Here is a 72089-nt window from a genome sequence, read left to right on the forward strand (position 1 = left end):
ATCAAATTAAATTTAATTAATTGATTTAATATAATGTTAACCTTTGACTAGGCTTAAAATGCCAAAAGTAAAAACTAAATTATCTAGAAAAACTCAAGATGCGAGGGAAAAAAGAATTAAATAGACTCAATGAGAACAAAGAGGAACATGATGCTTGTGTGAATCAAATAAGCTTAGCAAGATCTTTGAGGTATGCTCGAAAGAGCATTGAAGAGAGAAAATATGCGTTTGATGAAGCAGAAAAATGGAAAACGATTTTAAAAAGAAAACGAAAAAACGACATTACAGAGATCTTGTTTTAGTTAATTAAATTTTCGCACAACAATCAGTAGAGATCAGGAAACGCAAGAGAAACAGTAGGTATACTAGGCCGGTTCTAACCCGGGGGAATGAGGGGGGGTGAGGGGGGCGGGGGGGAATCGGGGGCAAGGGGGGTAACGTCACGCGGGGGAGGGGGTCTTATCAGTAGATAAGCTTATCTTTTGTTTATAAACATATCAGATTACCTGATAAGGGGATCATATTACCTGATAAGGGGATCATGTTACCTGATATGTTATAAACAAGATAAGATAAGGGGATCATGTTACCTGATATGTTTATAAACAAGATAAGATAAGATAAGCGGCGTCTTTGAGCGGTATCTAAGTTTTCATAAACAAGATAAGATAAGCGGCGTCTTTGAGCGATATCTAAGTTTTCATAAACAAGATAAGATAAGATAAAAATTCTACGAATGGCTGCCGCCGTTTCTTAATCCAGGCTGAGCGCCGACAATTGGATATCTAAGTTTTCTCTGAAAATCCAAGATAAGATATCTATTACAGCGATATCTAAATTTTCTCCGAAAATCCAAGATAAGATAAGATAATTCTGCGAATTATTAAGAACAAAAGGTTTGCCGACAATCAAGCGGGTTGATACATGATCCATACAGGTTGCGACATGTTTGCGCAGGATCTGACGTGTCAATCCGATCCGACGGGGTGAAATTTACACCAGGAAGGTAACGGGCGGCCTTATCTATGTATTTCTAAGAATTATCAGCGGGTAGATATCGCACAAATATTTCTCGCAAATTAACAATTGCATCATCATCCCACGAACAAAGGGATGATCGGGATATATAATGAGGACCGATGCAGCTGCCGGGCCATAGTACCACTGGCAAACGCACGCTTCATTCGAGGTGCAAGAAAAAAAAGTTTAGTGTGCAAAGAAGTTTTTTTTGTAATAAGTGTGAAAAAGTGAATTTTTAAAAATAATAATGTACAAAGAAAAAATAATAATGTACAAAGAAAAAAATAATGTACAAAGAAAAAAATAATAATGTACAAAGAAAAAAAATATTGAATAAAATATACATTTTATTAAAATAAAAAAATGTTTTTCCTCCTCTCGCCACAGCATCCCTCTCCCGCAAAATCCAGACTTGGGTCTCTCTCTCGACGCGAGCTACCGACTCTCTCGCCACAGCATCGCTCTCGCCACAAAATCCAGGCTTGGATCTCGCTCTCGCCGCGAGCCGCGCGTTGCCTCTCTCTCGCTCCGACGGGAGAGCGCGTATACCGCCGCGCGCTACCTCTCTCTCTCGCTCCGACGGGAGAGCGCGTATACCGCCGCTGCGGCCCGTCTTCTCTCTCGAAATGCGTGCGTCTCTCTTACTCTTAATGTCGTGTGCGCCTCGTAAGATAAAATTATCGATTCTGCCGCAGCATGGATGTCTTATCTCGTAAGATAATAATATCGATTTTTTCTCGCTGAATGCAATGTCCTTGACAAGATAATTATCTCTCGCAAAGTATGTAATGGGTGGCGCGCAAATAAAGTACACCATGATATATACATATAAGTATTTATTTGTCTTATATTTAATACATAATTATATATAAAGTTTTATTACATATTAAAAACTAAAGCCACCAGCTCGCAATCGACAAGTTGGTGCATGTCGAAGGCGTTGCTAGCGCGTATCGCATTCGGCAATTCTCTCGCATTCGTTACAGTGGATGCAATATTGGAGAATTGCGTATGTTTGATATCGACCGTTGCGATGAGCCTCGTCAATCGATCGAACATTATTTCGATGCATGAATCAAGCTCGAACATACGACGTAACGTCGATTCGACCATCATGCGCACGTCCGCTGATTCGAGACTTATGAGCTTGGTGTCGTTTATCTTGTGAAATCGCACTGTTAGCGGCCCGACACTTATGCAATTATACACATCGTTGTTGGAGGAGGAGTCATTGTTCAGGTAATTGTGAATAGCGTGGCGTTGCTCGTAGAGTCCTTTCCACGTTTCAAGAGATAGTAATAGGTGTTTTCCCCGATGATCTCCTATGGCGATCTCCACGTAACTCGGCGGATCCACTCTGATGCCGATTTCGAGGAATTTGAATTCCGTTGCCGTCAATGCGTATCGTCTTCCAAGTATGCGAACCGCACGAGGCTCCAGCGAAACGCTGTAAAAATTAGATAAAAAAGATAAAATAAAATTAAAAAATATAAAATATATAAAAGATACAAAAAAGTTATACTTACTCGTCGCATTTCTTCTCGCACGTTTCTTCATGTCTCGGCATGTAGTAATTCATGCTGCTGCTGCTTCTTTGAACCGAGGGTATTAAAAAGTGAACCGTCAGTTAGAACGGTCGACGAAAGACTGATTGTATAATAAGGTACTAATAATCGAGTAACGGTCATTTTTAAAATATTAGGAGAGGGGGATTCTTAGAAATATATCTGGAGGGAAAGACAAATTATTAAAAGTAGTGGGGGTAAAAGAAATTCTTAGAAATACGATTGCGTGAGAAATTTTTAAAAGTAGTGGGGGTAAAAGGAATTCTTAGAAATATCTGGTTAGGAAAAATAACAAAGAGAATAGTATGTAAATAATATGTTTATTCAAAAAACGGATGATCGTCGCGATTAGCCGACCACCAATTGAATAATTTAAATACATTTTGTAACGCGCAATTTTTTACATGTTTATTACATCGTAGAGTATATGTGGGATCTAATTTATTTAATGCAGGCACATCTTCATATATGGCATCCAAGGTCTCAATCATGAAACCGCTGCACACATCGTCCACTATTTCGGCAAGCCACTCTCGCTTTTCGAGTCCTTTTACATACACGAGAGAGGACTCTTCTTCTTCTTCCTCCTCGTCTTGTTCATTTATGCCATTGATAGCTGCCGTGATCAAGCGCTGAGCCATGCAGTATGGAACATTTCCATCCTCCCAATGCAAGCTGTGATGATGCTGAGTTATCCATGAGGCCTGGCGCCTTTCCGACTTTATAAGCACGCTCCACGGCACAGGGCATGCGAAGAAATAGTGCGACATGATATATCCTCTTCTCAGGATTCCCGCTTCCTTCACGATAAATCGCTTGTTTAGGATAAATCCTTGCAGGTCGACAAACGTTGGTGCGGACATGATCTCTTCGATGTGAGTCAGTCGAGAGGTATTACTTCACTAACATCAGACATCTCGCATCATCATGATTATGTATCCTTTTCTCCCTCCCTCACACGCGTAGTTGTGTAAACATTTTTAGGTGATTTTGCGCACAACGTTGGTCAACGGGTTGTACTGGATCACGCGATCGTGCATGATGAGGCAGTACGCAGTGGTATTATTAGGTATATTCTCCTTACACTCAAATTCCAATCTCACATCCACCGTTGCGCTCTTGACCGATTCGTTTTGTCGAGAACAATCGATAATCACAAACGGACCGTTTTGTAAAAACCGTGTAATGGTGAGGCTCGGCTCGAGATACTCGTATCCGTAATAATTTTTGCAGAAACGCGCATACGTGTCATACAGAATCGACCATCTGTTTCTATCGAAATCCAGATTCATGTCGTCGTACGGATAACATTCCGAGTTCAAATAGAGTTTCACATTGATTAATTTACAGTTGTCGAATCGACTCGTATCCTCGGACATGACATTTTTACGCCATGTCTGCAGAGCAAAAATTACATATCGCGGCTTCTCCAGTTGAGTCGCGGTCTTAATGGCCCACGAATGCTTGGTCGTACGCTGCAATAGCGGAAATTCGTATAAATCCCACGAGCGGAAACCCATGCTGAGGTAACGTCCGCTTTCCAGAGCGCGCAGCATCGACAGCTTCTTAATCTCGCTCAACAACACGTGTGGCATTCGCCATTGTATCTTGAATATGTTGATCACAGGCTCCAGTGCAGAATCTCCATACAGACAATTATTGTCGTTGCGCGCTCGTATTAGGATCAACTTATGACGCGCATTAATAACAACGCGTTTGTAATCCTTGCAAAATCCCAGCAACATGTGCAGCGGCACACAAAAATTAAAGTATCCATTCACAGTAGTCGGGCTATCCCAGCCTGCATTTCGCATAATCACGCTTCTATCGGATGACATTGTTACATAGTTTTTCAGCAGACTTGTTATTCCCACATTCCTGTTGCGATCAATCTCCACACCATCGAGTTCATAGCAAATTTCGTCAAACATGAATGCGACGCAATTATTTCCCAGCATCACATTGGATCCCTCAACTGGATGAGTTATCCGCAGTTCACCCTCGATGTAGAGGAAACTCTCATACGGCAACGTATATAAATCCTGTTGTTGTATGGGTATTCTTATCTCGTCGCTGTATACAAATGTTGTGTTGGCAAACGGGTTGTATGTGTGAGTCTCAATCTTGACGATGCGATCGTCAAAGACTAGCTCTTCCTCGATGTTGAGAATCTCAGTCATTGTTCAGATGGCGCGCACCGCAAATCCCAAAGATTGTAAAAACGCAACGTTTGACGAGGTGAGTCTCTTCTTCGTAGTTGATTTGATATTAGCGAATGATGTTGCTGCTGGTCTGATTGTGTTTTTCGTGTCTTTATTCAACACGAGCATCCCGTCGCACGAGGGTGGCCCGCCGTCGTACGTGCAATCTAATTGTTATCTCTTCACCTCGAAAATCGAGCAATCGTCCCTCCTGGTCAGTAACGCGTAACACTAAATCAGTAATGCTCCGTACGAAGACCGGCAGGTAAATGATCTGCGCCGGCGTTTCCGATATCTTATATCCTGGTGGTACCCTCGGTGAAAATTCGTGTATTGTGTGAACGAGTTTATCGTTGCTGTATGCACCCGCGGTCACGTTACACTCTATGCGGATAATGTTCACGTTGATAATATTAATCGCCATGTTCGATTTGTGCCATTTTCGCGGTTGCAGTATACGATTCGAGAATCCCAGCAGCGATCCAATGTTGTTGGGCATGCTAAAGTTTATTCTGTAGGCACACTTGATCTCGCTTCTCATCGTATTGTAATTAGCGCGGAGCACGATTGGGTAATCTTCATCGTCGACACCTTTATCGCTAACAGCATTATGTTTTCGGGAAAGTGCGCGTTTCAAAAATTCATGTATCGCTTGCAGCTCGTACGATCCCTCGGGAATCGTAATTTCCGCGTCGTCTGTGCCGTAGTAAAATTTATTATTCGAGGAATTCGCATTCGATATAGTGTGATAAGTTTCAAAATTCGTCAGACCGAGCTCGTAGTCCGCGTCGCTCAAATCTATGGGCGGAAAGTAGGTCGCCGCGAGGACGCTACTCTTCCCAGTCAATGTTAGTGTTAGCGACATGTTGACAAAACTGAGTTAAATAATGCAATGTCAGTCTTTAAATTTGCGGCGAGAAATCTCGAAGAAACGGCAAGCACAATTGTCCACAGATACTCTGATCATACGTTTGATAAGAGGTGTAATTGTATTCCAATTTCGGCACATTTAAATATCGCACCAATTCCTCGGGTGGTCGAAGATTGCCAAAACTGTCGAAATTAATTGCGCGATTTCCCCTTTTTGCATACGCCACCCAATGAGTGCCAGGCCCGTCTGTGCTGTCCAGATTGACGATACCGCTCTCATTTTCTCGCGCGTCATTTATCGGTAAATTATTGCGCATAAATACACCTTTAAAATATGGAATGTGCATACGTTTTGCAAGTTGTAGCAATTGCACATTTGTAGTTACACCTTGCGGCATTTTTAACGTTTTTTTGACGTTTGTTTTTTCCTCGCTCCTCGTCCATATTTGTAAGGGGCGAGATACAGTCCGCGGCCTTCCATGGCGCGATTGTGGCGTAGTATCTGACATTGCGCGGCTTTATTGTCGTTCACCGCTTTTGCTACGCCAGCCGCTCCGCCGACCAGGGATCCGAGCGCGCCCAGCATTGGTAAAATCGGTAAAAATCCGCCTCGTTTTGCTGCCGAAAGTATCCTCCTCTTCGTCTTCCTCTTTTTCGTTTTCAAGCCCATGCCGAGCTTCGTCTTGGCTTTCATCGCTGCCCAGACAACTGCGGCCGCGGCTCTCTCACCGAGACTCGAATTTTCGCGACGATGCGAGTTTTCGCTTTCTCGGCGAGTACCTCATCCGCCGCGTGTCTCTCGGTGAGTTCGCTGCTCTGAGAGTACGCTATATCGTGTTCACGGCACGCCGCGTCCAATGGGTTGATCACCTCTAGCCAATCGCTTTTCCAAACGAGTTCCCGGGCCGCAAAATTGATAGCCGGGAATATGAAGCTCGACCGGAAGTGCGTTTATCGCACGATTTAATAGACCTGTGCCTATTTTCGTTGACATCCGCTGCAATCTCTAGACGATACTGAGCAAAGCGCGAGTCCGCGCAGCTATAAATAGGCGGACGTTGGAGGTCAAATCGGGAGTGAGAAAATGAAATTCGTGCGACAACCTCTGACGATACGAGTGATGAATTACGACGACAGAGTACGCTGCAGCGTGAACGAAGGTGTGCGCAAACACGGTACGATGCTACCGACAACTATACGCGCGATCGCGCAAGATTCGCCGTGTAGCGCAACCTAAGGCGGATACCGATACCGTCAACAAATTGTACCTGGAGGAGTGCTTTAAAACATTGATGGTCCAACAGAAAGAGTTAGATGAGAAGCTGGCTGCGTTAGAGAAGGATGTACGAGCGTTGGAGACTGCGATAAAAGAACTTTTGCGTGCGCCAAACACTATCTCAGACATCTAATGAGCGGTTGGCTCGGAAACGTCTATCAAACAAACGTCTAGAAGAAGTGGTTGCAAACAAACAGCTACGATCAGCGTGCTACCGAACAACAATGAGTGGCAACAATGAACGACTCGGAAGCAGCAGCTGTGAACGACCCGGAAGCAGCAGTGAACGACCTGGAAACGGTGGTGAACGCGACCGCTACGATCGAGGTTACGATCATGTCAAACAGGGTTGCGAACGAGGCTACGAACAAGTCCTTAAAGGTTACATACAAGGCTATCACCAACTCAGTAAGGGTTGCGAACAGGTCAGGGACGGTTACGATCGATTCAAAAGCGGCTGCAAACGGATCAGAAACGACTGTGAGAAAGGCTGCAAACGAGTCAAAGACGATTTTCGAATGGGTCAAGGACGGGAGTGAACAACGCTATAACGACTACCTAACCCGAAAGAACCCCGAAACAACGTGGTACGAACGTGAAAGAACCCCAAAACAACGTGGCATGAACCCCGAAAGAACCCCGAAACAACGTGGTACGAACGTGAAAGAACCCCGAAACAACGTGGTACGAACGCGAAAGAACCCCGAAACAACGTGGCACGAACCCCGAACGAACCCCGAAACAATGTGAACGAACCCCGAAACAACGTGAACGAACCCCGAAACAACGTGAAAGAACCCCGAAACAACGTGAAAGAACCCCGAAACAACGTGAAAGAACACCGAAACAACGTGAACGAACCCCGAAACAACGTGAACGAACCCCGAAACAACGTGAAAAAACCCCGAAACAACGTGGCACGAACCCGAAAGAACCCCGAAACAACGTGGCACGAACGTGAAAGAACCTCGAAAGAACCCCGAAACAACGTGAACGAACCCCGAAACATTGTAAACAAACCCCGAAACAACGTGAACGAACCCCGAAACAACGTGAAAGAACCCCGAAACAACGTGAAAGAACCCCGAAACAACGTGGTACGAACGTGAAAGAACACCGAAACAACGTGGTACGAACGTGAAAGAACACCGAAACAACGTGGTACGAACGTGAAAGAACTTCGAAACAACGTGGTACGAACGTGAAAGAACACCGAAACAACGTGGTACGAACGTGAAAGAACACCAAAACAACGTGGTACGAACGTGAAAGAACGAGAATGAATAGTGAAAATAACAACGAGCAACATAGTTTGGAGAAAGGCAGTTGGTAAACGAGTTGCACGCGTCAGCGAGAAAAAATTTCCCTCGAAGGCATGTCATAGTGCGAGGATACGATGATCTGTGGCAAGCCGACATTGTCGAGATGCGTCCGTACTCCCGTTTCAACAGAGGTTACCACTACATACTCACCGTCATCGATGTGTTGAGCAAGTATGCGTGGGCTGTACCACTCAAGAGTAAAGGAGGAAGCGAGACAGCTGACGCAATCGCTGAGATAATTCGAGACAGCAAGAGATGTCCGAAAAACATGCAAACCGATAACGGGAAGGAATTTTACAACGCCGATGTGCAACGACTTATGCGAAAACATGACATTAATCACTATTCGACATATTCGGTATTGAAGGCGTCGGTCGTCGAGCGATTCAATCGCACGCTAAAGAACGACATGTGGAAGATGTTTACGCTGAATGGCACTTACAAGTGGTTCGACATACTGCCACGCCTCGTATCAGATTACAACGGACGCAAGCATCGAACGATTGGTATGCGACCCGCCGACGTTACCTCCGCGATCGCCGAAAGACTCTTGGCTACCGTGTATAATCGTGTAAAAATCGCGGGCCCGGCAAAGTTCAAAGTATAATTTTTTACTAGTTAAATTTTGATATTCCGAATGTAAAATTTTTAGTTTTTCTTTATCCAAAAATGACGCTAATTTGTCGAGACTAGCGCTGAGAAACTTGTACGAATCGATAAACCGTAATTTGATATAATTTTTCGGATTATTATCTTGTGTCAATCTAACAGTCTTCGAGAATGAAATGTATTTTTCCTTTGTTATCGGCAGTAATTCGATTTCCCTTTCGAACGCTGTGGCTATGTCCTCGATAATAAAATGTGCGTCGTAGCCGGACAGATTGTGAAAGACTATAGGGATACAAAATGATTCTTTGTAATTTAAGTTACAATTTGAATGCGCAGGACCCCTGTACCGCCGGTGAGGTGGCAATGATCGCGGACGCGTGTATCGTCTTCGTCAAACGGTTTTTCACAAATGTGACAATGCGTCGCGGTGCGAAATTTTAACCACTCGTCAGGCGTTAAATTTACCATGGGGACATTGGTCGTTAAAATATTTTTTACGCGGATTGCTAAATTTTTAAGCTGTTCGGCGAACCATGCGACGCAATCGACACTACGACGGGAATTGTACGCGGACAACGAACTGTCGTACGAACACTGTACATAGTACGCGATGCTGAACACTTGATGGTGTTGATAATTTTTGGCATCTTCGGTCTTTGCCAAAACACACTCGAGGTCGGCGTACACTACAAACGGCAGCCGCTCCTTCCTCGTGTAGTTGTCGAAGCTGAGCCACTTGTCATTCTCGCTCGGCAACCGAATAGCGCAGTCGTTCAATTTCCCGCAATCTTCCGTATGCGCTTGCAATTTATCCACCGCTCCAAAATAATGTAGGCATCTGTAAAAAATAAAAAATTTAATGAAAATTTAATTAAAATATAATTTAAGTTTAATAAATATATATATATACTTACCGATCGCATATAAATTTTTGACCATGTTTTTTGCTCAGTTGTGAGCTGACGAGGCGAGACAGATTTTTTATGCATGCGAAATGCCCCACTCCGTGTTCGTCCTCCACGTACAGCAGATTGACGTGCCTGTCCTTCTTTTTTTCCGAAAGACGCAACGGGACGATGTTCTCGTTCTCGATGATGTACACGTTTACGGAGATGTCGTTTGCAAGTTCGAATTTTTTAATTTGATTCACAGTCACTGGAAACTCAATGTTTTGGAGGTTCAGCACTGTGGTGTAATGCGGATAGGAGGATTCTCGTTCCACATGTCTTTCAGCGGGGTACAGAGCGGCCACCACCGACCATGTGAAACACGCATTGTCCGCTGATCGCACATTAACAACCGCTCTCTTTGCCATAATTTTTTGCAGGTAATTTGACATGACATCCCGCGCGCATTGGATTGTACTTATTTACATTCACAGTCAAATCTATTATCCGCGACAATGCCCAGCCGCTATCGCGTTCCTGGAACTCTTCTAGCGATGCTAGCGTGGGCTCGATTACGCGGCGCTCGTACCACTCGCGTACATCGGACGTGCGAAAGAGTTCAAAGTTTCTCGTGTTGATACTTTTATTGGCGCGCTTGTCACCGGACACAAATTCACCGTTGAAAACGGTGTTCACTTTTACACTGATGTGTCTCTGCAGCACATTCTCCACGTTCTCGACTACAATGTCTGCGGCATTTTCCAAAAACTGACGCGGTTCGATGTGGTCTGCGTTAATTATCGCACCGGTCAGTATACGGCTATCGAACGCCGTATCGATTTCGCGCCAAACGAGTCTTTACGCGTTATTGCCGCCGCCACTGAATCCGCCGCCACTAGGCATGGATTCACCGACATACCGTCTCTGCAAGCGCACCTTTGCACCCTCGAGTCGCGCTATTCTCGCCACCAGAGATTGTCTATGTCCAATCGAGAGACGCGGACGCTTGGCACGGCTGCGTTCTTCAAGCTCTTCGATAAATTCTTCGCACTCTTGCAGCTATCCGAAATATTCGCCCAAGTTAGCAACTTGGCGAGAACGCTCCAACAGGTCGCGCTCAACGTTCTCCATTTTTGTAAAAAAAATTCACTTTTTCACACTTATTACAAAAAAAACTTCTTTGCACACTAAACTTTTTTCTTGCACCTCGAATGAAGCGTGCGCTCGCCAGTGGTACTATGGCCCGGCAGCTGCATCGGTCCTCATTATATATCCCGATCATCCCTTTGTTCGTGGGATGATGATGCAATTGTTAATTCGCGAGAAATATTTGTGCGATATCTTATCTTGGATTTTCAGAGAAAATTTAGATATCGCTGATAATTCTTAGAAATACATAGATAAGGCCGCCCGTTACCTTTCATTTTACCCCGTCGGATCGACACGACGCGCAAACATGTCGCAACCTGTACGGATCATGTATCAACCCGCTTGATTGTCGGCAAACCTTTTGTTCTTAATAATTCACAGAATTATCTTATCTTATCTTGGATTTTCAGAGAAAATTTAGATATCTGAATGTCGGCGCTCGATCCATGCGGCAGCCATTCGCAGAATTTATCTTATCTTGGGGTAATACATATCTATTTGTCAGCGCTTGATCCAAGATGAAACGGCGGCAGCCCTTCGTAGAATTTATCTTATCTGCAAACTTAGATACCTTACAAAGACGCCGCTTATCTTGTTTATGAAAACTTAGATACCGCTCAAGCTTATCTTATCTTGTTTATGAAAACTTAGATACCGCTCAAGCTTATCTTATCTTGTTTATGAAAACTTAGATACCGCTCAAGCTTATCTTATCTTGTTTATGAAAACTTAGATACCGCTCAAGCTTATCTTATCTTGTTTATGAAAACTTAGATACCTTACAAAGACGCCGCTTATCTCATCTTATCTTGTTTATGAACATATCAGGTAACATGATCCCCTTATCTTATCTTGTTTATAAACATATCAGGTAACATGATCCCCTTATCAGGTAATATGATCCCCTTATCAGGTAATCTGATATGTTTATAAACAAAAGATAAGCTTATCTACTGATAAGACCCCCTCCCCCGCGTGGCGTCACCCCCCTCGCCCCCGATTCCCCCCCGCCCCTCACTTCCCCTCATTGCCCCTGGGTTAGAACTCCCCTAGTATACCTACTGTTAAGTATACCCGCACTCGGCAGTTAGATTACAGGTGATAGTTTGTATTCTGCAATTTGTCTTCGACTCGTAGTTAGGTTCTAATTAGCGACTTGACTTTTCGGATTTTTGTTAGCGACTGACTTCATCGCCTTGCTCTTCGTTCGCGGTGGTCTCCTGCTCTTTTCTACATCTTTTAAGGGATGATGTAGAAAAGCTCTTTCATTGGCTAATTTTTATTCACACGCTTTTATCTAGGTGCAAACGAAGCAGGTTGATTCTTCGCTTGCGATCCGCGGTTTTTGGTGTAACGCTTATATTTCATTGCGTTTGCGTCTTTTCGCGATAAGCGCTTCGCGAGAGCGTGAGAACGTTTCTTAAATGATTGCATAATAGCCGACTTACTAATTTATTATTGCAACTATATTTAATATAATATAGTTATAGTCATTCGGACTATAACACTGTTAAAATCACTATTATTGTTTACGCCATTAACGATTACGACGTACCTCTAAATGAATCAATACCTATCTCTGGACCTAGCTGTTTTAAAGATCTAGACAGACCCCCCAATGCGCACTCTGACAAAGATGTCAGTAACATAATAGAAGAAGACAAGCCTTTTAGTAACGATGACGATGACAACAATGACGAAAACCGACGAACAATTATAGACTTATACGAAGGAGATCACGTATACGAAGAAGTACTCGAATGCATAGAACCCCGAGAAACAGATTTATTTATAGTCACCATATGTCGCGATAACCTGATAAAACAAAATAATACGTAATTTTTATTAAAATAGACGGAACTCCTTATGATAACGGCGCTCAAGAATATCAAAAGGCTAATTTATTACCGGAATATGAAAATCTTATGTTTGAAAGAGTAAATATTCAAACCGTCAAATTTAAAACTTTAATATCAATTCCTATTAGATTAAATAATCATTCGCGTTTAGAACCTCAAACTCTAAAAAATTGTATACGATCACTCTTACATGCCGTAACTGAATTACGACTAGCTTCTTTTAGTATCAATAAAACAGAACGCTTTGACGATATACCATGGCGCTACGTAATTAGCAAGATTCAAGAATTTTTAAAAGAATTGCCCATTCATATCACTGTCTGCGAAAATTTAGTTCAAACCCCTTCCGTCGAAGAACGTGAAGCTCTTATAATTGAAAGTCACTTCTCTGCCCACGGCGGTCACAAAGAAGTTACTAAAACCTATAACAAAATAAGACCTCATTACTATTAGAATAACATAAAAAGAATACACAAGGATTTATCCAAAAATGTCGTCAATGTCAATTGAAAAAGTTAACGCGGATAAAAACGAAACAACCTATGGTAATAACTGACACTCCCGAAGCTGCATTCGATAAAATAGTTCTCGATATTGTAGGTCCTCTCCCTATTACAAACACTGGAAATCAATATTTATTAACTATGCAAGATTTACTGACTAAATATTCCGTAGCCGTTCCTCTATAGGAAGCAACTTCCCTAACTATTGCTGACGCATTTACTAAAAATTTTATCTACATATACGGTACTCTTAAAGTCATTCTTACGGATCAAGGAACAAACTTTCTTTCCATTTTAATGCGTAATCTAGCCAAAATGTTCAACATACAACAATTCAAAACTACTGCCTACCCTCAATCAAATAGTTCTCTTGGAAGATCACACCACGTATTAATCGAGTATCTTAAAACACAAGTTTAAAAGGAAAAGAATTGGGATAATCATATTAACATGGCAATGTTTTCATACAATACTAGTGTCCATAAAAGTATCGATTATCCACCCTTTCAATTGATTTTCGGTCGAATAGCTCGTCTACCTTCCGCTCACCCTTCTTTAGAAGGAAATTTAGAAATCACTTCCCGAGATTACTTAACCGATTTATTTAATAGAATCCAGGATATTCAAAAAAACGAACGAAAAAATCTCATAAAAGCTAAGGAACGAAGTAAAAGATACTACGATCGAAGAATTAATGACAGGAATTTCAAGTAGGATCTCAGTATTTTTATAAAAGAAACTTGTTAAAGGAAAATTTGCTGACCAATATACTGACCCCCACGAAATAATAGAAATTTTACCACAAAATAATGTCAAGATTCTAATAAAAAATAAACCCCGAATCGTACATATTAATAAATTGAAAATCTCTCACATAGAGCCAGGATGAAAACTAATATATTATCTCTGGTTACAAAAGTTGGCATCGCCAACAGGGCATCACACTGGACCCTAAAGCAGTTATCTTCTTTAACAGCATTTCACCTCCTGTATCCAGCAGCTGCTCTAAGGGCCGAACCCATTTGAAGGTGGACAACAGACTTCTTTTTTTATCAACAGCCTTCTTTTATACCAGCGCCTAAAAGCTGTTGCCTACCTGATATTTTCTCTCTCTCTCTCTCTCTCTCTGTCTCTCTCTCTCTCTCTCTCTCTCTCTATATATATATATATATATATATATACAGGGTTTGTCCGGAAAGTAATGCGTCGCATTTTTTTGTGACGCGACTATACATCGCAGAGCGATGGGACCGGTTGGGGAGGAAGGGGGGTACCCTTAGCTTTCCAACGGTAGGTCGCTCAATTGTTTCCATGCGCTTGGAGGGTTAGGACGGCTTATTCTGTGAACCTCTGCTTAGTGGTCGCGTCGAACTTGTGATGGAGAGAACGATAGAGCAACGCTATGCGATAAAGTTTTGCGTGAAGCTGGACAAGACGCCGCTGGAAACTTTTGAAATGCTCAAGAAAGTTTTCGGGGACGATTGCCTTTCCAAATCGCAGTCAAACAGATGGCACAAGATGTTTAGAGAAGGTCGGAAGGAGGTCGCCGACGAGGCCCGCGCAGGACGCCCGTCAACATCGCGAACGGACGACAATGTGACTCGTGTGCGCCAATTATTGAATTCAGACCGTCGAATGAATGTTCGCTTAATGTCGGAATTATTGAACTTGCCGAAAACGATTGTTCACGAGATTGTATCGGAAGACTTGGCCATGCGGAAGATTTGCGCAAAACTTGTGCCCAGAGTGTTGACCGATGCGCAAAAGCAACACCGAGTGGAAGTTTGTGAAGAACTCAAGCAACTCTGTGCAGATAATCCCAATTTCCTGAACAACGTTATCACTGGGGATGAGTCATGGGTCTTTCAGTACGATCCGGAGTCAAAGAGGCAGAGTGCGGAATGGCACACGACGTCGTCGCCGCGCCAGAAGAAGGCTCGCATGAGCAAGTCCCGGGTGAAGTCAATGCTCATTGTTTTTTTTTATGCAAAGGGGATAGTGCACCATGAATTCGTACCCCCCGGCCAGACTGTCAACGCTCAATTTTACAAGGAAGTGCTTCAGAGACTGAATCACAGGATCGCCCGCGTCCGAAAGGAGATCCGCGCTTCATGGAAACTCCATCACGACAACGCGCCGGCTCACACCGCCTTTGTTATTACGGCCTACCTGACCCGGATCGGTGTGGCAACGGTGCCGCAGCCGCCCTACAGTCCCGACTTGGCCCCGGCGGACTTTTTTTTATTTCCTCGGCTGAAAAGGGAGCTCAAAGGACAACAGCTCGAGTCGGTTGACAACGTACAAGCTACTTCGACGGCCTCCCTGAACAGCATCCCAGTCAAAGAGTTCCAGAAATCTTATGACGCATGGAAATCGCGTTGGCAAAAATGTATTGACGCAGAAGGGTCATACTTCGAACAATTTTAAGTTGTTTTACCTATGCGATCAATAAATTCTTTTTTAAAAAAATGCGACGCATTACTTTCCGGACAAACCCTGTATATATATATATATATATTTATATATATATTGGTTTCTATTTTTTTTTATTTTTTATTATCACAAACCTTTTTATTAGCATAAATAATTTCATATTATTGTCCTATTCTATTTCTAGTTTCAAAACTCTTGCTTAAGATAGTAGATAATTCTTACATACGCGTTACTAAGTTACCTCTAACCATATAATGTGTTTAATGAAAAAATTTAAGTATAAACCTCACCTTTTGTTAAGAACTTTTCTTGATTTATATCGAGTAAAATGCATACGCATTGTAGGATATCAAGTCGGAAAAAGAGGTGACAAAATTTGCATTGAATGTTACGATCGCATAAAACCTGAAAGTTATACATCGGTAGATGGTCACGGGATCGTATACGGACAATTGTTTCCCGTTAATTGTCAAACTTGTAATCGAGAAATAGCTATGGACATACGTTCAATTTTACTATGCGATAGATATTTTACGGGTTACGTACACTTTATGAATATTTTTAAAAGACATTGCAGTCACAATATTGCTACTCTAGTTTTGGACGCTTATACTTTTGACGTTCTTTGTCTTTATATATACGATAAGGTAACTGGAATAAAAATCGAGATAGAAGGTTTTTAATGTGTGTTACGCGATTTATTTTCCCCCCACGCTTAATATGAATTATCTAGTCACAGTAAGAATACAAGTGCCTAATATAAGATATATATATTGTTGTGTGCCTCGGGTAAGACACAAGGAGTCGCGCCAAATTAGGATGAGAATCCGGGGCGTCGAGACTTATTTCGGGTTGATGAAATAAATGAACTTCACTTTTTATTATTAAAACTTTTATTCAAGTAAACCGCTTGACTTTTATTTATTTTACCACTGTTACACTTGTGAGTATATCGGTTTAACGGCACTGTTTAACTATAACTTCGCGTTTCGTTCGCGATTGCGAAGAGATGTTATATATCGCACGCGGCTAGCGAGGTCGTTTAACTAACGACGCGAGAGTGACTTTACGACTGAGCGGCGCGTCTCCTGCTTCGTTTTTGTAGTATCACTTTTTGGGATTTCCTCGATCGAAAGGGGTGCCTGGCAACAGGCCTCCTCGGTCAAGGACCTAGGTGCAAGCGAAGCAGATTCAAAGTCCTTCTTTGCTTGCGCGTTGAGCATTTTCGGTTCCGCGTATATCTCGCATCGTATGCGTTTTTACGCGGTCAGTGTCCGTCGTCAAGCGGATGTAATACCAGTAATTATTTCTTAATAGTTATATCTCTTAGGGATATAACATCCCTCCCCCGTTAAAGAAGAAAAACCGAAGGTACGTAGTTTTTCGCTTAAATCTAAAGTTTATAACTGTTTTATGCCCGTTTACAATATAATTACAATCGTTTCTTATTTCCTAAAAACGTGTGCTATTACTCCTTTTCAGTATGGATCTAGGTACACTCCAGTCATCGTCAAGTATCGTTACTCTCGGTCTTCCTTTTGTGTCTTTTTTATTTTTTATTTTCCAAATTACAACGACAATAACAAATATTATGATTATGGTTATTATTAAACCGCTCGAGGTCATGGGGTAAATAAATTGTCCCTTTGTATAAAATTTTTGTTCGTTATCTCGTAAATCATTGTCTATGTCGATTATCTTTGTTCGTAACTCTATTAGTTCCACGTTGTGTTGTGTCAGGTTATCCAATGTGTCGAGTACTCTCATGTCCTCGTCTTGTGATGGTGCAATGTTAAAATTTGGTAAGTATGTGTCTATGTTTGTTACGTGGATCGTCTCTTTTGTCTCTAATGTCATGTCCTTTGTTTTAATTTGGCAGTTTCCCTGTAAGGTTAGTCGGCCTGTATTTTTTATCACTAAATTTTTTTGTGTATATTCATCGCATTTTATATTTATTTTTTCTTCCTTGGCTGTTGCGTACAACCATGTGTGTGTTTGATGTAACGGGATCCATAACGTCGTTCTCGTTATCCGATAGTGTACCTTACATTCATGCTTATCTTGCATTTGTTGCGTATACAGTTGTAATTCGCACGGTATATTCGTGTTTATGCGATAAACCGGCATGCTGTGTTCGCATATATAATAGAAGTTTATTTTATTACATTTTTGTAAATCTTCGTTTGTTATAATCAAATATGTTAGTCTAAGGTTATCTATGGCGAACATATTGTTTTTTACTCGTATACTTTTAAATGTTTTATTATATGCTGGCGCGGGAAATTCAATTGCCTTTATTATGTTGTATTTCGGTTGTGAAATTATCGGGAACCGCAGTATCGTATATAAATTATAGTCTTTGCTTACGTATGCGCTTACGCTTGCATGTTTCTTTATTTCATGCCAATTTACTGTATGTGTTTTAAACGGGAAATAATCTCCCTGTTCTAATTGCGTTGCGACTTCCTTTAAATGTGCAACAATGTTATTGAACGGTATTAGTTTCGGATGTACGTTTCCCTCTTCGATTTGCGCTAAGTATTCTATGATATTTTCAGCGTCCCTATTGGAGTCTGTTAAAACTGCCATAATTATTTCATATTGCTCCTGTGTTTTTTCTACTGTAATATATTCCGCTAAATTTTCTTGTAAGATATGTGATATAATAAAAGGCCAACTTAACGAGCTTATATGCTATTAATTGAAAAATTTTTATTTATTAATTTACGTCATACTATACAAAAGTTACGATAAACGTTTCGACTGTACGACAGTCTTTCTCAATATCCTAATAATATGTTAAAAAATTAATTTAGTCATTTCGACATCATAAATAAATACAACAATTATAAGATTATATGACGAACGCAGTACAAAATTCATGATTGTTGGCATGAGTTAGAGCGTCAGATGCTGTTATATTATGTAACGACACTGTGAACAAATTAATATATCCGCTCAAATATTACAATACATTTAGATTTTTAATAAATAGTATTAACTTACTTTTTTGTCAACGAACATAACACCTTTGTTAAAAAATTATTTTTTTTTACTTAACATAATCACAATGTGTACTTTTTTAAAAAACAAATCGATATCTGTATCTTACAATGTCGGCGCGCTGTATATATACCCAATTTTTAAGATGACGTAGACAATTTTTTTAGAATATCATAATAAGAACCGTCAAGACGCTCGGTGTCCTTTTTTAGGTTGATACTGTTGTTTTCTTCTTTAATATATATCATTTCTGATATCAACCTTTTATAATAATTCTTTTCATAATCTAGGATTTTTGTGTCGTTCCAATTGAAATTGTGTGTAAATTTTACAATATGATCAGAAACCACCGAGTGCCTTGCTGAATCTAATCTAATATTATTTTTATGTTCATTTACTCTTGTACCTAATTGTCTTTTTGTCTGTCCTACATATGTAGCATCACAATTATTACACGAAATCTTATATATGACCCCCGAATTATTTTGGAGCTTATCTCTGTCTTTTTGCGTTTTTATGACTCTGTTTAATTTCTTTAGACATCTGTATCCTACTGTTATATTTGATTTCTTTAATTCTGATGCTACTAGTTCCGAGATTCTTTCAATATAAGGTATCGCTATGAATTTTTTATTATTGTCATTATTTATGATTTCGTTATTTATATCTTGAGTCATTTCTTTGTTTAATCTATTAACACTAAGGAACTTCAGTCTATTATTGATTTCTGAGAAAATCAGATCAAGAGGATAACTATTGCTCAATAAAATCTCTATGATTAATGTTAAATTTTTACTATGAAAACGGGGATGTGATAATAATATTGACCGGTCTACTAAATTATATATTACACTTTTTTTGTGGCATATAGGATGATTTGAATGATATGAGAGTGTTCTACCCGAAAATGTTTTTTTCTGAAACCAATCTATGTATATTATGTTATTTATAATTTTGAGTTATTTATAATTTCTTGTAAGAGTTTCTCACTCTGCTCTATTATATTCTCTAACTTGTTTATGTGTGTTATCGTATCGTTGATTATTGTCAGTCGATGTCGAACTGTGTGTTGTATCGTGCTCTGTCGGCTATTTATTAACTCTAGTTGTTCATTTATACGTTTTTCGTCATCCGCGTCCATGGTACCAAACAATGTTTTTGCTATTATACCTATCCCGTCAATTATTCCCCTACGTTTGTCTGTACGTCTGTCGTAGAGTGTAGTTATTTGCATTGTTGTTTTTTCTAAATAATTTAATGTTTGTTTTGTAATCTTAACTAAGTTAAGGCATGTTTTTCGTTGCGTTAATATATTGCATGTTTTTTCTGTTTGTTCTATGTAATTTCGTATATATCTCTGTTTTGCGGTTAATGTAGCTAGGTCTAATTTTATTACTAATTTTCACGTACTTTTAGAACAGTGTAGGTGACCTATTCTTTCAAAGTGTATCCCTGGTTCGTTGGCGAATTCTTTGAGTTCGTACGGTTTTTGGTTTGACCGTCTTAATATTGCTGCGTTGGCACTGAATACGATCATTCTGTAATAACATATATATAATTCCTCTTACTACTTTATCTTTATATACTTTTGTATGCAATTTTTTATCAAGAGAGCGGTGCATTCGTTCTCTATGTCGTCTGTCGTCTCTTTAGTCTTAGGACAACTTTTGTTACGTGCGGCACGACGTATTACTATGTATTCTCGTTATAATTGTATTAGGTGCAATGCCTATACGCAATTGTATGATTTGTTGTGTCCTTATTGCCGCGCCCGCGCCCCTGTTGTGGGGCCCGAAATGACAGGGGACGAATATACCCGGGCGTACGATGTGGTGCTCCGGTGGGCGAATGTGTCCCGGAGGACGGGTGAGCCGCATTCCTTGCACATCACTCTCGATACGCGTACTGGTGCGCGAGTGGTGCGTGAGGTGGTGGTTTTGGTGGGGGCGACCAGTCTCGATCCATTTGCTATACCAGAATAGGTAAGTCCTAATTTTCGATAAATAATTTTAGTCTGTTTGTGTGCATGCGTATCGCTTTTTCTTCCCCCTCTTTTTTTCTCTCTACCTTATTGTACATTAGGCGTCGGAGGTTTTCTTTTCGGTTATCCTCGTCGTAGCGTTTCGTCATATATAAGCATTTTTTCACCAACTTCAATTTTGTTTTAAAAAATTTTTTGTTCGTCTAGGTATCGTCCGATAAAAAATTACTGGACGCGGTTTGTTTGGCTTCTATGATTTCCTGCGATATTTTTAGTTACGGCGGGTCGGATATGTGATACGCGATACTGGCTTACACGTACCGGGGTCTCTCTTTCCGAGTCTCCCTCGTTGCTATCGCGTTCGTCTTCAGATTCGTTTTTTCGTGACCTATTTAAATTTCGGTTAATCGTTTCGCTGCGCGGTCGTAATCGGATCTTCTCATACGGGCGCAGTTTTATTACCGCGTTTCCTAGTTGCAGCTCTTGTTTCCTATGGTTGCAAAAAGCATTTTGTTTCTTCAGGAAATCTATTCCTATAATTCCGTCAAATTCCATCGGAAAATCATCTTTCACAACGTAAATCGCGTGTTTTATTTTGTTCCCGTTTAGCTTAACTGGTCGCGTACATTTTTCCGATCGTCTTTGCCTTGTGACCGGTTATTCCCACGAGAGTTATTTTATCGTTGTAAATTTCAGTCTCGCCTTTTAAGAGTTTCACTTTTATCAATGAAATCGTAGCTCCCGAATCGTAAAGCATATTTACTTTCCCGTGTTTTGCCTCTCGCATGGGCAGATTAATTATATTTAAACTCTCTTTCTCTCTTCGGCGTTCGGCGCACGTGTGACATCTGATATTCCCGCGCGCGTGTCGTCTTATTCTTTTTCTCTTGTCTTTCGTCTTCGTCGCTACTTTGCTCGTCATCGTTACTGCTTCGCTCGGAATCCGTATCACTGTTTCTCGTTTTCGGCTTCTTACGACTTTTGGTTACATTAACGTTACGCGATTTTTTATCACCATTTATTCTATCGTGACTTGATGTCGTTTTTAACCGTCCATTTAATGTCCAGCATTCTTCACGGCTGTGTCCGCGTTTTTTGCAGTAATTGTAAAATTTTTCTATTGTAGTTACGCGATCTGACTTCTCCGGTTTAGGAAGCGCGTATTTACTACTACGGCATTCTCGCTTGTAGTGTCCCGATTTTCCGCATTTATAGCATTGCACGGCGTTTTTTGATGGTCGCGACGGCGCTTCATCATAACGATTTCGATTTGTATAGTGACTTGATCGCGATGCGGTTGTGCCCTTTACCTTTTCTTCGGCAGTTGCAGCAGTTGTTGCCTCCTGTAGCGTTTGGTAATTTCGAGAACGAATAAGCAGTTGTATCTCGTCGCGTAGTTCTATTTGGAAATTTTGCAAGGCTTGTTTTTGTATAGTACTTAGTATGATCCGCTTTTCAATGGGGGAGTGATCTTCTCCCTGGAGAATTGGATTCATATAACTCCATAGCTAAGGTATCGACGCGCGTTCCGAAAGCTTGCGCGCCTTCATTCGCCTTTTGTTTTAAGGAATTGAACTCTATCTGCAAATACGTAGTGCTTCGCCTACTCTGATACGTACATTCCAATTGTCGCTTGAGTTCGTCGTATGTCTGTATGTCTCGCGTTTGAAAATCCAACATTGCTTTGCCTTTTAATTTTGTACACAAAATAGCTCCCACCAACTCACTTTTATTAGCGGGGTGTATATTTTTCATAGCATAAGTGCATGCGCTTAAAAATTCTTGCAGTTTGTGTTGTGTCGTCCCGTTAAATTCCGGAATCATTTGTCGTGCTTCTTTTAATGAAATAAAATACTCATGAGGACCTTGTCGGTGTCTAGCGTCATTCTCCGTCCGTCCGTACATAACGTCATATCTCTTGTTATCGTACTCTGGGTATCGCGTTTCTCCCTCGAGTGTACGTGCGTGTGTGTCTCGGCGGATCTGACACTGTTCGTCGGCGTATGCGTTAGATTCGCGAATTTGTTCGCGCAATACATTTATTTCTGTGAGCATTTCTCTACGTAGCTCTCGCATGCCTCTTATTACTTCGCGTAGCATAGTGTTTTCTATGCCTGCCTCCCTATAATTGGATGTTTTCGCGCATCTCGGCTTCTTCAACGCGTCTATCTGTGTATCGCCTAATATCGCGAGGATTATCTGTTTCTATAACGCTATTAGGGGGTAGTGCATGTACATCGACTTCCACGAGTCGATTATTGTCGCGAACTATGGTGCCGTAAAGACGGTCAATCTCGCGGTCGATAGCACCCTCGGACACATCCATGACACCGTTCGGCGGTGTTCGCAACATGTCCTGATATTCGCTCGGATCGAAAATACTACTGTCGTAGGACGTAAGCGAGTACTCTCCGCGTTGCGATACGTTACTAGGAATTCGACTTACGCGTATTTTACTTTCTTTTCTTAATTTTTTATCGGCGTCGATTTCTCCTTTTTCGAATAAACTTTCGTCAAAAATATCGAACGGAAATTCGCGTTCGGCTTTCTCGTGCGTAACTGATTCTGAGTCGCTCTCGCTTGAATAAATTGCTTCTAATTTTATTCGCACGTTTTCAAAATTTTTTAAAGTTAACGGTAATGTTCTGATTGACCGTTTGGCTGAGTCGCTATGTAACTACAATTTATTCGCTATCGCTTGTCGGGGTGTTTCGCTCTCTTCCGACATTCACGCAATATATATAAAAAGTTTTATTCGGACTTACATTAATACGGCTAGCATTATTATCGCTCGCTTGCTGACGCTGCAGATCATCACTCGGCGGTGTTGATACGGCTGGCGGTCCGGCGTTGTAAGGTGATCCTGCGGGTCGCTGTACGGTGCGATGCGTTGTCCGTGTTGTCGTAGGTCGCGTCCTTAGATGATGGCCTACTTCCGTCTGCTGATGCGTTGTCCGTGTGTGTGTGTAGTCTTGCACGTACGGCACGCTGCTGCTTATACGTCGGCTGATTTATTTGGCTGACGTGTCTGTTTCCTTATGTGTGCGTATACGTTACAGGTCTTATTTGATACCTTCTGTTTTGTCCGCTTCCCGTCGATTATTATTTTCGACGTGCCTGATTATTAATACTGCTGTATTTTTCAGGTCTTCCTCCGAGTAGTTCCTGACGGTCCTTCGGCGCGATCCCACCGCTGCCACCAATTTTGTTGTGTGCCTCGGGTGAGACACAAGGGGTCGCGCCAAATTAGGATGAGGATCCGGGGCGTCGAGACTTATTTCGGGTTGATGAAATAAATGAACTTTACTTTTTATTATTAAAACTTTTATTCAAGTAAACCGCTTGACTTTTATTTATTTTACCACTGTTACACTTGTGAGTATATCGATTTAACGGCACTGTTTAACTATAACTTCGCGTTTCGTTCGCGATTGCGAAAAAATGTTATATATCGCACGCGGCTAGCGAGGTCATTTAACTAACGACGCGAGAGTGACTTTACGACTGAGCGGCGCGTCTCCTGCTTCGTTTTTATAGTATCACTTTTTGGGATTTCCTCGATCGGAAGGGGTGCCTGGCAACAGGCCCGCTCGGTCAAGGACCTAAGTGCAAGCGAAGCAGATTCAAAGTCCTTCTGCTTTGCTTGCGCGTTGAGCAATTTCGGTTCCGCATATATCTCGCATCGTATGCGTTTTTACGCGGTCAGTGTCCGTCGTCAAGCGGATGTAATACGAGTAATTATTTCTTAATAGTTATATCTCTTAGGGATATAACAATATTTTAATTAATTAATATTCTTAATCTATAAATGTTAGCTATTAAATTTAACTATCACAAAAATTTATATAAATGCTTAATCAAAATTAGAATTATGCCAGCAAATTAAAAAGGACTCTGAGAATATTTAATCACTAATTTTAATCAATCGTCGACTAAACTTATTATTATCCTACTAGATATAAGAAATACATATACACACATTTGCATAAATATGTTAATTATTCCACTAGAGATGTCCATTTACATCCATTCAAGTATAAAAAGTATATATATATATATATATTGTGACGTGACAAATTGAAATTGTCCGTCACAAGGGCTGAATGGCCCGATCGGGGGAGGGCACGGGACCTCTGCTCTCCCGAGACAGCGAGAGAGAGAGAGAGAGAGCGTGCGTGCGAAAAGCGCGGGACCGGACGCGATCCCGCTGTTACGCGTTTTCGTATATTTTTTGTTGTTAGGAGTTTGTTTTGAGAGTTAGGATTATTTCGGCGGCAGACAGGATGTGCGACGAGTCTCAGCCGAGAGAGAAACCCTGGAGGAAAGATAGGAAAGCATGGGAAGCAGGACGACGGGGACCCCCTTCGTCAGGGACACGCTCGGTAAGCCCAAGATCAAAAATTTCTTCACCGAATATCCGACAACGGAGTAGGTGCCACTGCCTCAAAATTTGTACCTTCCAGGAGCGAGCAGGGGATGGCCACTCGGGTGCAACAAGCACCCGAGTCCCCGCATACGGAGCGCCGGCAGGAGAGCTGCCGCCCCCGGGACATCCGGAATCCCGAAGGAGAGCAAGGAGCGGCCCTGCCGTGCGCTGCCGCGACGACCGCCTACGAGGGGCAACCCGCGGATTAGGACTCCGCGGGTAAGGATAATTACGCGCGCGGCCGCAAGGATCACCGAGGCCGCGCGCGCGGCCGACCTGATAGCGCCACGAGTGGCCTATCTAAGTAATTGGGTCACCGACGTGTCTCCTGAGGGCCCCCGGTTCGGCACTGTCTAGCGAGCGCCCGAGGAGAGCAGAAGTCCCGAACGGAAGCGCAACTCAGATTGAGCGAGAGAGGAGAGGACACTAAGGAACGTCATAGGACTGGTGAGACGACGTGGTCATCCTGCTGTCGCCGAATTAAGGTAGCAGGGTGGATGGGTTCCGAATCATTTATCGTTAATAGATTACGCTGGACTTAGTTGCCGGCCGTTTTAAAATTTGCGAGAGATTCGTTTATTGTCGAGTCGCGTTAGTAACGTAACGAGACCCTATTGGGAGAAATTACGACCCATCCACTCTCTCGCGTTTCCGCATATTCTCTCTCCCGCGTGGACAGTCTTCGCGCGTACCCTTGTCGCGCGAAAATTACCGTGATTTACGCGTTGCCGAATATTGTTCGAGACGAAAAATCAAAGAGCTCATAAACGCTTTCGGGCTTATTAAAGTATTGATGTGTAAAGTATGGATGTCGTAAAGTTTTGAGGTTGTAAAGGCTTAAAAGAAAAGGCGTGATTACGTAATTTTGTGTATGAAATTGATGTACGGCGCACGCGGTGCGCCCTTACGCCGGCCCCTTTGTTGTCGCGCATACCGCGCGGATCACGCGCCCGCGGCGTGGAGTAATATACCCGGTGGCGCATCGCCGATTTAATTAATCATTCTTTTTGGTTGTTATGGGAGACACTACCTCGTTGCCGCGAATTAGTTAAATATTATTCATAACTCGGCACGGTGAACCACCGGTCGTATTGCTTCACCAAATTCTCAATCGTGCGTCAGTGCACGCCGCTTATTTCTGTATATTATATACTCATGTGTCTTATGAACAAGATTTAAATATATGTTTTATTAACTTTAATTCCTCGGATGATTTCTCGCCGCCACGCACCCGAACCCTTACCCGAACGGAGGCTAGCCGAGCGGGAAAGTTGCCGTCGCGATCTCTCTCTCTCCCGTGATTGACGCCCGTGAAAGGGCTTGGACAAATAAGTCCGAGTAAATTAAGACTTAGCATCCCGCGAATTTATTAATTGAGAGACGGTGCGGCTGCCGCACCTGGCGCCCAACTAAATCAAGATTTTAGCTTTCTTTTATTTTTTTTTGTTATAATTTTTTTTGTGATCAGACGGAGAGATCGCGCCGAAGGTAACCGATATTCTGCAGGGGACCTTTCTCCTTACGCGACGAATTGATATTCGCTGCGAATTCCGCGCGATACGGTTATAATATATATATATATATATATATATATATATATATATATATATATTCGCGTATAATATAATATCTCTCATAATATATAATATATAATATCACTCACTCTAAGCTCGTGTGCTATTTTTAATTCATTTATAAAATTAAGAGTAATTACTTACTAAAATCGTAAGAAATGAAAGATTAAGTGACTGACTAAATTTATTAATAAAAGATTAAGTGACTGACTAAATTTATTAAGATATCATAATAATGGAACTGAATTATTTCCTCTAAGCTAATTGATTGTGACGACGACTCTGATGGCAAAAGATTAGGTTAGGATATATGTACACATAAGTTTTCCTCATTATTATAATATCAATGTAACTACATAAGGCACCCATAATGCATTTAGAATAATGTAAATTAATAAGTTAATTTAAAAATATCCTCTAAATTAATACAATTTGTTAGATATATATTTATGTCTAGATTATTTTCTATTAAGTTAGATCACTACACACTATACAATTTATTACTATTCAGTTAGTATATTTGTATACTTTATATTGGTATTTTTATTTTGGTAGTTCTCTGGCCATTAGGTTTGCACGCCTGCTTCTTTACGCGGTAATCGAGCCTGAGATATATATACTTACTTCCTCCTCTTCTTTTTTGTTCTTTGTCGTATAGTTCGATAATACAACGTGTATTAAAATTACAAGACTTAAACATTATTATCCTGTTTCCCGACAAAAACTTAACACAATTAACAAAGGGACGACTATATTAAAGTCATAAAATTAGAATCTACACTTCATTCCTCTTGACCAATAGAGCCACACGCGATGTTATTGCGACAATTAAGAAAGAAAGAAAATTTGGAAACTAAGGAATTTGAATCCTATGGTTGGGATCTCAGAAATTCCCCTTGTTTCTTCTCTTAATTTCCCCTGTAAAGAAATAGGCGAGAAAAATATTGGTCCGAATGTCGGCTGAATCGGGAAACGAACCCGAGACCTTCCGCTTGCCGGGCGACTGCTCTTCCAACTGAGCTATTTAGACACTTACGAATCAATACTTTTCTCAATGTTTATATCCCCCAAAGCGTCGTAATTAAGTCCAGACGCGACGATTCCCGATTCAGCCAACTTTCGGACCAATATTTTTTACACCTGTTTTTTTACAGGGGAAGTTAAGAGAAGAAACAAGAGGAATTTCTGAGATCCCAACCATAGGATTCAAATTCCTTAGTTTCCAAATTTTCTTTCTTTCTTAATTGTCGCAATAACATCGCGTGTGGCTCTATTGGTCGAGAGGAATAAAGTGTAGATTGTGGTTTTAAAATTAAGGAGCCGACTTAAAATATTCTTATCATAGAATTAGGTTAAGGATTCTTAAACAATATCGATGTGGCAACTAAGGAACTATATAATGTTGTGATTAAAATAATGAATATTTATATCCTTTAATCTAAGGGACCAATAATTTTAATGATAAGCTCGGGCCTCGTAAATGAATATACATAAGTAAATTATAAAATGCTTTAATCTCAGTATTAAGACTATACCATTATAATCGAAAATATATAGACAAAAAAAACAAAACAAAAAACACAACAAACATTTCTATCTTATTATTCTATTAGGATAAGGACTAAGGGAACATCGTAAACGCTAATTCTCCTATTCTTTTAAATTATTGTTTTATGCAATAAATTATTAGAATTTTTTTTTAAGGTTAAAATATAATTATATCCCTTAACTTAATCTAGCTGGGGCCCTATTCTTGAATGCATGCGATAATTGTCGCATGCGAAAAATATCGCACGGTCCGTATCGCATGCGACTTCAGAATCGTATTCTCAACTATCATGCGATATGAAGTCTGCGATAAATGTCGCATGCGAGAAAGGTTGTGTGTTCCGAAATTCTACGTACTGGAAATCTATAGTTTATGTCGCACATATTGTAGTGAATTTTGAAATTCATTGTCAGTCTAACCTAAATTTGTACAACGCAAGTTAAACTGTGTTAACAAAAATTCTGTGATCTTAGTTAAAATTGGTAAAGTGCAAATTTTGTTACAGTTAACAAATATATAATAATAGTGAAAATCGAATTAAAATGGCATTAGCATCAAATGAAGTGAAGAAACGATGTACATATGTTAATGAAGAACAGAAAAGTTTGCTGGTTGGTATTGCCTTCAATTTGTTACAGTCTAATAAAATTTGCTTTAAACTCTCTCATATTGAACTTGTTTACATTGAAAATTTGTAATTTGTATTTAAAGATATGTAATGGGTAAAAGCCGCTTAATAGATTGATAGTAACTATTATTTATTAATCTTTCAATACAGTGTTCTATAATATATATTTTAATTGCAGAATTTATGCGTAAACATCCAGAGCTACAGAGTGGAAAGTTTTCTACAACGTTTACTGATAAACATGCTAAAAAATTGTGGGAAAAAGTAACAGCAGAACTACATGAAATACCTGGTGCACAAAAAGAGTGGAAACAATGGCAAAAGGTATGTATTATATTGACAGATAGCAAAACTTCTTTTTACAGAAAGAAAATTATATACTTCAAATAATCTGATGGTCTACTTTCTGCCTATATCATAGACTTGGCAAGACATGCAAAGTTTCACTAAAGCCAAAAATGCTTTAATCAAGAATCATGCAAAAGCAACTGGTGAAGGGCCTGCATCAAGTCAAGTCTTATCTGAAACAGATCAAAATGTTCTGGCACTTATGGGTACAACAGTCGTGGAAGGACATAAAACAGTGCAGGAATCCAATGTGTTAATGGTAAGCAATCTTTGTTGTATCATAATATAATATCCAATCTGGGACTTCCGTTTCCGGTTGCGTGTGAGAAGGTTGAGGTGCTGTCAGTGTGTGTATTTGAGTGGAATATTAGAGGTGTGTGGAAGAGAAAGGGGGAGAGAGAGTGAGAGAGTGAGAAGCTGGAGGTGGCGAATGCAAGGGGAGTGCAGGCAAGTGGGGTGAGAAGGGAATAGAGCGGTGAGAAGGAAGAGAAGTGATGCAGGTAGAGTGAGTTGGCAGTTTGGAAGATAGATCAGGGGCACGAGGGGAGAGGAAGGTACTAGGAAAGAGGAGTGCAGGTGTAAAAGGAGAGGAGAGATAGGGGATAGGTGTAGGTGCGGGGAAAGTCTCTAGTGACAGAGGAACCAGTCGAGGATATAGGGAAAGTCACTAGCAGAGGAGAAAGTAACTGAAATAGGGTATAGGGAAAGTCACTAGACATAGAGTAAAGGAGATATAGATGGAAAGAAAAGAAATAGAGGAGATAGAAAGATTAAAGAAGACGGAGAAATGGGAGAGAAGAAGGAGCACAGGGACGGCAGAGGAGGTTTTGAAAAGGAAAAGGGAGGAATTAGAGAAAGTAGGGTTGAGAAAGGAGAGAGAAGAAAAAGGGGATTTGGAGTGGGCGTTCAGGAGAAGTAAAAAGGTAATAAGGTCGCCGGAGGTTGAAAGGAGGGAGGAGGCAGGAGGGATAGGGGAGATATTGAAAGAGATGGGGAGGGAATGGAAGGAGGAGATAATTCAGGAGATGAGAGAGATAAGAAGAGAAATTAGAGAAGAGATCAAGGAGGGAGTAAGAGGGCAGGAGGAGTTAAGGGAGGAGGTAAGGGGGCTAAAAAAGGAAATGGAGGAGAGGGAGAAAAAGTGGGAGAGAGAAAGGGAGGAATTTATGGAAAGGATTAAGGAGATGGGGAAGAAAATGGATGAATTAGAGATAGGAAAAAAGGGGAGAGAGAGAAAGGGGAGAAGGAAAAGGAGAGTGAGGAGATGGAAGATAGGATTAAGAGGATGGAATGGAAATGGGAGAGAAAGGAAAGAGAAGAAAAGAGAAAGAATGTGATAATAAAGGAATTAAGGGAGGAGAAGAGGGGGTAAAAGGGGAGGTGGAGAAATTATTGAAAGAGATAGGGGTAGGGGGGCAGGTAGAGGAAGTGAGGAAAATAGGGGAGGGGAGAAGGGACGGGACAAGTATAGCATTAGTAAGGGTGGGAGAGATGGAGGTTAAAAGGGAGATAATGGAAAAGAAAAGGAGGTTGAGAGGAAGGGAGGAGAGGATTGAAGAAGATCTAAGAGGAAAGAAAGAAGGATGATGTGGAGATTAGGAGAGTTGGCGAGAAGGGAAGAAAGAGAGGGAAGGAGGGCATGGGTAAGGTATGGGAGAATTTGGATGAGAGGTAAATGGTGGAGGTGGGACGAGGTGAAAGAGAAACTAAAGGAGGAAGGAGCAGGGGATGAGAGGAGGGAAGAGAGGAGAGAGGAGGGAATAGAAGGAAAGGGGATGGAAACAATACAGGGGACGGGAAAGGAGGGGAGGGAAAGAGTGGGGAAGAAAGGGTGAAAAAGAGAAAGAGAGAGAGGAGGAAAGTGGGAGGTAAAGGGCAAGGGAGAGGAGGGGAAGAAGGAAAGGAGGAAGGAGAAAGGGAGGAAGGATGGAAGGTGGCATTCTGGAATGTGGCGGGATTAAGAAATAAGGACGCGGACTTCTGGGAAGCGGTGAGAGAATGGGATGTAATGTTTTTTCTGGAGACATGGGTAGATGAAAAAGGGTGGGAAAGCATAAAAGGGAGGATGCCGGGAGGATATAAATGGGAGGTGCAATATGCGAGGAGGAAGAGTAAAAAAGGAAGGGCTATGGGGGGAATTATAGTGGGGGTGAGAAAAGGGGTAGGAATAGAAGGAAAGTGTAAGGCGGATAAAGAGGGAATGGTGGAGGTGGTGATAGGAAAAGGAGGGGAGAGATGGAGGTTGGTGGGAGTGTACATAAATGGGGAGATGGAGAAGAAGCTAGGGGAGATGAATGGATGGATGGAGGAGGAGGGAGACAGAGTAAGAACGATAATAGGGGGGGACTTTAATGCAAGAACGGGAAATTTAGGAGGAAGAGTGGAGATAGGAGAGGAGGAAGGAGAGGAAGGGAAGGGGAGAAAATCAAGAGATACAAAAGTAAATGGGGAAGGGAGAAGGTTGGTGAAGAAGTTGGAGGAAAAGGGGTGGGCGATAATGAATGGAGGAATAACAGGGGATGAGGAAGGGGGGTGGACATATATGGGGCCGAATGGGAAATCGGTAATAGATTACATAATAGGTAATGAGGAGGTAAGAGAGGAAATCAGGAAGTTAGAGATAGGTGAAAGGATGGACTCGGATCATATGCCGTTAATAGTGTGGTTAGAAGGGAAAGGAGGAGGAGGGGAAAGAAAAGGAAAAAAGAGGAGGAGATGGAACTGGACGGAAGAGGGGAAGGAGGAATTTAGGGAGAAGATAGGGGAAATTTGGGGGAAGCAGAGGGATGAACAAGAAGAGGAGGGTTGTAGAGGGAGAGTGGGAGGAGAAGAAAAAGAAGATACAGGAAGTGTTAGATAAAGGGAAGGAAAGGAGAAGAAAGAAAAAAAGAGAGGGTGGTTTGATAGGGAGTGTAGAAGAGAGAAGGGGGAGGTGGTAAAGGAGTTAAAAAGGTGGAGGAGGATAGGGGGGAAAGGAGAAGAATACAGAAAAAGAAAAAAGAAGTATGAGAGAGTATGTAGAAAGAAGAAGGAGGAGGAGAATGAGGAGTGGACGAAGAAAGCAATAGAAGCGAGGACGGAAGGGCAGGTTTGGGAGGTGGTTAGGAGGGAAAGGGGAAAAGGAAAAGGAGGAATGGGTGAGGGGATTGAGATGGAAGAATGGAACAGATATTTTAGAGATCTATTAGGAGGGGTAGAGTCGAGAGGATGATAATGGGAGGAAGAAGAACGGAGAAGGAGAGAGGGGAAGATCAGATAGAAAAGGGAGAAATTAGGAGGGCGATAGGTAGGATAAAGGAAAGAAAGGCGGTGGGGGTGGACGGGATTCCGGGAGAAGTGTGGAAATTTGGAGGAGAGGGAATAGAGAAGTGGGTATGGGAGTTGTGTAATAGGATATGGAAGGGGGAGGGATGGATAAGGGAGTGGAGTGAGGGGCTGGTGGTGCCAATCTTGAAGAGGGGTGAGGGAAAGGAGGTTTCGGAGTACAGGGAGGGTAACTCTGACACCGTCTTTATACAAAGTATATGCGACGGTGTTGGCAGAGAGATTGAGGGGAGAGATAGAGGAAAAAGGGATGTTGCCACTGAATCAAACGGGGTTCAGGAAAGGGATGGGAACAGTGGACAATATTTATGTATTAAATTATTTAATAAACAGACAAATAAGTAGGAAAGGAAAGCAAATGGTACTACTGTTTGTGGACCTGAGAGCAGCGTTTGATTCGGTGGACAGAGTGAAGTTGATGGCGGCGTTAAGAGGGAAGGGGGTGAAGGAAGAGACGGTGAGGAGGTGCGAGGAAGTGCTAGGAGAGATAGGGTTCAGGGTTAGAATAGGGGAGGAGGTGGGGGAGAAGTTTTGGACAGGGAGGGGGGTGAGACAGGGATGCCCACTGAGCCCGCTTCTGTTTAACATGTTGATGGCGGACTTGGAGGAGGAAATGGAGAAAGGGAGATGGGGGGGTGTGAGATTAGGAGAGGGCAAGGTCTATACATTAGCGTACGCGGATGACGTGGTGCTGTTGGCAGAAGATGAGGAGGGGATGAGGTGTATGATGGAGAGGTTAGGGAGATATCTGGAGGGGAAGGGACTGGAACTGAATGAGAAGAAGTCGAAGGTGATGAGATGCAGAAGGGGGGGAGGGAGGTTAAGAAAGGCTAGTTGGTTTTGGAAGGGAAAAAAATTAGAGGAGGTAAAGGAGTACAAGTATTTAGGATATGTGATTCAAAGGAATGGGGGGCAAGAGGGACAGGTAAGGGACAGAATAAAGAGAGGGGCAGCAATTATGGGACAGGTATGGGGAATAGGTAAGAGGAGATTTGGGAATAACTGGGGGAGGAGGTTGTGGCTCTTCGATGCGTTAGTATGGACGGTTTTAGGATACGGGGTGGAGATATGGGGATGGGAAGAGAGAGAGGGATTGGAAAGGATACAAGAAAGGTATCTGAGATGGATGTTAGGAGTGGATTGGGGAACGCCTGGATATATGGTAAGGGAGGAATTGCAAAGGGAAAAGATAAGGACAAGGATGGGAAGAAGAGCATGGGGATATGAGAGAAGGTTAGAGGAGGGTAAGGGAGGGTGGTTGGCGAGAATATGTTTGGGGGAGATTAAAAAAAGGGCAAAAAAGGAGGGGAATTGTCAGGGTGGGAGAGAGAAAGAAGGGAATTTTTTGAGGGTAAGGGGATGGGATTAAGGGAGATAGAGGAAAAAAGGGAAAAGGGGGAGTTCAGATGGGAAGAAGTTGAGGAATGGGAAGGAAAGGAACAGAGGGAGGAGAGGGTAGGAAAAATGATAAAATCGGAATATAATAAGTGGTACAAACAGATTAAAGGGGAGGGGATTCCGGGCTATTTGAAGAAAGGGTGGGCGGAAGGTAGATGGAGGAGGATGGCAAGGTATAGACTGGGGAATGAAATGAAGGGAAATAGGTATTGGGAAAAGGAGGAGGATAGGAAGTGCAGGATATGTGGGAGAGGATTAGAGACGTGGGAGCATGTGTGGGAGGAATGTATGGATTGGGGAAGGGAAGAGAGCTGGCAGGAAATGGTAAAGGAGATATTAGGAGAGGAGGGGGAAGGGGAAATATGGTTAAAAAGGTTAGAGGAAGCAAGAGGGAAAGGGGAAGGGGAGAAGGAGAAGGAGGAAAAAGGAGGACAGGGGGATGAGAGAGGGTAGGAGATAAGGGGAAGAGAGAGAGGGGGGAGTGAGTGTGTGAGTGAGTGTGAGAGAGAGAGAGAGGGAGGGAGAGGAAAGGAGTGGAAGAATAACGGTAACCGGAAGCGGAGGTCCAACATAGGCTAAGTAGAATATAAGATTGCGTAGGTTAAGATAATTTAAAATAAGAAAGGTTAGGGAAAGGCGGACGTGTGTGTGTGTGTAGGTAGGGCAGAAATGCGAGAAAAGATGAGAAAGGCGGCGAAGAGGAGAGGCGTGGCGAAAAATATGTAATTAGATTAAGTTATAGGTATAAGTTTAGGCTAAGGAAAAAGGGTAAAGGAAGGAATAAAGGTTTGGGAACGCTCCTTTAAAAAAAAAAGCGCCTTGTAATCCCCAATTGGGGCGGCAATAAATATATCTAATCTAATCTAATATAATATCCAAAACGTATTAGGAAATTATAACATTAAAACAGAAAGTATGCGTGTACATTAATATTTTTTTAGGAGTGGATAGGTGATTCAGTTGAAATCGACAATAGTGGAGATGAGGTAAATTTTCCCATGCAATACAACAGTCAAGATATAACGCAGCAATGTGTGTCACAACAGTCATTGTCTTTTCAAAATTATCATTGCAGCAGATTGGAAGAAAACTCACCAGAAAATCTTCAACAATAATAATGACAATTACAATGATAATAGAAAATCTTTAACAAAAAGAACAACTGCACTAAAAACACCAATCAATGTAGTTAACAACGCATCACATATTTCTGTAACCCCAATTTTAAAATTGACTGCCATACAAAAAGGTGTTAAAAGAACTTCTGCTGCACAAAGATATGACAAATCAATAGAACAAACTGAAAAGTTGGTGAAAATTTTGCAGGAAGATAGCGATCTACGAAAATCGTACTACGCAGAAAAATTAAAACTTTATACGAAGGAGTTAGCTCTGAAAGAAAAAGACATCATTACCAAAAAAAATATATGCATTGCTGGAGCAATTAATGAAAAAAAGTAATTAAAGGCTGATATAAGATATAGGCTGTGAAAATGGCAGTAGTGTATTGTCAAGTAAACAAATGTTCCTATAAGCTATTAACGTATAACAATTTTTACGTATGTTAAAAAAATTAATATTTATTTTATGTTAAAAAACTGAAAGATAAGAGATTCAGTTTATGTTCATTTGTATTCATTTTGTGTATTTCCATTATAAAGATAGAACTTAAAGATAAAAGATTTATTTTATGTTCAGTGTATGTCTATTATAAAGAAAGAACTTTGTTGAAGTGTCGGCGGGACTCCAACAATTCTGGTCCTTCGAGCCGGATTGCGAGGGTGAGACAAAACTCTGAGACTTTTTACAGTGAGTAACCGCTCGTTAATTACATCGCGCCTATAGTGCCGCGCACCCTGCCGCGCCCACAGTGCCGTGTACCGCACCCCGCACTTACCGGCTCTTCGACCACGGGCCACGATCAGCTGTACGCGTCTTCTCTCTCTTTCTCGCTCTTTCTCTCTCTAACTCAAGCAGTCTATCGCGCCTCGTACCGCGCTTGTCAATCTTGCCGTCTCTCTTTTTTTTAACGCTCCGCGATGGATCTCGCAATTAAAAAGCAGATGAACACTGCCGGTTATATTGAGCGCTTCTGGGACAATCTAATTAAAGTCGACAAGGACAAAATGACACGCACGTATCTCACCACGCGCCTCGAGTTGCTCGAGTCATATTGAACGCGTTTCCTGGATGCGCACGATGCCATCCTCTCTTTCGAGAAGATAGACACTTCGGATTACATGCGGCAGGACGTTTACGCGGTGACCAAGGATAATTACGTAGCCGCGAAGTCGCGTATCACCTTCTTTATGCCGACGACGAGATCCGCGGACGGGCAAAGTGCCGCGAGTTCAGTGTTGCGCCAGATCCAGCTGCCGAAGATAAGCTTGCCGAGGTTTGACGGCGATCAGCTGGCGTGGGAAGGCTTCCGCGACCTATTCAAGTCGCTGGTCCATGACGTGGAGGGACTCACTTTCTCGCAGAAATTGCAGTATTTAAAGGCCAGCCTCAGCGGGGACGCGGAGGCCGCCGTCGCCAATATCGAAATCTTTTCCGACGGATACGCGCTGGCGTGGGACGAACTCGTGACGCGATATGATAATCGGCGAGTCCTCTTGGCGATTCACATGCGCGTGCTACTCTCTGCCGCGTCGGTAACCAAGTCGTCATCAGCAGAAATCAACCGCCTGATTAGCGCGGTCAACCAGGCTTCGCGCTCCTTCAGGGCAATGGGCCGCCCGGTGGAGCACTGGGACGACTGGTTCGTCCATATTCTGGTCGAGAAGTTGGATTCCCGCCACCAGGCTATTATGGGAAAGCCATCGATCGAGTCGGGAGTTCCCTAATTTCGAGGAGCTCAAGGAGTTCCTCCTCACGCGGGCTCATGCGTTGGATGCCTCCAATCTGCGGATACCACCGATGACCTACAGTTCCGCTTCCAAACAGAAGCGTACGAGCCGCAAGGACGACGTCGCGTCTCACGCCATGGCTGCGAGTGACCACAAGGGCACGCCGTGCCCCCTGTGCAGGGAGCAACATCACATGCGCTCCTGCCCGAGATTCAAGGCATACTTGACGGAGCAGCGCCGCGAGCAAGTGCGCAAAAGGAAGGCCTGCTTCAACTGCCTGGGACAGGGTCACGCCGCCGGAGCTTGCCCTTCAATTCACCGCTGTCGCCACTGCCAGGGGAAGCATCATACGCTTCCGCACACGGAGCCGGAGACGACGCCACAACCTGCCGCTTGGGAGAAAACGAAATCCGACGACTCCGCTGACAAACCGGGTCCCGTGGAGACGACCAAGGTCGCCGCCTTGACCAGTTCTATTTTCACGACAGTGCTACTCGCAACCGCGGTTATTCGAGTGTTTGGTGAATCGAGCCGATTGTTGAAAGTACGCGCTCTCCTGGACTCAGGATCGGAGGCATCCTTCATCTCGGAACGCGTAGCCCAGCAGCTGAGACTACTCCGCCGACGAGTGAACGTGACGGTTTCCGTTGCGAAGCGGCTTTTCGCTGAGACTCACGCACGTGATGCGAAGGGACGCTACATCGTGCGGCTCCCTCGCAAGGAGAACCCGACAAAGGAACTTGGGGCTTCCCGCCACGGGACCTTGCGAATGCTCCTCAGCACGGAACGCCGTTTGACGCGCGATCCGTCGCTCAGGGAGCGATATCACGACTTCCTGGCGACCTACGCCTCCTGCAGGCACATGGAACCGGCACCCCGCGGCGAGGCAATCGGCGAGCAATATTACCTGCCGCACCATGCGGTGGTGAAGGTGTCAGACCCGGAAGGTAAAATCAGGGTCGTTTTCAACGCCTCCTTCCGGACCACCACGGGAGTCTCGTTGAACGACGTGCTGATCCCGGAACCGAAGCTGCAGGCGGACCTATGGCTGGTCCTCACACGCTGGCGTCTGCATCGATTCGTCCTTCACGACGGACATCGTGAAGATGTTCCGACAGATCCGGGTGCATCCGCAGGACCTTGACCTCCAGCGAATCTTATGGGCTGCGTTCGGAAATCCTACCCGTGGGGTAGGGTAGAGTTAAAGCAGGGTTAAAGCAGAAACCCGGCTGGGTAATACCGAGTTAGGCGATTTTCCGAACGTACAAGGTAAACAAGTAAAATGGCGACTGTTCGGCGAAATCGAATAATATTTTCACTTATAATAAGTAGACACCATTTATTAGAAATACTAACAAAAATTATACAAAATATAACAGAAGAAAACTGAAAGTGTAGAAAGTGATGATGATTTTAGTGAAACTCTTTTAGTCGAAAATATCCAACAAATCCGAGGAAAACAACAGAAACCTGCCCGGATAACAGGTTACGTGAATAATATTATAATTCCTCGTTACACGACAAAGCAATTTCGGCATCATTTTCGAATGCTGTCTGAAGTTTTTGAAATTCTTGAAAATCGTCTTAGACCGTCATTATCTAATGTCGAAACTGTAGGACGTCCAATGATACCTGTACGTACACAGCTTTTATCAACAATCTGGCTACTTAGCACACCAGATTCTTTCAGGTATATGGTATTTTATATACATAATAGTTAAATATAAATAGCAGTGTTTATAATATCGTTAAGAAATTTTATTTTTATAAATTGTTCTTTTCAGATCTGTGAGCGAAAAATTTGATTTGGGCAAATCTTCTTTGAACGACTGTGTGCGTCGTGTTGTTAAATTATTGTACAGCATTGCAAATGAAATAATTGTATGACCTACAGGCCAAAACTTAATAACTTCAAAGGAGAAGTTTATGTCTATTGGACAAACCTCTATATCTGGCATAGTGGGAGCCATCGATGGCACTTTTATATTTATAAAAAAACCAGATATTGAGGTATTTTCTCTTTTAAATATTTACATTTTGTGTTATTTAATAAAGAAGTTAATATATATATAGTTTTTACTTAATTTTTATTTTATAGAAATTTGCTATTCACTACAAATGCCGAAAGCTACAGTATGCTGTAGTTCTTCAAGCTATCTGTGATGCAAATTTACTTTTCACTGATTGTTTTGCTGGTTATCCAGGGTCAGTTGGGGACTACAGAGTTTTTCGCAATTCAGATTTATATAGAGAAGTTTGTAAAGATCCCTCTGTTTTTTTTCCTGATGGAGAATTTATTATTGGCGATAAAGCCTATCCTGTTTTAACATGGTGTATTCCCCCATTTAGAAACAATGAGCGCCTCACACAAGTAAGTCTAAAGATGTATTATCTTTAAGAAATGTTTTGTAAAATGTTTTGCTTAATATATTTTTTTATTTATGTAATTGTTTATTTCAGCAGTAGAAAAAATTCAACACTGCAATATCACAAAAGCGACAAGTTGTAGAAAGAGCTTTTGCTCTATTAAAAGGAAGATTTAGGCGATTTAAGTTCCTTGATATGTCACGCCTGGACTTAATACCATATTTTATTATTGTGGCCTGCGTTCTTCATAATATCTGCTTGAATGGCATTGATGATGATGTGGAAGAGTTTATAGAAAAAGGAAGAGAATTACATCAAGAGGAAAATAATGAGAGGCAAGATATAGAACACAATAATAGAGAACAAGAATTTGTTGACGGCAAAGTAAAACGTAACTATTTGTGCCTTCAAATTGCTGGCAGGCAGTAACAATAAAAATGTATATATTGCTTTATTAAAAACAAATAATACATTAAATAAGCATTTTTCTTTAAAATTGTCAGTTGCATTTTAAGAGACGTTATTAAAAAAACAAACTACAATAATATTCTTTATTTACAGATGGATTAGTCTGTGCACGTGAAGCTACGCCTAACAATTTTACATTGGTAGGAGTTATTCCTGTATTTGGATCATCTTCTTCAAGCTTGAATGAAGCTTCTTCAATGATTAATACATCCGATTCAGAGATTATAAATTTACAGGGATTAAAACCAAGTCACAAAAATGAACAAAAGATGCTGTGCTCTTCTTAATTGATCAATGGCAAAAAATTCATCAAAATTTGCGAGTACAACTATTAGAAATGAAGAAGTATGGAAGAATATAGCTAAAGAACTAGAAAATGCAGGTTTTATTGGATACACTTGGAAATAAACTCAAGAAAAAGGGATAAATATGCGTAAAGCATATATGAAAGTAAAAAATAATAAGGGGGACAAATGCAGTTGCGCAGCAAGAAAATAACATGCAAATTTTATGATGAATTTGATGAAATCTTTACAAGAGCCCAAGTAGTCAACCAATAAGTACTGCATCTTCTCGTAATCCCAAAACTTTGTTATGTGCAGACACCGATTCAGATTCTGACAAAGACATCAAAACACTCAAAAAATGAAAACTAAGTTGCAGAAAGATACTTTCACATATTTATCAATCCTCAGAGAAGAATTAATTATTGTTAATGTCAGGGAAACAGCTCGAGAGGAGCGACATAAACAAACATTAAACGTTTTTAATAGAGCTATTGATTCTTATAAAGCTGAAATGCAAAAATTAATTGCTAAATTTCAAATACAAATTTTACAAGAGATTTGCTTATTATATAGAACATTAATAGAAAACATTGATTTCTTATACTGCTATATGTGAACCCCGTTTTTTTCTATTTGAACACACTTTACACCGGATTGTGCAACTTTGCTTATGTCGTAATTTGCTCGTATTCTGATTCGCTCTTGTCGTCTTTTACTTGTTGGACATTACACATTTTTGTAAGTGGCCGCGTGCATGGCTTCTCTTGCTTGAATAACATATATGGCTGTACTTAAATTGTATTCAAAATCAGTTTAGTTTTTTCTGTTCTTCAAATTTATTTATTATGTATAAAAATATATTATATTTATTGAACGACAAATTTTGCAAGAGCTTATGTCGCTCCTCTCGAGCTGTTTCCCTGACATTAACAATAATTAATTCTTCTCTGAGGATTGATAAATATGTGAAAGTATCTTTCTGCAACTTAGTTTTCTTTTTTTGAGTGTTTTGATGTCTTTGTCAGAATCTGAATCGGTATCTGCACATAACAAAGTTTTGGGATTACGAGAAGATGCAGTACTTATTGGTTGACCACTTGGGCTCTTTGTAAAAATTTCATCAAATTCATCATAAAATTTGCATGTTATTTTCTTGCTGCGCAACTGCATTTGTCCCCCTTATTATTTTTTACTTTCATATATGCTTTACGCATATTTTTCCCTTTTTCTTGAGTTTGTTTCTAAGTATATCCAATAAAACGTGCATTTTCTAGTTCTTTAGCTATATCCTTCCATACTTCTTCATTTCTAATAGTTGTACTCGCAAATTTTGATGAATTTTTTGCCATTGATCAATTAAGAAGAGCACAGCATCTTTTGTTCATTTTTGTGACTTGGTTTTAATCCCTGTGAATTTATAATCTCTGAATCGGATGTATTAATCATTGAAAAAGCTTCATTCAAGCTTGAAGAAGATGATGCGGATACAGGAATAACTTTTAATAATATAAGATTATTAGGTGTAGCTTCACATGCACAGACCGAGCCATCTGTAACAAAACAAAGAATATTAATTAATTTTTTAATAATGTCTCACTTAAAACAAAACTGACAATTTTTAAAAAATTACTGAAAGTGTTTATTTGATGTGTATTAAATCATTATTTATTTAAATATAAAACTCAAATATAAATTATATAAAATTTCTTAATTAATCTAAGAAATTAATTAACAAATATGAAAACATACCCAACATTTGGTACTATGGAAAAAATAAAAATATCTATTTACCAACTTGATCAATTATTAAAATAATATCGTGTTGAATGACTAAATCACCGTTTTCTAAACGGTATGGAATGTGACGTCCAGAAATTGGATTCACAGTAGATACCACGGTTTGTTCCATTATTTTATTGTTTTCTTCGCGCCAAATGTGAGGAGTGGGGATGGGTTACTCTGCTAACCCTTGAAAATTCAGAGGTTGAAAAAGTAACGCTGAGGTACACGCCAACAACTTTACCTAGCATTTTCGGACGCAACTAGCGGGGTAATTTTAATCGACTCGGGTTAATTTCTGAACGGCCGTGGAGTAAGTTTCTTACCCAGGGTAGGATTTCCGAACGCAGCCATGGCGGGCGGATCCAGCGGCGGTGATGCAGGACTACCGGTTCACCACCGTCACCTATGGCACGGCCTCCGCGCCGTACCTGGCCATAAGGACTCTGTTACAGCTCGCGCAGGACGAGGGCCATCGATTTCCACTCAGGGCAGCTGTACTCCGGGCCAACACCTACGTGGACGACATCCTCGCGGGAGCAAGCTCGATGGAGGAAACGCTCGAACTCCAGCGGCAGACTGTGGCTCTCCTCGCTGCCGGTGGCTTCCAGCTCAGCAAGTGGGCAGGTACTCATACCGTGTTGTGTCCGGCCGTGGGCGGAGCCGAACGACTCATCTCCGGAGTGGACAACGTGGGTGCCCTAGGAGTACTCTGGGTCCCGGCGAACGATGAGCTTCACCTTCGAGCGGTCCCCGCGCTGTCAAAGGTCGAGAATCCGACCAAGCGCACCATCCTTTGGCTGTGGCCAAACTCTTTGATCCGGCGGACTGGACGGCTCCCGTGATCATAGGCGCCAAGATCCTCATCCAGAACTAGCCGGCTTGGATTGGGATCAAGCCATCCCGCTCACATTGCGCGAGCGGTGGTCGCGCCTTCTGGCTATGTTGCCAGACTTAGATCAGCTAAGCATTCCGCGGTGGACAGGGACCACGAGCAAGCGACACGTGGAGCTCCACGGCTTTTCCGATGCCTCGGAAAGAGCGTACGCCGCTGCGGTGTACATCCTGAGTGTTGACGCCAACGGTACCCTGGTCTCCAACCTCTTGGTCGCAAAAACCAAAGTGGCCCCGGTGAGGCCTGTCTCTATGCCGCGACTGGAGCTGTGCGGTGCCCTGCTGACAGCGCGCCTACTCCGGAACACCAGCGCTGGCCTGGGGGTGCCCCTTTCGCACCTATACGCCTGGACGGACGCCAAGGTCGTGTTGGCATGGCTGCAGGGCCCATCCTTCCCGTTGGAAGCCATTCGTCGCCCATCGGGTTGCTGCACTCCAAGAGACGGTGCCCGCCAAGCGTTAACATTACGTCCCCACGTCAGAGAACCCGGCGGATGCCGCAACACGAGGATTGACCCCGACCGAGCTGTCGTAACTTCGCTTGTGGTGGAAAGGACCAGGCTGGCTGGAGCGACCCAAGGACACCTGGCCGGCGGACTGGGGTCAAAGCATGGAGCTGCCCGAAGAATACCGAGCGCACGCGACAGCTACCGACGGAGACGAGGGAGCGGTCAATGACCTTCTGATACGCTTCTCCTCCCTTACCAGTTGGTACGCATCACCGCATTCTGCCGTAGGTTAGGTTACTTTACCGCGGGGCCCGACCGAGAACGACTCACCTGACCACCGCCGAACTGAACGACTGCCAGCTCAGTTGGCTGCGGATTGCGCAGAGACAGGACTTTGCGGGAGAGCTGGAGGCCCTCTCCTACAATGCGCCCCTCCCGCGCCGATCGCCTCTCCTGGCGCTGAGACCCATTCTAGGACTGGAATAAACTGATACGAATCGGGGGGCGACTTGAAAACTCGCCCCTTGACCTATAGCGAGAAGCACCCGATCATACTGGCCAAGGGCAGCCATCTAGCACTTCTGCTGGTCCGAGACGCGCATCTGCGCACTCTTCATGGCGGCCATCAGTTGACTCGAAGCGTCCTGGCACGAACGTACTTGATCATTCACGCCAACTCGCTGATCCGCTCCGAGATTTATCGCTGCGTCCGATGCGTCCGCTTCAGAGGCGAAGCGCTACAGCAGCAAATGGGTTAGCTTCCGGCTGATCGCGTCCGGACGGGACGTCCCTTCCGATCCGCCGGCGTGGACTACGCAGGCCCCATCCAGCTTTGAGCCTCGAAGGGTCGAGGGCAAAAATCCTTCAAAGATACATTTGTTTATTTGTATGCTTGTCCACGAAAGCCGTGCATTTAGAGGCCGTATCAGACCTCACCACGGAAGCCTTTCTGGCGGCATTCCGGCGCTTCGTTGCAAGGCGAGGCCACTGCGCACGTCTGGTCAGCGACCACGGAACCAACTTTCGAGGCGCCGATCGGGAGCTCCGCAAGATGTTTTGCGCCGCAGCGGAATTCGGCCAGGAGTGTCAAGCTCTCCTTGCCACCGATGGGGTCGAGTGGAATTTCATCCCCCCCGCGGCTCCGCATTTCGGGGGACTATGGGAGGCAGGGGTTAAATCGACCAAGTACCACCTACGAAGAGTAGTGGGGGACCAGCTTCTCACCTACGAGGAACTCTCGACGCTACTCTGCCAGATCGAAGCCTGCCAGGGCATGGGGGGCGCTGGAATCTGTGTTCACAGATGGATTTTTGCACGTATGCAGCTTACGCTTCCTCGTAAGTGGTCGTACAATCGATGCCTAAGCTTAGGCCCTTTTCTTACCAGCACGCGTTGATGTACATGTATACGTATACTCTGTCTCTGTCCAATGAGAGAACAGCCTACGATGCGCATAGGAGAAGCATAGTGGGCAAAGTGGGGAGAGCGTTACATTACCCGAAAGACTCTCCTCACGCTTAAAAAGCCCCTCTATTCCACTGGACTGTACTGCTCATGCAGCTTGCCAATGCCAGTAACGCTCTCCCCACTTTGCCCGCTATGCTTCTCCTGTGCGTGGGCCTTTCTTTCGTTGTACAGAATAGAAAGTATAGTTCTGTCACATAATTAGCGCAACGCAGTGAACCTCGCGTCTCCCGAAAGAGAAAACGCGTCCGCTAGGACATATAGCAGTCGGAAAATAGATTTATTTATTTATATATACATATATAAATATATATATTAATATATACCTATATAAATATAATATATACATATATAAATATATATATTAATATATACCTATATAAATATAATATATACATATATAAATATATATATTAATATATACCTATTCCTCTTTTTTCGACAATGCCTCCCAAAAAATTATCTGGCGCAGCTAATCGGAAAAGAAATAAAATACTCAACAAAAGCAATAAAACTTGTGCAAAATTTTTGGCAGAATTTCTGCATACAGAAATTCAATTTCAACTTCACAAAATTTAGCGCAAAATGATGAAAACATTTTAGATACTGCGACTATTTCCCCTAATTCTTCCGAAAATGATATTTTCATTCAGAAAGGTGAGCAACAGTCGGAGCAAATATCACCTGTTAAAAAAATAAATATAGAGCTTGATAATGAAGAAGGCAATGATTTGTTAATTGCAAATGATCAAAACTTGAAATTTGATTATAAAAATCTTGAATCATAGCCTCCTTTTATATCTAAAAGTATCCGAGATCATATTGTTAGTATAGAACTCACAGCTAAAGTAGACAAGGAATATAAATATCCTTTAAATTCTGAGAAGCGCCATTTTCAGCTGATCTATTTTATAGGAATATGCATAATAAAGAATTATTTTTGAGATCATGGATGCACTATTCAAAGAATACAGATAAAGTATTTTGCATATCTTGCAAACTATTTAATACAAGGAATAGATCTTCCTTGGCGACTACGGGAAATAACGATTGGAAGCACATTTATGAAAATTTAAAATCGCATGAAAATTCCCCAGAACATTTAAAACATTTTATTAATTGGGTCGAACTAAGCCAAAGATTAAACACGCATAGCAGCATAGATGAAAATTTACAGAAGGCTATTAGACAGGAGCGCGACCACTGGCAGACTGTTTTAGATCGCTTATATAATATTATTCTTTATATTACGAAAAATAATCTAGCATTGCGTGGCTCTTCCGACAAATTGTATACACCAAATAACGGAAATTTCTTAGGATTAGCGGAATTATTTGGGAAATACGATATAACTCTTCACGAACATTTTAGGCGCATTGTATTTAAAGAAACCCACGTCCACTATTGCAACTATAAAGTTCAAAATGAATTAATTTCTTTATTAAGTTCTTCAATCAGATCACTTATATTAGAGCGTGCTAAACAAGCTAAATATTATAGTATAATTTTAGATTGCACCCCAGACATAAGTCACATCGAACAATTGTCATTTACTTTACGATTTGTTGATGTTTCTTCGAAAGAAATATCAATTAAGGAGCATTTCATTACTTATGTACCGATTGAAGACTCCACCGGGCAATCTTTATATGAAATTGCGAAACAAATTTTACGAAAAAGTAATTTGGATATTACAAATTGAACAGGACAAGGCTATGACAATGGATCAAATATGAAAGGCAAAAATAAAAGGGTTCAAAGTCGTATGCTTCAAGAGAACCCACGAGCTTTTTTATGCCTTGTGGATGCCATAGTATGAATCTCGTTTTAAGCGACAACGCTAGTTCGTGCACCGAGTGTGTGACATTTTTTGGAATAATACAAAGGGTTTATACTTTATTTTCCGCCTCTGTAGGGAGATGGAAAATTGTTACAGATAGTGTGTCATTTTTGACAGTGAAACCCTTATGTACTACTCGTTGGGAGAGTAGAATTAATTCCTTAAAACTTTTTCGTTTCCAAATAGTTGATATCTACGATGCTCTCATAACACTCAGCGAAAATGGTTCATCGGATGCTGCTATTAGGCATGAGGCCCAGACATTAGCAACACAATTATGTGACTTTGAGTTCATAGTCACGCTCGTAATTTGGTACGACATTTTACATCAAATGAATATTGTGAGCAAAAGTATGCAATCCGTTAATATGAATTTAAGCTCTGCTGTAACACTATTAGATTCTTGTGTTAATTACATTCGAGAGTATCAAATTTCTGGGTTCGAAAGAGCATTAGTAGATGCTAAAAAACTAGCTGAAAACCTTGAAGTAGATGCCGTTTTTGTAAATAAAAGAATTCGAAGAAAAAAGCGTGAATTTATGTACGAGACGCCTGATGAGGTAATGACCGATCCACATGAACTTTTTAAAATACGCGTTTTTAATATAATATTAGATAAAGCAGATGTTTCTTTGAAGGAACGATTTGAACAACTCAAATCTTTCCAAAAAACTTGGGGATTTTTATTTAAATTAAAAGATTTGCCGACAGTCGATGAGTTGAAGAAACTGTGTAAAAATTTGAAAATACAGTTAAGTGATGGTACAGATCAAGATATAAACAGTAAGGAGTTATGTGTGAAACTACAGTTGATAAGTTCCCTATTTCCCAGAGACGTGAATACTCCACTGTAAACATTAAATTTTATTTGTAAAAATGGTTTGGAAAACACTTTACCAAATATATGGATAGCATTGAGGATCCTACTAACAATTCCCGTAACAGTTGCTACTGGGGAACGTAGTTTTAGTAAATTGTTATAGCCCGAAAGGCTATAATTACATGTTATAGCCCGAAAGACTATAATTACAAGTTAACAGATATAAAATCCGCGTGAAGACCGCTGATGCAGCAGCGGGCCGGAAACCGCGAAGACGCAAGCTAAAGATGAAGATCTTTCGAACAGCTCTTAGCTCAAAATCTAGCCGCGTATGCAAAAGCTATGCACCAATCGGGTGCCTGTCGCCAGGCACCTTTTCCAAATGAAATAACGAAAAACCGAGTTCACGTAAGAACTCGGGAGTGAACAGAGAGCGAGTTGAATTAGACCAACCTACCGAGACACATCGAGGATAACTCCCGACTCGTAATCAGACGAGTCGTTATTTAGCTAAAGTCAGAATAAATCTAGAGTCGCGTCAAACGAACAAAAAAGAGAAACGAAGTTACCAGAGGTTTTTTAAATAACCATACGCCGAGTCTTGTTAAGATTATATATACCAATATACATATATATAAATATTGAATAAAGAAGTAATTCTACATTAAACAAGACTAAAATCTACGGAGAAATCCCGACGATTCAGAAGTCCACTTCCTAATCCGGTAACATCCCTTCTGTGTCTCACCCGAGGCACAACAAAATTAAAGCTCATAAAAACATATTTGCAATCTTTCATGAGTCAGAAACGATTGAATTCGTTGGCATTGTTATCAATCGAGAATGAATTAATGAGTGAAGTGGATATTAGTGATATAGTGAAAGAGTTTGCTGACATGAAATCGAGAAAAAAATTCATATAAAAGTTGTCAAATTTGAAAAAATAGTTTTTTTAATACATATAAAATTTAAAAAAATAAATAAAAATACAAAAAAATAATTAAAAAATAAAAAACAAAAAAAAAACAAATATAATTTTTTAAAAATGTAAAAAAAATAATAAAAACATAAAAAAACATGGAATCTTGTTTGCCACGTCCTCGTCGTGATTCCGGGTAATGCAAAGAGCAAACGCGACCGAGAAAGCTACAAAAGAAGAAATAGAGGGCGACATTTGGGTCTCATGCCCATGGCGCCATAATTCCTCGGCCCGGCCCTGAGGTGACTTCTTCTAGAGTACCGAGAGAACTCCGAGCCGTATCAACCCCGGGGCCGATCCTGGAGAGAGACGACGGCCAGCCTACCGCCTATTCCCCTAGGAGAAATGCCAAAGGAGCAAACTCGGAGAAACATCCTCTCGTGCAGCTTTAAAAATACCGGCGAGAAATTACCTCAGCTAGGGAGACCCTAGGGCTTCCCCCGCCATCGACCCTATCGATGAAATGCGCGAGAGATCGGCGCGGCGCTTAAGGTACCTTAAGGCGCGCGAGGCCCGGCTCTTCACTGTTCGATGTGCCATAAGCCAGAGAGGGTGCCTTCGGATCTCCAACTGCACAACCAGAGGACGACTTTTCACCGCCGACTACTGTAAGCCACCACTCGGGTAGCCGTACGTAACTGTTGGTTGGTGCCGTGGGTATCGAGAACGTAGAGTAATTACCGTGAGTACCGTGTCCTCTTGTATCGTATCGTTTTGTGTTAGAGAGAGCGGTCTCTTTCTCTGAGTATCGTACCGCGGGGTCAGCCGACTTTGAGTTTCGCGAGCCGAGCTATCTCCGAAAAAGTGCCGCCGACAGTTAATCTTTCCGAGAGCGAGAATCGTAAATTCTTGTGTACCGATATATTCAAAGTAACGTTTATTATATATTCGATCAGTAGATTTGCGGAATTTACATGCAGCCGTTCTCCGCGAATGTGTTAAATATTTAATTTTTCGACTCGGCGAGAGAGTCGTGCGAGAGAGTCACAAAATTACCGTTATCTCATTGTTACCTTTTTTTTTTGTATACCGCGCCGTGTCTTGAATTATGTTATCGTGACCTCTGTATATACCGCGTGTCCGCGATAATAAGTTTGAACAGCACCCCGTTTACCGATTTTTCTTTCTAAATTCCGTTTGTATAATATTGTCGCGAAATTGTTTAAAGTATTTAATATTGTTATAATTAATGAGAATTTAATAGATCGATTCCGTCATATCGACACATTCGCATATATATTTATATTATATTCTTCCATACCGCTAGCCTCTATATTAATGTCCATTATATAATTATAATGTCAATCTATATTTATTACATGTAAAATTGTTAGTCCTAAGTGTTCGAAATATATATATGTTTATTCATATCAACATGTGTATGTCTCTCTAACTACCTCTCTCTCAACCATAGACCAAAAATCCTATAGACCCACGACTCACTGCCGAATTTTGAAGAGTTACCTTAAGTACCGTTTTCATTAATATCGTGTCACATTTACATGCGCCTGACGCCCAACTTTATCGTGAGTTACCGAAAGTACTGAAGTACGAGTAATTAACTCTTTTGTTACCGATTTTTAACGTTTTATTGTTTGAACTAGTAGAATATTTAAATTGAACGCTCCCCTGTCCAAACTTGGCGTTTCGGAGCAGGAAAATACGTTGCAAATTTTTGGCGCCCAACGTGGGGCCACGCCAAGAGAAATTATAGGAAGAGAGAGAGAGTATTATACCTGAAAATCTTTCCTTTTCCTTTTTAAATTTGTTTACCAAAAATTTTTTTTTTGTGTGAGTTAATATTTTGTGTTTTTTCCCAGTTAAACAATTTTTTTTTCTTTCGCCTTTTTGTTCTCGTTTCTGTTCTTTTCGTTTATTATTCGTTAGTTAGTGGGAAAATGCGTATACTTTATATAATTCTCCATGTAAAATGATTCATTGGCAAAAGCCATGGAAACAACACATAACAGAACTCGATAATCCCAATGATTACCATTTATGTCAATTAGAAAAGTGAATGCAAAAAGTATATCAGTGTTTATGAAATAAGTTTTATCACGCGTGGAAGAGAGGATTGTAGTGAATGTGTCGAGACATATTTTCGTGAGATGTAAACAGAACGATAATCGGCTGCTACCGCGGCTGCTCTTTTATAACCGATCATCTTTCTTTCTGAGATAAGTTCGATCGCACGTGAAGCACAAAGGGCTGAACGGGATATATAATGAGGACCTATGAGCTCTCAAATCATAGTCCAGGATTTGACAGCACACTGACCGGTTTGCAAAAAAAGTTTATTTTTCTGTACTGTTTTACGTAAGTGCGGAAGTAAAAACATTAACTCGTTGTTCTGAAATTGTGGAAACATGTGTCCAATTCCTATGGATAAAGACATCATTGTAGTCGACGTTTCTGACGACGTGTCTGATAACATATCTGATGACGAGATGGAAGTCATCACGATCTCTGATGACGAGGCGATCGACGAGGTGATCGACGATGAGGAAGACTATAACATGTACGACCCTGTGTACGACAGGGAAGTAAATATCATCCTGGACAATATTGAAGGAGAAATGGAGATCGAGCCGGGCATATTCCAACAAGAAGAAGAGAAAAAAGAAAAAGAAGAAGAACACCAGCCATTAATCGATGATGGTTACGAAAGTGATCGTGTGATCGAGTCGTCTCGCGAAATTACACTAAACACTGCGGAAATCGTATCCCTCGATGAAAACACGAGGGTGTGCGTGTTTTTTTCGTACGTATCACCGTACGGATCCATCAAAATCTGCATTCCCTGTTTCATAAGAAACAAGGATATATTTGCAACCATTGACGTCATCGAGAGGCACGAGACGTTGCGGTACAGGGATGTGCCACATCACCATTGCATCGACTGCCAGGAAAGATTGTTTACAATCTTCCTGGGCAACATGTGCCCAATATGCCAAGAATGTAAATATATATATATATTTACATATATATATATATCTCATACATAAGATATATATATTATATCTCATACATGAGAATACATGAGATAATATTATATCTCATACATAAGAAAAAATTCCTATGGCTACGTAAATCGCATGAAACAGAGTACATTAAAAATATTGATCCTATCGAATTAAAAACAACATCTTCGACAAATATTGTTGATAACACTGTTTCTGCCAACAGTTTTCGTTATGCTACACATAACCCTTTACAACAAACTAACCAGAAATGGTTTATTAATTTAACTGATAAAAAAATTCCCCCCAATGTAACCAATCTATTACAATTGGGAGGTGAATTTAGTCTCCCAGTTAACTTAAATAAAAAAGTAGCTATACACGAATTCATCAAAGATATAGAAAGCAATTCTAACGGGATCAGAAATCTCACTTCGATTCGTAATGCTGCCATTCCACAATTTTCATTATTTTTAAACAATAACGACAAAAAAACGGACATACAAGAAAAATTATTTCACATGCATAAAGACACAATTAAATTCTGCAATCAAAATCCTAATATTTTATTTACCAGAGCAGATAAAGGCAGCATTACAGTCGCACTAGAAAAAGAATTTTATATAAAAAAAGTTGAAAGTCTCCTAGAAGACGATTCTACGTATACCATAGTTAAAAACAATCCAACAACAAAAATAGAAAAAGACCTCAATATTTGTTTAAAAAAATGGTTGAAAAAAGACTTCATCAACAAAAAAGAATATTATTATTTATCTTCAAGCGACTCTCTTCTTCCTAAAGCTTATGGGCTCCCCAAGATCCACAAGGAAAATATTCCTTTTAGATTAATAGTTTCCTCAATAAATACTTCTCTATATAATATTGCTTCTTTCTTTCAAAAAATTTTAAAAGATAGCCTTCCTAGAGCGGACAGTTTTGTAAATAACAGTTTTGATATATGCAACATTCTATCAGGGAAAACAATACAAGATACCGACATAATAGCTTCATTGGACGTTGTTTCATTATTTACTAATGTTTCCGTAGATCTTGCATTAAACGGCATCAATAATAGATGGCATTTTATAGAGTCACACACAAAGATTCCCAAAAATGAATTCATAGGTATGATAAAATTTATATTAACTTCTACATTTTTCACTTTTAATAACATAACTTACAAACAAATTTATGGGACTCCTATGGGTTCCCCACTTTCTCCGATCATTGCCGATATAGTCATGCAGGACTTGGAAACATTGGTAATTAGTAATTTAAATTGCGAAATGACTTTCTATTTCCGTTATGTAGACGACATTATTTTATGCACTTCCGCTGACAATATTACATATGTTTTGAACGAATTCAACAATTATAACGATAGACTACAATTTACATTGGAAAAGGAGGATAATCGTTGTATAAGCTTTTTAGACATAATGATCAAAGTAATAGATAACAAAATTTATTTAGATTGGTATCACAAAAAGACATTCTCAGGTAGATTACTTTCATTTTTTTCAAATCATCCGACTTGTCATAAAATAGGAACAATTTATAACTTGGTAGATAGAGCTTTATTACTATCACATCCGCAATTTCACAAAAAAAATATAGAGAAAGCTATTAACATTTTGCTATCTAACGGTTATCCTCTTGATCTAATTTTCACAGAAACAAAACGCAGATTAAAAAATCTCTCAACTAAGAAATTTAACAAGCCTAATAATAACAATATAACAGATACTAATAATACTAATACTAACATTAAATATTTTGTCATACCATATATAGAACCAATATCTGAGAAAGTTGCTTCAGCAATAAGAAGACCTGACGTAGTGGTAGGATATCGTTGCATTAAAAAATTAAATGACTTCATAAGAGTTCAAAAGGACAAAAATAATTGCCCCACGAATTCTAACGTTATTTACAAATTGAATTGCAACGATTGTGACGCCACATATGTCGGACAGACAAAAAGACAGTTAGGAACGAGACTTAAAGAACATAAAAATAATATTAAATTAGACTCTGCTAGACATTCGGTTATCACGGAACACATTCTAAACGAACAACATACATTTGACTGGGACAATATTAAAATTATGGATCATGAAAAGAATTACCAAAAAAGACTAATATCTGAAATGATCCACATTAAAGAACAGAAAAATGGAATTAATTTAAATACAGACACCGAATTGTTAGACAGTAGTTATTTTGACATACTTAAAAAACTTTGCTGAATCATAATTTAGAAAAAACATTGGTAATAAATAAATACATCACGCTCTCTATTTTGACATTTGTTATTCAGACTTCGCAACACACACTTGAAATATCGGGGAAAAGGACTTGTTAAAACGATAATGTAAGTTGAAAGATTTTTTAATATTTTCTGACATTGATTTAATTCGCGTATTATATCCGTAGCATGCTCAAATGTCGCATAACTTGGCATCTCAGACCAATCGCCTTGCATATCTATTGGTCAACAGCGAAGAATCGTTTCAATTTTATATTTTAATATTTAACTAACTTTGTATTTTTAACATCTAACTTTATATTTTAATATTTAATTTTTATGTATTGATAAAGACTGTAGTGCAGTCGAAACGTTTACAATTTATATCGATTCTGTAACGGAATGTTAATTTAATGATTTAACTATTAATAAAAAAATTTTTACATCTTATTTATTTGCTCGTTTAGTTGGCCTACTATATATGATTGTTTAATTTTGTTTAATTCATACGAGCCTTTCATTAATTAATTTTATATATATATATATATATATATATATATATATATATATTAAAATACCCAAAAAATATTAAATTATTATATTTCTGTGTGCAGGTGCCGAGGTACAGTCCGCCGCGTGAGCCCCTCTCGCCTCTCTCGCAGCCATCGATGCTGTACGCCGGCTCTCTCTCGCCGCGCTGGCTCTCTCTCCTTCGTGCCTCTCTCGCCGGCTCTCTCGCCGCGCCGCTGAATCCAGACGTAGATCCCGAGCCGCCGTACCTCTCTCGCCTCCGACGACCTTTTTTATATATATTTTTATATACTTTTATATATCTTGCATAATTTTATATATCGTTTATACGTTTATTTTATATAATTTTTATTTTATATTTCTTTTTTATATTTGTATCTTTTTATAATTTTATATAAATTTTATAAATTTTATATTATAAAAGTTACACGTTCACGCACACGCGCACACACACACACACACACACACACATACATACAAATTTTTGTAAATATATACACATAAAATTTATAATAAACTATATATTATATATAAAAAAAAATTGTACAATTAAACCTTGTCGTTTTCCCATCCCTTGCGACACCCCGCTAGCATATAAAAAAGTAATTAAAAGATAAATTAAAATATAAAAAATCATTCTCTGCATCAGCATCTCTTCTTTCTTTTGCAAATGCATGGGAAAGCGCGCGCCTCTCCACGTGGGCCTGTCTCTCGCAGCCGCCGGATCCAAGCATGGATGCGTCCCGCCGGCTCTCTCGAACGCGAGATGTAAACATTCGGCACTTGGTTTGCTTTTGAAATAGATAGCGCCTGGTAATATAGTCCTTTGTGAAGATTTTTTAAGTGTGGTACAGCCTGTGGAGAGCGGGTCTGTCTCTACAAAAATCATCATAAAGGTTCAAACGTTCATCGAAAAAGTATCGTGCGATGTGCGAACAAAAATTACTAGAGGATACGTGACTATTGCAGCCAAAATGGTAGTGCCTTTTTTTTAAGTGAAAATATTAATGAATAGTGGAGAAAAATATGTTAATGTTTACTTTTTTTAGTTTTTCTTGTTCATTATCTGTTGCTGTCGGGTGATCGAGGATTTGATAACTGCCGAAAAACCGATCATTGAACGAGTGAACTCTCCGGTAGAAGAGGAGACAACAGGGTCAGAGAGGGTGCGGCTGGAGAGGGCGGAGCGGCGCGAGTACTCATATCTCGACTACCTCTGGGGTAATACGGAGGTGCTCCGTGATTTGGAGGAGCACTGGGCCAGAGATCCGGAGGAACGCGTTCAACTTGATCGAATTGTTCGATGAAGTTGAAATACCAATTGATAAACATCTGACGGAGAGGGAGTAGATACAGATGGTGAGGGGAGGAGCGGTGGCTTTTTGACGAGATGTGGGACGACACGGAGGACGCCCGCATACGGGAAAACGTCAACCAACTGCGGCAAAATATTTTCCACCTTCGAGAGCTTTTCGGATTGGACCTATATCCACCTGAACCTGAAGTGGAAGATTGGAACGGTAAGTATTTTAAAATAATTTGTTAAAAATTTAATACTTAAAAAAAATTTTTTTCTGTATACAGATCCACTGCCGTTACCACCGCTTGTCCCATCGGACCCGCCGCCGCCGCAATCCTCCCCACCGTCGCCGCCGTCGCCACTGTAGCCCGCCTCACAGCCCGTTTTTAAATTAAGTGTTTTAATTTTAATTTTATTTTTATTTTTATATATTTTTTTCACTTTATATATTTAAATTTTTATACTTATATTTTTAATTTTATACATTTTTTAAATATATAATAATTACACACACACACACACACACAAATGTAAATTTACACATCTTTTATAGATTAAAAAATATTATCAAATAAGTGTATTTATTTTAGATTAAAATGTCCTCCTTACCTCTTGTTCCCTTTTAAATTATAAGTCAATAAGTAAATAAATAAAAAAATTATTAAAAATTATTATAAATTATTTTAAAAGCTCTCTGAGATAAACATCTCGCGTCTTTTCTCTTGCATCATCTTGTCGCTCCTATTTCCCTCTCTTTGTGCTCTCCTGTGAACGCCCCGCGTTACCTATTGCATGCGTCTTGTATTATCTCACGCGCTATCTCTTTCTCTCTCGCGTGCGCCTCTCTTCTCTCGAGCTGCCGTATCTCTCCTTCACGTCTTCTCTCTCGCTGCCGCCGAATCCAGACATGGCCCGTCTTCTCTCCTTCGCGTCTCTCTCCTTCACGTCTTTCTCCTTCGCGTCTCTCTCGCAGCCGCCGCTGCAAACCGTATTCTTTCTCTCTCGCGCTGCCGCCGCTGCGGCCCGCCGGCTCTCTCTCTCAAACCATCTAATCTCTCTCTCGCGTGCGCCTCTCGCTGCGACCCGTATTCTTTCTCTCTCGCGCTGACGCCGCTGCGGCTCGTCTTCTCTCGCGTACGCCACCCGCTGTCTCTTTCTTTTCTAGTGGTTGCTCTCTCGCAATCCCTAGCGTAGCGTTCTCGCATGATAACTCTAGCAAGAAGCTATGCATGAAAGCTGAGAGAGTGCGAATGTAAAAAAGTACACTATGATATAGACATATAAGTATTTATTCGTCTTATATTTAATACATAATTATATAAGAATTTTTCTTACATATTAATGCAATCGACGAGTTGATGCTTGTTGAAAGCGTCGCTAGCGCGTATTACATTTGTCAATTCTCTAGCATCCGTTACAGTGGATGCAATATTGGAGAATTGCGTAAATTTGACATCGACCGTTGCAATTAGTCTCATTAATCGATCAAACGTTAGCTCGATGCATAAATCAAGCTTGAACATATGACGTAACGTCGATTCGACCATCATCATGCGCACGTCTGCTGATTCGAGACTTATGAGTTTGGTGTCGTTTATCTTCTGAAATCGCATTGTTAGCGGCCCGACACTTATGAAATTATACAGATCGTTGTTGGGAGAGTCATTGTTCAGATAATTTTGAATAGCGTGACGTTGCTCGTAGAGTCCTTTCCACGTTTCGAGAGATAGTATTAGCTGTTTTCCCCGATGATCTCCTATGGCGATCTCCACGTAACTCGGCGGATTCACTCTGATGCCAATTACAAAGAATTTAAATTCCGTGGCTGTCAATGCGTATCGTCTTCCTAGTATACAAACCGCACGAGACTCCAACGAAACGCTGTAAAATTAGGAAAGAGAAATTAGAACTAAATTAGAAAAAAGAAATTATTACTCGTACAAAAATATAAAATATAAAAAATATAAAAAGATAAAAGTATAAATACAAAATAGAAAAAGTTATACTTACTCGTCGCATTTCTTCTCGCACGTTTCATCACGTCTCGGCATGTAGGAATTCATGCTGCTGCTTCTTTCGGTACAGAACATTTTTCTCGAGGGTATTAAAAAATGAACCACCAGTCAGAACAGTCGACAAAAGACTGATCGTATAAAAGTACTAATAATCGAGTAACGCTCATTTTTAAAATATTAGGAGAAGGGGTAAAAATAATTCTTAGAAATACGATCTCGTAAGAGGGGAACAAAGATAAATTTTTTTTAAAAGTAGTGGGGATAAATTAAATATTAGAAGAAGGGGTAAATCGAATTCCTAGAAATATATATCTGGAGTAGAGGGAAAAAACAAAGAGAAATATTTAAAAGTAGTGGAGATAAATAAAAATTAAAAGAAGGGGTAAAAAGAATTCTTAGAAATATATATCTGGTGAGAGAAGGAGAGAAATAACAAAGAGAATAGTATGTAAACAATATGTTTATTCAAAAAACGGATGATCGTCGCGATTGGCCGACCACCAATTAAATAATTTAAATACATTTTGTAACGCGCAATTTTTTACATGTTTATTACACCGTAGAGTATATATAGGATCTAACTTATTTAATGTAGGTACATCTTCATATATGGCATCCAAGGTCTCAATGGTGAAACCTCTTCTCACATGATCCTCATCCACTAAATCAGCTAGCCATTCTCGCTTTTCGAGTCTTTTTACATACACGAGAGGGGACTCTTCTTCATTGTCTTCTTGTTCATTTATGCCAACGATAGCGGCCGTAATCAAGCGCGAACCCATGCTATATGGAACATTTCCATCCTCCCATTGTAAGCCATGATGATGCTGAGTTAACCACGAGGCCTGACGCCTTTCCGACTTTATAAGCACGCTCCATGGCATAGGGCATGCGAAGAAATAGTGTGACAGGATATATCCTCTTCTCAGGATTGCCGCTTCCTTCACAATAAATCGTTTATTTAGAATAAATCCTTGCAGGTCGACAAACGTTGGTGCAAACATGATCTCTTCGATGTGAGTCAGTTGAGAGATATTACGATACTCTTCAGACATCTCACATCTTGATTATGTATCCTTTTCCCTCTCTCTCACACACGCGTATTTGTGTAAACATTTTTAGGTGATTTTGCGCACAACGTTGGTCAACGGGTTGTACTGGATCACGCGATCGTGCATGATGAGACAATATGCTGTGGTATTATTAGGTATATTCTCCTTACACTCAAACTCTAATCTCACATCCACTGTTGCGCTCTTGACCAATTCGTTTTGTCGAGAACAATCGATAATCACAAACGGACCGTGACGTAGAAATAACAAGACGGTGAGACTCGTGTAACATCTCGTCAATTTTCGAAACCGTATTTTTGTGCGCTACAAATCCTTCTGAATAATTAGTTAAGAAACACAATTGTATTTCTCAATAATATTGCTATTATTCATTATTTGTAATTATTGGGACGATCTTACTAACCGTACTAACATATAGGGTCTCCCTATAGTTCTAACTAAGCGGCTCAGCCAATCGGACAGCGTCACTAGACCACACCGGAGCGCACACTTCCAATCACACGACTAACTGAACCGCATATAGATGCGACACTAACATGTTATATCCCTCAAAGATATAACTATTAAGAAATAACTAGTATTAAGAAATGAGTACTCGTATTACATCCGCAATTACGACAGACACTGACCGCGTTAAAAACGCATACGATGCGAGGTATACGCGGAATCGGAATTACGAGAGATACTGACCGCGTTAAAAACGCATACGATGCGAGATATACGCGGAACAGAAATTGTTCAACGTGCAAGCAAAGCAGAAGGACTTTGAATCTGCTTCGCTTGCACCTAGATTCTTGACCGGAGAGACCTGTTGCCAGGCACCCCTTCCGATCGGGGTAACTCCAAAAAACAATATTATAAAAAGGGAGTAAACACGCGCCAACTCGCTCAGTCGCTCTCAACAGATATTCGCTAGTCGCGCGCGAACTTAACATCTACTCGCAGTTGTGTGCGATACGCGGAGTTATAGATAAATAGTGCCGCTAAACCGATATAAGCTTCAGCGTATTTGTGGTGAAATAAATAAAGGCTAAGTGATTAAATTGAATAAAGGTTTTTTTTAATAAGAAAAGTGCAGTGCATTTTCTTTAAACACCCGAAACAAGTCCTGACGCCCCGGATTCTCATCCCAATTTGGCGCGACCCCTTGTGTCTCACCCGAGGCACACAACAAAACATGTTCAAAATTAAGAAACAATAGAACTTATGGAATCATAACATAATAATATAATATAATTATAATATTTCAAATACTTGAATGATTGATAAGATGCTTCAACCACCTTTAAAAAAAGGGCTTCTAGCCTTGATAAAGTTATTATGAAGATTCCATAAATCTATAGATATGCCTAATGAGAAACGCCATTTTATCGGGCGTTAACTTGTCAATTATATTCACGAAACCTTACCTTCTAGATTATTGAATAATCTCATCAAAAATGACATTTCAAGAATTTAAGATTTTAAGATCTAATCTATAATAAATTACAGTAAGGTTTACGTAAATATAACTATATAAGAGAAAGGGCATATATTGTATCATGTAATCGAAATATATAACCCGAACTCTCGCCACTACACCGTGGAATTGTAATCGTATAATTTAGAAATTCTCAGCGCTCCCGCTTATATATTAGCGACAATTTTCTACCTTATAATTTATTCCTCAATTTTAAGTAATATAAAATGAATTATATGAATTGTATGATTCCACGTTCGTAAGAAATAAGCACATCTATGCGCGAACTCTCTGAAATACGTTCTTTAAAATAATCATGTTGATTGAATTTATATCCGTTAGTTTTAAGGCGACATAATTCTCAGCTCTTTGTCGGCCGAAAACCTTCGCTACTATTCGACGCTTCTTGGAATTTATATCGTGGCCGAATCATCATGTACCTTCCCTCCATACCGCATCGCCTCGATACCCTACGCGCCGAAGCTCATATGTATGTCATAAATTTTGCCTCTATCAGGAACTCTTACTCTCCTAAACATTCCATTGGCTCTCCTCCTTTTTTCCACACATATCACTTGCACCGATGATTTCGAGATACAGTTTATAAAGAAACCCCCACCAAAGGGTACAAAGTACAAAGACTTTTTCCGATTTCGATATAAGCTCTGCGGTCCTAGCATCTGTGCGGCATAATTACACGGCATATTACGGCACACTAGATACTGCATCTCATTGTGTCACTATAAATTTCTGTGCGAAATCTTGTCACGCGTTCGCCGTCAACGACGTTGACTTTCTTTATTAATTTCTGATCGCGCATAGTTTGTAAAGTAAAGAGAGCTACAATAAAGAACCTTAAAGCATCAGACCTGTGTACCTTTGATTTCGCTACGCGCATCCCGACCGAGGTCTTCTAAGGGGGTGACGGCAGGTGAACGTGCTGTAGAGCGACGGTATATAAAAGTTCATCCAACGTAAAGTAAATACCTTTCACACTAACAAAGATCTCTCTAATATATTACTTGCGTGAGAATCTGAATCCTGTTCAGAAGTCGCGCTAGATCAATAATTATCATTCTACTATTATTCTCCTGTGCTCTCCCTCCCTATTCTTTATAATCATCGAGCAGTGCAAAATTTGTCTTCTGCCTTTGATGATTTTCAGCCTTCTTCCTCTATTCTTTTATAATCATCGAGCAGTACAGTTCTGCCCTTGATGATTTTGCACCTTCTTTCTCCATTGTCGAGCACCTTTTTTTGTCTTGTCAATGCTTTAATAATCATTGAGCACTGCGTTCTGCTCTTGATTATTTCGCGCCTGCTCTATTTATTCTTTTATAATTATCGAGCAGTATAGTGCTGCCCTTAATAATTTTGCGCCTTCTTCCTCTATTCTTTTATAATCATCGAGCAGTACAATTCTGCCCTTGATGATTTTGCGCCTTTTTTCTCTATTATCGAGCACCCTTTTTTCGTCTCGTCAATGCTTTAATAATCATTGAGCACTGCGTTCTGCTCTTGATTATTTCGCGCCTGCTCTATTTATTCTTTTATAATTATCGAGCAGTATAGTGCTGCCCTTAATAATTTTGCGCCTTCTTCCTCTATTCTTTTATAATCATCGAGCAGTACAATTCTGCCCTTGATGATTTTGCGCCTTCTTTCTCTATTGTCGAGCACCCTTTTTTCGTCTCGTCAATGCTTTAATAATCATTGAGCACTACGTTCTGCTCTTGATTATTTCGCGCCTGCTCTATTTATTCTTTTTTATAATTATCGAGCAGAGTATAGTTCTGCTCTTGATAATTTTGCGCCTTCTTCCTCTATTCTTTTATAATCATCGAGCAGTACAATTCTGCCCTTGATGATTTTGCCTCATTTCCCACCATCGAACCTTTCTTCACCTCCCGAGAACTACCCATTTATCTCCCCTCACTACATAAAACCAAATAAATACTTTGATCTAGACGCATTCTAACTTCATTGTAGATGAGCAACCAGAAAGCTAAAAATGAACGGCGAAGTAAACGAAACCATCGAGCCAACGTAAAGACCCGTGCAAAGCACGTAGCCGCGTGTCTACGTTGGTTAACACGCGAACAGATTGCTAATAAACCTCGCATCAAAACAATCGAGACGGTTTTGTTCCCTCAACTCACAAGCAGCTTTAACATCCGCATCTAACAGAATTAAAACTGAGCCTACGAAAGGCCACACTCCAGATCTTCCGGCAGCCGCTTCAGACCTATTAACTTACCTCGAATTAAACAGGAAATCTAAACCTAAAGAAGATACCTCACAAGGAGAGCTATCACCATCAATTTAAATACGAGACTAAAGGACCAATTACCAGAGAGCGATATGCAAATAGACCAATACACAGCCTATTTGCAAAATTAAATTAAGTAACATCTGTATACTCATATAAAATACCCAATAAAATAAAATAAAACTACCTATTCGTTAATTCAAATGAAACCTAAATTCTCGGATAAGACTGTACAAAACCTCAGGAAAATAGGTCTTTATTCTATTATCGATATTATTATTGGACTACTAATTGACTTACAAGGGAAGTTCGGCAAGTGTAAAATTCAAAAAAATCTGAAACTTTGTATAAGTTTAGAGTAGATGAACCTAATCACGAAACAATTTTTTTTAGCTGCTGATATTCGGTTTTAGGGGTGCAGCATCCCCTTAAATAAAATCGGTGTTTACGTTTTCAAGCGAATATCGCCGAAATAATGAGAAATATAAAAAAATGTTTCCAGCAAAAGTTTTATGGTTTCGAAAGCTCTTTATAATGGCATGATCATATTTTGCAAAAATGTTTAATTTTTTAAAATACCCCCACCACGTATCTTTTTTTTTCATATTTAAATTTTTCTTGCAACTAAAATTAAAGTTTATTTCACGCCAAATTCAACCATATATAATAAAGTTGCGATCCGTAAACGTGTTTTTGAGAAATAAACTGAAAACATCCTTACAGGGTATGCTATCAATTTTATCGGCCCGCTAATTTTGGCTACGACTTCTCTTTCTCCCCTTCTCTCTGTAATTTTTCGCAATACAAGATAACGATGAAACAGATGTTCGTAATAAATCTAATCACGTAACTGATTTTTGTATATTACACATTTTATAAATAATATAGTAGTTTTTACAAAAATAAGATATTATTTATTCTATATAATTGTTACAATAATGGTATTGTTCAAAGAAGTGTTCAAAACAGAAGTATTTTTTGCACCATGCACAACGTATAAAAGCCATTTTATCACAAATGCTACATTTCGGTATATGTTTTTCTTCTTTAAAAGAACAGTAATTGATTGGATTTTCAAACTTTTCAGGCCGTGTTGATAAATAGCCACTTTTATACCAACTATATTTAAATAAATTTCGAAATCTTGGAGAAGAAAGTTGATTGTGTGCCAAAGACTGTAATTTTATAATGTTATTGCGTAAATGTAAATTTATATCGTAATTATTTAAAATAACATTATCAGAGAAGCTTCGAATAAAATTTTTCCAGATTCTAAAGCCAAAAACATCTAAAGGTTGTATAAAAGCAGTTGTTTTTTTTGGTATTGTTAAAATATTTACTTGTTTGTCTTTTGGTACAAGTTCTATTAACTGTTCCGGGCAATGGCCTGTCCATGAATCTAGCAACAGCAAACTTTTCTCTTTAGTATAAGAGTTTTAACAAGGCTCTGTAATATAAATATAAATTTAACGTATAAGACGGGCAACAAGAGCCAAATCGCGGATGACAATGCGTTATCCTAACGAAACTAAATAATTTTTCGTTAGAATTAAATACCGGTGCACAAGGCACCAAATTTTTACTTGGACACGGCCAAAATTTTAAATATGAAATAATCTCATATTTTGAGATTTAATTTCAATACCCCTTTAATCCCCCTACGGAAAATAAATAAATGAATGCAAGAGAAAAATATAGATCCGAAAATCGCTGAATCGGGAATCGAACCCGAGACCTTTCGCTTGCCGGGCGACTGCTCTTCCAGCTGAGCTATTCAGATCCTTTCGATTCTATACTTTTCTCTGTTATATTAATGTTGGTAAACAAACGCATTTTTTAAGCCAGCGTGTATCAAATATAAGAGTTTTAACAAGGCTCTGTAATATAAATATAAATTTAACGTATAAGACGGGCAACAAGGGCCAAATCGCGGATGACAATGCGTTATCCTAACGAAACTAAATAATTTTTCGTTAGAATTAAATACCGGTGCACAAGGCACCAAATTTTTACTTGGACACGGCCAAGATTTTAAATATGAAATAATCTCATATTTTGAGATTTAATTTCAATACCCCTTTAATCCCCCTACGGAAAATAACGGTATTTAATTCTAACGAAAAATTATTTAGTTTCGTTAGGATAACGCATTGTCATCCGCGATTTGGCTCTTGTTTTCTCTTTAGTATTCGGAAGATATACCTCTAAAAACCAATTTTTAAAGTGTTGGGTTGTGAGCTTTCCGGATTTTGAAGCCGCAATGTAAACATTAGCAGGTCGAAAAAGAGTTTCTTCTACTCGTGGTTCAAACGACCCAGTAGTTTCTTTTAAGACTATATATAGAGGCGGAAGAAGATACCCGTCCGCAGATATAATTGGCATAATAGTATAACTATGACTTATAGAAGATAAAGATTGAACAGTAGCTTCGACTGTCTTTACTCCCATATTAGTTAATGTTCTTCCAGAATGTATTTCTAGATTAAAACCGCTTTCATCTGCATTATAAGTTGATCCTTCACCAGTTATAGCAATATGTGGTTTTACATTTGTCACAAATTCTTCTGCATTTTGATGTATCAGTGCATCAGCTTGTAAATTAGATTGCGTTTTAAATTTCGTTATTTTACGTGATGTAATGCGATGAGCTTTTTTAAAATTCCATATCCACCAATGTCCTGCTTTAAATGTAGCAAAATTCACTTGCTCCTTTGCTTTTAGCGCCCACCTTCGCAAATCGATGTCATGAATAATAGATCCTCTATCAATAGTTTCTTGAAATTTTATTAATACATATTCGGCAATGAATATCAATTTGTCTCTGTTTGTCCCTCCACGCATTATATACTCCTGCCATCTGTACAATTGCGAAACATGTTTTACCTAAAAGAGAAAAAAGATCCAATATTTAAAAGATTATATCAAACACAAGAAAATTAATCGAATGCAGATGAACATGCGACATGAAACGTTGTTCCTGATTTCTGTTTATTATCCACTATGATATTTATACACGTTTATCTATATTTAGTTAGTATTGTACTTATTTTTTAATGAGAATTTACCTTTCTAAAACGATTCTGTACAACAGAAACGGATAAACGTCTTTTTTTTCCACTGTTCCAATATTCAACCGCTTTTCTTTTATAATTTAAATCTACACTTCCACCTTCGTCATCTACAATACAAACTTCATCTTCATAGTTATCTTCTTCAGCATGAGGATCATACGAATCTACAAACTGTACAGCTTGAGGTTCCGATGGATCATCAAAATCAAGTCCCCAATCATATTCAATCGTAATATCGTCTTTTAGAGAATCCCTTATTAAATTTGAAATTGCATCGTGGAGTTCTACTTCACGATGATTAACAGGAGTGACAGCGAGATTTGCAATGTGAAACGTTGTAATTAACAAATTTATAACGTTCGCCGTATTTATGGCCAACATTTTGACATAAATGCTTGAATAAATGTTATATGAAATTTTCCCACAGAAAGTATCACACGTACAATATATTAAATAACATGAATGAAATGCAGAAGCGGATGGCTTTTATACTAATTGTATAAGGAAAACGAACATTAAAGATAGCCTTCCCATAACCTTCCCTTTTATTGCATCACATCAATCTCGATAATCCTTCAACCTTTCAACTATTCAAAGTTGATAACGTTCTCATAAATATAATGACGTACATAACAGGAAATATTACATATACGTTAGTGCATCCGTGTTTATTTCATTCTAGACGATAATCTTTAATTTTTTTTACCAGAGGTCTAAATCAGAAATTACTTTATCGATAACTTTGATTTTTCTCTTACGATATATTTTGACTACTATATTATTTATAAAATGTGTAATATACAAAAATCAGTTACGTGATTAGATTTATTACGAACATCTGTTTCATCGTTATCTTGTATTGCGAAAAATTACAGAGAGAAGGGGAGAAAGAGAAGTCGTAGCCAAAATTAGCGGGCCGATAAAATTGATAGCATACCCTGTAAGGATGTTTTCAGTTTATTTCTCAAAAACACGTTTACGGATCGCAACTTTATTATATATGGTTGAATTTGGCGTGAAATAAACTTTAATTTTAGTTGCAAGAAAAATTTAAATATGAAAAAAAAAGATACGTGGTGGGGGTATTTTGAAAAATTAAACATTTTTGCAAAATATGATCATGCCATTATAAAGAGCTTTCGAAACCATAAAACTTTTGCTGGAAACATTTTTTTATATTTCTCATTATTTCGGCGATATTCGCTTGAAAACGTAAACACCGATTTTATTTAAGGGGATGCTGCACCCCTAAAACCGAATATCAGCAGCTAAAAAAAATTGTTTCGTGATTAGGTTCATCTACTCTAAACTTATACAAAGTTTCAGATTTTTTTGAATTTTACACTTGCCGAACTTCCCTTGTTAGCTACAGGATTAATAGATACAGATTTGTTCACAGTCCTCGTAGAAAATCTTTACTTTTCCAAAGGGAAATTAAGAGTAGAAATCATAAAGGATAATTTTGACTCCTTTTACTAAATTATAAATGAACTGCGCGATCGTTGATAGAGCTATAAACAAGTTTATGTTAAAATTGTTATTCAAAGCATTAGTTAGCGTCGTTTGTGATTTTATGATGGACGATTTGACCGCCAACGAAGTAATCTCCGTTTTAGAAAACTTCAAGAATCTTACACGAGGTTTTGCCACACCTACTAGTGACTCAAATTCTCCATCCTAGTGCCTTCCCAGCCCCAGATCTCCAACATCAGTCATAGCTCTCGGCGTCCCTGGGGTATAGCCGGTGTAAGCAGGTTGCCCCGCAAAAAAGAGAGCGCCCTTTTTTCTCCCTAACCTAGGCGTAGGAAGAGAAAGGAACCATCGTCTGGACGTGACAGGTTCCTCTTTTAATTTTGGTGGCAGCGGTGGGATTGCCAAACGAACTGATAAAAGATCTTCCTGCGTGAAGGCTTTAAGATTAATCCTTTTCGTTAAAATAAAATTTAATTTCATAAGCGAACAACCGGTATAAGCTGAAGTTCGATCAAATTGTCACTGCCAAAAGGTGTGGCTACAATTATCGCTGTCGCTGACGATTAGGGTGCTACAGTCGATTAAATTGAACTCTTAATTATATCTAGTTCGCTTTCCAAATGATAATCATAGTTTGAGATTTGACTTTGTGTGATTACAATAGCTGTCGCTGACGATTAGGGTGGCTACAGCTAAATCTTGAACGCATTTTAACATTTCTTTACAAATGCCCAGGAAAGGTGGACATCGCGTTCTAAACAAAAGGATTAATTTTTAGTTTAATAAAATATCCTCTTTTATCCAAAACCTTGTGCATATTCCGAATAACGAGCTTAGCACGGCTAAATCGCAATCCAACGAATGCGCATGCATTAATTATAAACTAACATCAATAGAATTCGAACACAAATATCCTGATTACAAAACAATTAAGTGTTTGGACCCCCGTCGCAAAACCTATAAAATTTGTCATTTATTTGGCTCTAATTAAAATTCAATAATTTTACTAATACATCTTCAAGCAACTTTCAAAACAAGTACATTAATTAATTCAACATGCCAACTACACGATCACAAAGCTCTAATCCTCCTTCCGAGGGTGGAGAGAGCTCGACGCATTTAGATATTGAATCAATTTCCCGAATGATGGATGAAAAGGAAAAATCGCTCAGAGAACAAACTAGATTTCTATCAAAACGAACGGAAGAATTCAAAACACTGCGAGGAGCGGAAGCTAGGGAAGCCAGGAGATCGGATGAACAACTTAATTCCATATTAAATACCTTAATCGAACAAGTCTCTCTCCTTAGTTTCTTGCCTAAACAAGTAGAGATTTTGAATCAACGTATTAGTAACCAATCTACCGACTCTTACTCTAGTCGACAGCGAATCCATTTTGATGTTCCTGCAGACGATCCTCGCGAACTAAACCATCCCGATACAACTTCCCAGATTCGGTTTAAAAATGTAGTTGATTCGATTCCGAAATACGATAAACACAAAATGTCCGTTTTTCACTTCAGCAAAATATGTGAGCGAGCTCTTGAACTAATACCGCAGCATCACGAGCAATATTTAGTGCAATTTATAATTAATAAACTTCAAGGACATGCTTATTCTGCAATAGAAGGACAAGAATACACCTCTGTTCACATGCACAACACGACAATTAAAATTAATTTTCGGACCCAATAAAACAGTAGACCAATATCGCGGTGAGCTCGCAAACATCTATATGAAGTCTAATGAAAATATTTTCGATTATATCGCAAGAGTAAAGGAATTGCAATCCGCTATAATGGACGGTGAAAGTGATGGCTATGATGAGATAGACGAAACCGTCAGAGAAAATATCAACTATAATGTCCTCCATAGTTTCGTCAACGGACTTTCGCCCGACTTATTAATTAAAGTCAAATTGAACGGAGCCTATACACTCGAAGGTACATTCGCGAACGCCATACAACTAACGAAAACATTAGAAGCAGAAAACGCTCGGAAGAGAATCTCTTCTAGCTACAGATCTAACATTCCCCCTCGCGCCGATTTTGTAACCAAGAACGAACAATCACAGAACACCATTATGTATAATTCGCAACGATCGGTTCAACCACAGTCGCGACCTAACGTTCCTTTCATTAAATCTCTAGTTCCCGGACAAACTGGACCGAACTACCCTAGAGAAAAGATCTGTCGTTATTGTAAAAATCCAGGGCATTATATGGAAGAATGTCGCAAGCTTGCCTATAAGCGATCCCTTGAAAACCATTCAAGTCCTCGCCCCTCTGATAATAACAGCTCGGGAAATTCTCAGAACGTTCCAACTGCAAGCGGCGTCCACCGGAACGACAATCAGACGGGACGCCCTTCTCTTCTCCCGTGCGCACCAGTTACTACAGTGCGACTTCAAAGCCTGACCTCTGTCTTATCACCCGTGCCGGAGGAATAGGCATAAAAGCAAAACCACACGCTCTTCCCACGATTATTCTCTCATCTCCAGACCTCAAAGAAGATTGTCTTTTTATGATTGATTCGGGATCTGGAGTAAATCTCATAAAAAGTAAATGTCTCAATCCAGACATTAAAGCATGTAAGGAAGATATCCTGGCCCTTCAAGGACTATCTACGGAAACAACGCCTACTCTGGGTTCTGTTAAGGTACCTTTTCATGCTGACGCTGAAACGCTTGACGCTCGTTTTGTTCGTGTTTACTCTATGTAATTTTATCTATGGTTGACGCTAAAAAGTTCGTTTCTACCCAACTTTCCAGCGTTGACGGTGGTTGACAGGTCATGCTTAATTTATTAATCAAAAAATTGTTTGTTTATCATAAAATTTCATCATGCAAAGCGAAGAAAAGGAGGTAATTTAATAAATATAAAGTAATACTTTGAATATATATCTGTATAATATGATAGCAGAATACACATGTGAAATGTTTTGAGGTTATACATAATTGAATTAAGAAATATTAATAATTTTAGAATTTTCTCGTGAAATGTGGCTATTGTAAACAAACCTGTTTAAATAAAGAAGCTGCCCAACATTTATGTATTCGAGAATTTGACGAATTTTTTGTTGATCCAGATACATATAAATTTTGGGCATACGATGGTGAATAAATTAATATAAATATTTAGTTTTGAAGTTTATTATTGAATATATTAATTTATTAATATTGAATTTATTAATTTTTTCATAGGTAATGAAATTGTTTCTGAATTATCTGACGAGCATTTTGCTCGATTAGAAAATATTGCTAATAAGGAAAATGCCAGTATTAATATCAACCAAAGTATCTCCAATAAAAAAGTAAAAACATCCAAAAAAACCAAGGCTCCTCTTAATGTTGTTCAATTAAAACTTGACCAAGAAGAGCAATGATTTTTGAAGTTATGAACAGAATACCTCTGTGGGATTTTACAATCCCATTAGAAGAAAGGAGCAAAATCATAAAAAACAAACTATGGTCAGAAGTATCTGACTCACTTAAAGGTATTTACTTAATTTTTATATAATAATTTCTTTTTATGAAAAGTCCTATGAATAGTTTAATAATTCTAATACGAATATTATTTTCAACAGGTGCTTTTACCCCAGATGGTGCTAAAAAAAGTTTAAGGCATTAACTGACACATTTAGAAAAATCATTCGGGATGAGCAATGTCCAAGTGGTTCCGCTCGCAAAAATAATGGCAATAAATGGGCTCATTACGATTCCATGCAATTTTTGAGAGATCATTTCACTCCAAGAGAGTATGTATACATATATGTTGTACACCCATGGAATTTAATTCTGTCCCTCAGAAATTTTCAACAATCTGACAAATGAACACCTTTCTATATTAATGGTCACAGTTCGTGTACGATAAACAGCTTACGTTTGGCTGTAAGCTGTCTATCGTACATGGACGGTGAGCATTAATGTAGAAAGGTGGTCACTTGTCAGATTGTGAAAATTTCTGAGGGACAGAATTAAATTCCATGGGTGTACTACTTATTATTGTTATTATTGATTATATTTTATTCTCTATTAATCTTACATATTTATTTTATTTTCAGAACTGCAACAAATTGAGAATCTGAGGAAAATGATTCTGATGACATTAATTTATCTAGTCATGAAGTTGATAATGACACTGTAAAAAAAAACAGCAGAAGGATTACACGTAAAAGGAAAAATATTGGTGATAAGGACGACCTAAGTTCATCTATTGATAAAGTAGCAAAAGCTATAAGTAATTCAGGTTCAAGTAGAGACATAGTTTTGCCACCACCCCCTGAGCTTACAGAAATAGATTCCTGTTTAAATATAATAGGCAGTCGATTGAAGAAAATTCCAGAAGAAATGCAATCAGATGCAATCCACAAAATGTTGTTGTTATCTTACGATGTTGTTCAAGAATATAACAATTAATAATGCCATTATTTTCTAACAATAATTAATAAAATTAAGTATTTGTTTTTTTAATTATATTTTATTCATATAAATTTTTAACAAATGTGTTTATAATGCGTTAATAAAGTTTCTCACAAATCAATTGCAAAAATGTTTTATTTATATGATTTCCAAAGTAAGTATATAGTCATACATTTACAATAATTTTACAAAAGTTAATATTCAATATGTATATATACTCTAACTTTTTAATGATGACAAAATGGATGACGGAAAATGTAAATATAATTGAAAAAGAAAAACGAAAAAGGAATATAATCCATGTACCAACTTTATCAGTAATAATAGCAATAAAAAAAAAGAAAAAGAGATCATATACTCCAAAACGTTACTGGATTGAACCTGTATTTAGATAAAGAAATTTACATGGATTTTACGATAAGATATTTCCTGTATTACAACTTGAAGATTTATGATTGATAAATTATTTTAGAATGTCATTATTAGTTTAGTAATTCAACAGAATTTCAATTATCACGGTTATACTGCCAGGAAATAGCGCCTTCACCATTAAAATAGGCACAAAATTTATCTCTTATGGAAATAGCATTACGAGTACTCGAATTTGTTCCTGTTCTTGTTACCTCTTGGAATGCCCAGCCATCTTCCCTTAGACTGTTCCATGTCCCAGAGATCAATATACTATCTGAATACCGATCAACTAGTTCAGGAGATACATATTGATTATTATGTACATCCTTTTCTCTTAACCAATTATGTAAGCAAACAGTAGCTTGTATAATTTTTTCTGCAGTTTCCATTTTGCAAATGATTGGTCTTCTAAATATTCTCTATTGGCTCGCTAATATGCCAAAAGTATTTTCTATGATACGTCTGGCACGACTGAGACGATAATTATAAATTTCTCGTTCTTTAGTTAATCCCTTTCCAGGATAAGGTCGAAGCAAGTAATCAGTTAATGGAAAAGCTTCATCGCCCACGAGACAATATGGCATATCTGGCCCTTCTGCAGAAAGTGGAGACGGACCTGGTAAATTCATTTGCTTTGAATTAAATTTTCTTCCTACAGTGGAATTCTTAAATATAACGCTATCACTGCCCCTTCCAAATGCTCCAATATCTACATATCTAAAAACATAATTGGCATCA

At 39.8% G+C, this 72089-nt stretch overlaps 6 protein-coding genes and 1 pseudogene across 7 annotated transcripts; 2 read left to right on the top strand and 5 right to left on the bottom strand.

Annotated features, from left to right (window-relative positions):
• Positions 1-2111: 2111 nt before the first annotated feature.
• Positions 2112-3245, bottom strand: LOC146723259 (uncharacterized; the record flags this gene model as incomplete). Its single annotated transcript, XM_085482706.1, has 2 exons — positions 2547-3245; positions 2112-2467 (listed from the first exon to the last, which is right to left on the bottom strand). Coding segments are annotated over exons 1-2 (409 nt in total), but the record flags the coding sequence as incomplete, so codon positions are not given.
• A 320-nt stretch (positions 3246-3565) lies between these two features.
• LOC146723260 (uncharacterized) lies at positions 3566-6350 on the bottom strand. Its single transcript, XM_085482707.1, has 3 exons — positions 6121-6350; positions 4211-4658; positions 3566-3982 (listed from the first exon to the last, which is right to left on the bottom strand). The coding sequence occupies exons 1-3, from the start codon at positions 6348-6350 to the stop codon at positions 3566-3568; spliced, it is 1095 nt and encodes a 364-aa protein (XP_085338833.1).
• Positions 6351-9773: 3423 nt separating this feature from the next.
• On the bottom strand, positions 9774-10667 carry LOC146723261 (uncharacterized; annotated as a pseudogene).
• A 17999-nt stretch (positions 10668-28666) lies between these two features.
• LOC114932078 (uncharacterized) lies at positions 28667-35365 on the top strand. The gene is made up of 4 exons (XM_029304250.2): positions 28667-28838; positions 29034-29179; positions 29277-29462; positions 34867-35365. Exons 2-4 carry the CDS (start codon positions 29039-29041, stop codon positions 35038-35040), a joined length of 501 nt encoding a protein of 166 aa, XP_029160083.2. The 5' UTR covers positions 28667-28838; positions 29034-29038; the 3' UTR covers positions 35041-35365.
• Positions 35366-62606: 27241 nt separating this feature from the next.
• On the bottom strand, positions 62607-63406 carry LOC146723262 (uncharacterized; the record flags this gene model as incomplete). Its single annotated transcript, XM_085482708.1, has 1 exon — positions 62607-63406. A coding segment is annotated over one exon (516 nt), but the record flags the coding sequence as incomplete, so codon positions are not given.
• Positions 63407-64100: 694 nt separating this feature from the next.
• LOC114944723 (uncharacterized) lies at positions 64101-65514 on the bottom strand. The gene is made up of 2 exons (XM_085482709.1): positions 65042-65514; positions 64101-64859 (listed from the first exon to the last, which is right to left on the bottom strand). Exons 1-2 carry the CDS (start codon positions 65426-65428, stop codon positions 64101-64103), a joined length of 1146 nt encoding a protein of 381 aa, XP_085338835.1. The 5' UTR covers positions 65429-65514.
• A 3410-nt stretch (positions 65515-68924) lies between these two features.
• LOC114935606 (uncharacterized) lies at positions 68925-70937 on the top strand. 2 transcript variants are annotated; one of them, XM_029308481.2, is made up of 5 exons: positions 68925-69178; positions 69505-69634; positions 69723-70015; positions 70106-70276; positions 70583-70937. In XM_029308481.2, the coding sequence occupies exons 1-3, from the start codon at positions 69044-69046 to the stop codon at positions 69902-69904; spliced, it is 447 nt and encodes a 148-aa protein (XP_029164314.1). In that variant the 5' UTR covers positions 68925-69043; the 3' UTR covers positions 69905-70015; positions 70106-70276; positions 70583-70937. The 2 variants fall into 2 exon arrangements, with proteins under 2 accessions (XP_029164314.1, XP_029164321.1); XM_029308488.2 differs by lacking the exon at positions 68925-69178 and adding an exon at positions 69222-69383.
• The last annotated feature ends 1152 nt before the right edge of the window (positions 70938-72089 follow it).

Source organism: Nylanderia fulva, unplaced genomic scaffold, assembly GCF_048542155.1.
Source record: "Nylanderia fulva isolate GAGA-0341 unplaced genomic scaffold, ASM4854215v1 Scaffold212, whole genome shotgun sequence".
NCBI classification, from domain to species: domain Eukaryota; kingdom Metazoa; phylum Arthropoda; class Insecta; order Hymenoptera; family Formicidae; genus Nylanderia; species Nylanderia fulva.

Bases quoted from the DNA above. Each gene is read 5' to 3' on its own strand.
- LOC114944723 (XM_085482709.1), bottom strand. From the start codon at position 65,428: ATGTTGGCCATAAATACGGCGAACGTTATAAATTTGTTAATTACAACG. The intron at 64,860-65,041 runs GTAAATTCTCAT...TTTCTCTTTTAG, and splicing joins TACAGAATCGTTTTAGAAAG to GTAAAACATGTTTCGCAATT.
- LOC114935606 (XM_029308481.2), top strand. From the start codon at position 69,044: ATGATTGATTCGGGATCTGGAGTAAATCTCATAAAAAGTAAATGTCTC. The intron at 69,179-69,504 runs GTACCTTTTCAT...TAATAATTTTAG, and splicing joins CTACTCTGGGTTCTGTTAAG to AATTTTCTCGTGAAATGTGG. The intron at 69,635-69,722 runs GTGAATAAATTA...ATTTTTTCATAG, and splicing joins TAAATTTTGGGCATACGATG to GTAATGAAATTGTTTCTGAA.
- LOC114932078 (XM_029304250.2), top strand. From the start codon at position 29,039: ATGCGTAAACATCCAGAGCTACAGAGTGGAAAGTTTTCTACAACGTTT. The intron at 29,180-29,276 runs GTATGTATTATA...CCTATATCATAG, and splicing joins AGTGGAAACAATGGCAAAAG to ACTTGGCAAGACATGCAAAG. The intron at 29,463-34,866 runs GTAAGCAATCTT...ATATTTTTTTAG, and splicing joins AGGAATCCAATGTGTTAATG to GAGTGGATAGGTGATTCAGT.
- LOC146723260 (XM_085482707.1), bottom strand. From the start codon at position 6,350: ATGAAAGCCAAGACGAAGCTCGGCATGGGCTTGAAAACGAAAAAGAGG. The intron at 4,659-6,120 runs GTATCTCGCCCC...ATTTGTATACAG, and splicing joins GCCATGGAAGGCCGCGGACT to CGACGAGATAAGAATACCCA. The intron at 3,983-4,210 runs GTGATCAACATA...TTTGCTCTGCAG, and splicing joins GAGATTCTGCACTGGAGCCT to ACATGGCGTAAAAATGTCAT.